Source organism: Castanea sativa, chromosome 1 (genome assembly GCF_040712315.1).
Source record: "Castanea sativa cultivar Marrone di Chiusa Pesio chromosome 1, ASM4071231v1".
NCBI classification, from domain to species: Eukaryota; Viridiplantae; Streptophyta; class Magnoliopsida; order Fagales; family Fagaceae; genus Castanea; species Castanea sativa.
In genome coordinates, this window is record NC_134013.1 from 25,977,990 (window position 1) to 26,050,078 (window position 72,089).

The 72,089-nt window shown below is 34.1% G+C and overlaps 3 protein-coding genes across 6 annotated transcripts; 2 read left to right on the forward strand and 1 right to left on the reverse strand.

Annotated features, from left to right (window-relative positions):
• Nucleotides 1–9,944: 9,944 nt before the first annotated feature.
• LOC142640554 (thymidylate kinase) lies at nucleotides 9,945–18,136 on the forward strand. Of its 3 annotated transcripts, none has more exons than XM_075814701.1 (7): nucleotides 9,945–10,080; nucleotides 10,224–10,303; nucleotides 10,510–10,872; nucleotides 14,987–15,098; nucleotides 15,180–15,239; nucleotides 16,433–16,537; nucleotides 17,803–18,136. In XM_075814701.1, exons 2-7 carry the CDS (start codon nucleotides 10,266–10,268, stop codon nucleotides 17,917–17,919), a joined length of 795 nt encoding a protein of 264 aa, XP_075670816.1. In that variant the 5' UTR covers nucleotides 9,945–10,080; nucleotides 10,224–10,265; the 3' UTR covers nucleotides 17,920–18,136. The 3 variants fall into 3 exon arrangements, with proteins under 3 accessions (XP_075670816.1, XP_075670832.1, XP_075670824.1); XM_075814709.1 differs by having other exon boundaries at nucleotides 9,995–10,085; XM_075814717.1 differs by lacking the exon at nucleotides 10,224–10,303 and having other exon boundaries at nucleotides 9,950–10,080.
• A 10,695-nt stretch (nucleotides 18,137–28,831) lies between these two features.
• On the forward strand, nucleotides 28,832–33,617 carry LOC142616976 (MICOS complex subunit MIC10-like). The gene is made up of 3 exons (XM_075789701.1): nucleotides 28,832–29,229; nucleotides 31,683–31,822; nucleotides 33,355–33,617. The coding sequence occupies exons 1-3, from the start codon at nucleotides 29,088–29,090 to the stop codon at nucleotides 33,367–33,369; spliced, it is 297 nt and encodes a 98-aa protein (XP_075645816.1). The 5' UTR covers nucleotides 28,832–29,087; the 3' UTR covers nucleotides 33,370–33,617.
• Nucleotides 33,618–41,412: 7,795 nt separating this feature from the next.
• On the reverse strand, nucleotides 41,413–48,906 carry LOC142616085 (putative aquaporin NIP5-1). 2 transcript variants are annotated; one of them, XM_075788978.1, is made up of 5 exons: nucleotides 48,080–48,906; nucleotides 44,197–44,616; nucleotides 44,036–44,097; nucleotides 41,913–42,090; nucleotides 41,413–41,769 (listed from the first exon to the last, which is right to left on the reverse strand). In XM_075788978.1, exons 1-5 carry the CDS (start codon nucleotides 48,293–48,295, stop codon nucleotides 41,761–41,763), a joined length of 885 nt encoding a protein of 294 aa, XP_075645093.1. In that variant the 5' UTR covers nucleotides 48,296–48,906; the 3' UTR covers nucleotides 41,413–41,760. The 2 variants fall into 2 exon arrangements, with proteins under 2 accessions (XP_075645093.1, XP_075645089.1); XM_075788974.1 differs by having other exon boundaries at nucleotides 41,750–42,090.
• Between the last annotated feature and the right edge of the window lie 23,183 nt (nucleotides 48,907–72,089).

Sequence of the window (72,089 nt, forward strand, 5' to 3'; positions counted from 1 at the left end):
CTAGATTTCGCCTAGTTCCAAACAGTGTACATTGGAATGAGCTTGATTTCCCGGTCTTGTATCCTAATGTCAGTCTGCACCGTTCAAAAGGTTGACCAAGATCAACACAGCTTTGCAATGAAATAGATTTAGGGACAAAGCATCAACCAAGGCCATTGTGCTGTCTCTGTAGGCAAGAAGGCTATAAAAGAATAACATGCCCCACTCGAATTTTGGCTGGCTCTACTAGTGGTCAAACTAAATGGTCTAACAGAAGATATGTATTCAATATACTTTAGTGGATTGGTTGCATTGTATTGTTTTTTTTTTTAATTATTTTATATATATATAGGAGTTGGACCTTTCCTTTTTTTTTTTAGTGGCCCTTGGAATTTACCTTATCATTATATTGCTTGTACGCATTCCACATAACTTATTGTTAATCATATTCATAGTCAAATTTTTTATAGTAATTTGTATGGATTTAGGGTTAATGATCAATATATTTTTCTATGATGTGTTCTATCACTGCAAGTTGGATTGGGGTGTACGTTTATTTTGTGTGTGTGTGTGTGTATTGTGTATTACAGTTTAGGGGTTTGATAACACCTTAAAATGTATACATTTTATGGAGTGCTTGGGCTATTTACCATATTTGAAGCTTCAAATAAGGAAAGAAATCAAAGAGCTAGAATTTGAAGAGGAAAAATCATATTTGAGCACTAATCAGTATTTTGGGCGTATCTCTCACCTCAAAAATCCAATTGACTTAATGCTAGATGGGCTGGAACCGTGACTTAAATATCTACAACTTTCCAGTTTTGAGATTTTCAAAATTCGCAATTTTTGAAGGCCAAATTAACTCACAAGTAGCTGCTATAAATTTGGATGAAAATTATATGGTGAAAGTTTTATTTTTCTTTGACACTTTTACAAGGGTTTGGAAGAGAGGCTGTGGAGAACGAAAATAGAAATGTACACTACACTAGCCATCGTGCAAAGGAAAAAAGATCAACTACAAAAATAGAAGTTTGACACTTTTTTTTTTTGCCTATTCTATGCCTACTATTGGGGCTACACATACAAATTCTATGTTGGATTTGTAGGATTCGACAATTATATTAAACAAATGTATGATTAGATTAATTGGACACTAATTTCAAATACCAAAATATGTGTACGTATTTCTTATTTTCACAAAGGTCTTGCGGTTAGTAGTATAATGTGATATGTATGCTATCTAGGCATAATATTTTTTTGCTACAATGATGAACAAAAAAAAAAAATCTAATCTATATATTACTAAAAGCTGAACCGTAGCGTTTAATGTTATTGTTATCACATTGAGCCACATCAGTATCCACGTTATTATCTTTTTTTCTTTTTAATTTTCCTATAATTGTTTTTTAACATCTACTTTTTTTAATAATTGCACTTTCTCCAAACTTTCTTATGTCTTTACCTATTCATCTTCCCACTACTCTCAACTTTAGTATCACTTTTCATCTTTTTTTATTTTGTCTCTTCTTCTTTCCCTCCCTTATCTTTTCATCTCTCCACTACCTTCAACCTTAATGTCACTATTTATCTTTCCATTCATTTTCCTTTATTTTGTCTCTTCATATTCACGCAATCTCTTATAAATTTGTTACTCTCTTCCATTTTTTGCATAATTTTCCATCACAGAAAGGTTGTTTCTCTCTCTCTCTCTCTCTCTCTCTCTCTCTCTCTCTCTCTCACACACACACACACACACACACACACAAAATAATTTTTGGAGTATTTTTTTTCTTGCATCTCTACTTAAGTTGATGAATTTTTGTATCTGTTATAACTCTACGTTGGGTTGGTACGATTTAGTTTTGTGTTTTAAGTTTTTTTTTTTTGTTCTCTTTGATTGTTAAATATTATACTATTGCGTTATTTTCATCTTCCCACTACCCTCAATCTTAATATCACTTTTCAACTTTTTTTATTTTGTTTCTTCTTCTTTCCCTCTCTTACCTTTTCATCTCTCCACTACCCTCGACCTTAATGTCACTATTCATCTTTCCATTCATTTTCCTTTATTTTGTCTCTTCATATTCACACCATCTTCTATAAATTTGTTATTTTCTTTTCCATTTTTTGCATAGTTTTTCATCACAAAAAGGTTGTTTCTCCCTCCCTCTCTCTCTCTCTCTCTCTCTCTCTCACACACACACACAAAATAATTTTTGGAGTATTTTTTTTCTTGTATCTCTGCTTAAGTTGATATATTTTTGTGTTTGTTATAACTCTACGTTGGGTTGGTATGATTTAATTTTGTGTTTTAAGTTTTTTTTTGTTCTCTTTGATTGTTAAATATTATACTATTGCGTTATAAAAAAATTAAAAAAGATAATATATAAGAATACAATATATTATTATATTACATAACATGATTTGGGTAATTTGATGTTTACTATTATTATTATTATTATTATTATTATTATATTTTTACTTTTTTAATCTTTTCATCTTATTTTATTAAATATTTAAACTCAGTCACATCCTCCATATAATTAAATTATTTATATTTTCTTTTTTTAATTAAACATATAATATTCTATTTAAAGTTAAATAAATTAAATTGTACTCACTTTTTTAATATTTATACTTTCTCCAACCTTAAGCGTAGCGTTTAATGTTACTGTGCTCACGTTGAGCCAAATCAGCATTCACGTCATTATCCTTTTTCTTTCCAATTTTCCTATAATTGTTTTTTAACATTTACTTTTTTTTTAATAATTGCACTTTCTCCTAACTTTTCTTATGCATTTACCTTTTCATCTCTCTACTATTCTCAACTTTGATGTCACTATTCATCTTTCTATTCATTTTCCTTTATTTTATCTCTTTATATTCACACCATCTTCTATAAATTTGTTATTCTCTCTTCCAATTTTTGCATAGATTTCCATCACAGAAAGGTTGTTTCTCCTTCCCTCTCTCTCTCTCTCTCTCACACACGCACACACGCAAAAAATAATTTTTGGAGTATTTTTATTTTTATTTTCCTGCATCTTTGCTTACGCTAATAATTTTTTGTATTTGTTATAACTCTACTTTGGGTTGGTAAGATGTAGCTTTGTGTTTTAAGTTTTTTTTGTTCTCTTCGATCGTTAAATATTGTACTATTGCGTTATAAAAAAAATTAAAAAAGATAATATATAAGAATATAATATATATTATTCAATAACATAACATGATTTGGGTAACTTGGTGTTTATTGTTATATATATTTTATATTTTTACTTTTTTAATCTTTTCATCTTATTTTATTCAATATTTAAACTGAGTCACATCCTCCTTATAATTAGATTATTTATATTTTCTTTTTTAATTAAACATATAATATTTTCTTAAAATTAAAATAAATTAAATTGTACTCAATTTTTTTAACATTTACACTTTCTCCAACCTCTCTTTCCGTTTACATTTTCATCTCCCCACTACTCTCTCTCTTAATATCATTCTTCATCTTTCCCTTTATTTTGTTTCTTCTTATTGTTATCCTTTTAGTATAAATTTGGCATTATCTTTTCCGTTATATGCATAATTTTTTTTCACAAAAAAAATTTATTCCTCTCTCTTTCTCTACTTTAGGTTGAGAAATTTCTGTATTTTTTAGAACTCTAACTTAAGTTGATGCAATTCAATTGTGTTTTAAGCTGTTTTTTTTTTCACTTTGGTTGTTAAATTATATCATATTATAATATTACATAATATGATTTAAATAATTTGGTATTTACTTACAGATAATTTGGTGTTTATTGTTATATCCTTTATTTTTACTTTTTTTCTTCTCATATTATTTTATTCAACATTATTATTATTATTGTTGTTGTTGTTGTTGTTGAATTAATATATTAGATTGTATATTTTTTAAAAGTGAATATATTAACTTAAAAGAAAATAAAAAACCAACTATTAACCAATAGTGGGGGGTAAAAAGATCTTAATAGGGATATGGGCCGTTGGGCCTTACTAAGGAAGGCCGACCTGCTCTTGGGTTTAGGGCTTGTTGGTACTTTAGGTCGGCCCATGCGCCGAGGATCCGAGGATCCAGCCGAGGATGTTTTTCTCCTCGGACTAACACCAGAGAACCCGGGACTTCATGGTACAGGTTAGTGAATGACACGGTCAAGACCAGTGGTTAAAGGGGGTGAACCCTTGAATGTCCTAGAAGCACCGATGTTGGGAAAGTGTCAAAAGTAAAGGCTGCTACCTCCACATTAAAGACCCTGCACCTACCACCCTGGCCGCATTAATGGGGAGGTGACACTTGAACAGTGGAAGGGAAACTTCTAGTTACTGTTCAAAGGCACTAAGAAAAGAAATATCTAGGCTAAGGGAGGAGTTGGGGCAACACGTGTATAAAGTATTAAAAAGAAGAGTATTTAAGGGGAGATCTAGAACAGAAAGGGGGACGGGACTTTTTGTAACCTAAAAAGAAAAAGGACAAAGAGAGAGATATAATATAAGAACAGCTCTCGGCTTAAGTCCGAGGAGGCCTATTTACATTACTCCTTTTTGTTTCCAAGTACTTGCAATCTTTAGTTTTTCATTTAATCTTCACTTCTAATCTGGGTTTCAAGCCCACACTCTACAAATTCATATTGTTTAAGGCTCATTGGGCCTGAGCCCATAACTGTTCTTGGGTCCAGGTGCAATTGTGCACTTACACCAATAATAACTAAAATAATAATATTATCACGCGCAACGCACAGGTCTACGACTAGCATATTCTTAATAGCTAGTCATTTTATATTGATTAGTGATTGCCGTGATGGGGTACATGAAGTTTTTGCAATCTACTTTGGCTCTTATTTCCAAATAGTGTAGCCAAAACCTGGAACATGTATGCCCTAGCATACTGTTAGATTGTTACAACATTGACACTCTCTGATAGGTTTGAGAATGTATTCCTTACTCATGTTATTTTAAGGCCACCATAGTCCAATGCTGTTGCAGGTGGTCTAACCCCAAGTAAATTCTGAAAAATTGTTCCCCAGTCCAAATTAGTGGGCCCGCACATTGCATTGCCATCAATAGGCAATCCTATAATGATTGCTATATCCTTTAAAGTGATTGACATTTCACAAGTAGGTAGGTGAAATGTATGAGTTTCCGATCACCACCGCTCCACCATAGAAGTGATAAGACCCCAGTCAAGATCTACATACGGTAGGTGGGTGACATGGTATAGTTTACATTGATCCAAATATGGGGCAATACACTCGCCTAACTGCGGGGGAGGTGTAAACGGTTAGGGTTGCAAACGTAAGGTGGAAACTTGAAATTTAAAAAAAAAAAAAAATGTACAATGTTATATTGGTAATGTTGAAATTATTTTCTAAATTGAATAATTGTAGATGTTATTAGGACATTTGTAAATTTTGATTTTGCAACGTACATTGCCTTCCATTACATCATTAGAGATATGATATTGTTGATGGGTTAGCAGAGAATGATCGAATGGTCCAGGGTCCATTTCGAATATATCCTACATTAAATGCTACAATGAGTTAAACCATGCAACATCCATTACCTATATTAGTAGGAAATTGTCTATAAATCAAATTAAATTGACCATTTTTTTTTGGGGACTGAGATAACCTCTATGATAATAATGAATTGACAATCAAGTACAATTAAGATCTTGGTCAACCATAAATTAAATAGAATATAAGAAATTAATCATATTCATACTCACAATCATAATTGGAATGGAATCAACCCTAATAATCATATTCTTAAATTCAAACACACATAATATAAAGTATAGTGTAAGTGAAGATGTGTTTTCACAATATCTTTAATATATAAACATTGAGATAAAAAAATTACAATATCTGAAGGTACATTTTTTACAAACCATCTATATAAAAAATTACAAACTAAGAAAATAATTCCAATTAAATTAGGGGGCTAGGAAGCTTACTATAATCGCGATACGAAGTGAAAGAATGTAGGAATTATAAAGTGATATTTGCAAGAAAAGAAAGGAAGAGCAAAAAAACTCAATAAGATAATCATAAATATCTTTTAAAAATATAATCTTAAATAAAAACAAAAGAAAAATAATAAAATTAATATACAGTGACTACTATAGTTTTTTATGCTAAATATTAAATATAACGTACAATGCTTGTAGTTCATAATGAAATTGAAAGAAACTCAAACAAAGGATTTATCAAGCAAAATTTTTAATAATAATAATAGTGTAAGGTCACAATTTGCACCTAAGCCCAATAGTAGAAAGGGTATAGGCCCAAAGAGCCCAATACAATAAATTTGTAGAAAGTAGGTTCTAAATCTAGTTGCTTATGGGCTTCGTTAACAACGGTAATGGCTCAAGATCACAAAACAATATTGATGGACAAGTTTATATGATGAAAAACTGTCCTCGGACTTAAGCCGAGGAGCTAGTTCTTATACTTCTTTCTTCTTAAAGGAAGATTACAAAGATATCCAATCTACAATATTTTCTTTCTTTCTCTCCGATCTCCTTTTCTAAATGTCTCCTCCTTTTATATCATCTTTCTTCCTCCCTACATCCTCCACGTATGGATCAGATTATTGGTTTGGATACTTGTCTCATCAACCCCTCCTTGAAGTCTTTGGAAGTAGCTGTAAAGCTAAACCCTGATGCTCATGTATCACCTCCTCATTAATGCGGCTAGAGAGTTAGCTGCAGAGCATTCAATGCGGTGACAGCAGCTTTTTCCTTAGATATTTCACGGCCCTTCCTTGTCCTATACTCTTACCATGTACATCCTTATCTATAGGACCTCATAGAAGGTTGCTTCTGGTAGACAGACCATCCCTCTCCACCTCAGCTTTACTCTGCCGAGGAAATATTCCACCTCGGACCGTCTTCTTGGACGACCTTAGTCAGACTTTATCCTTTTACTTTCCAACTCAGACCCTTGAGAGGATATTTTCATGTTTTCGGACTTCCTAATGTCCTCGGATTGGGTCATTGGCCCAATACATACATAGATATATACTCTGAGACCCATTGACCCTAGAAATAGTTTTAGTAAAAATTATCATACACACAATAATTAGTATTAACTATAATATAACCATATATAATATTTACAATATATTAGCGTATAATATTTATAAAGCATATAATTAATTTTTATTTCCCATCCTATACCACCCTAAAAAGTAAAGATTCTAGAAATGTAATACATTTTTATACCAACTGTAAGTGCACAATTACACCTGGACCCAAGAACAGTTATGGGCTCAGGCCCAATGAGCCTTAAACAATACGAATTTGTAGAGTGTGGGCTTGAAACCTAGATTAGAAATGGGTGGGAACCAAACAACAAACTAAGGGTGGTAAATAATTGGAAACAACAAGGAATATTGCAAAAATTGGCCTCCTCGGACGTGAGCCAAGGGCTGTTCTTATATTATATCTTTCTTTGTTTCTTTTCTTTTTAGGTTACAAAAAGGTCTTTTCCTTTTTCTGTCTCAGGTCCTCCCTTAAATACTCCTCTTTCTAATACTTTATACACGTGTTGCCCCATTTCCTCCCTTAGCCTAGATATTTCTTTTCTTAGTGCCTTTGAACAGTAACTAGAAGCTTCCCTTCCACTGTTCAAGTGTCACTTCCTCATTAATGCGGCCAGGGTGGTAGGTGCAGGGTCTTTAATGTGGAGGTAGCAGCCTTTATCTTTGACATTTCTTCAACACTGGTGCTTCTGGGGCGTTCTAGGGTTTCCCCCTCTTAACCATTGGCCTTAACTGTGCCATCCCCTAACCTTTACTATGAAATCCCGAGTTCTTCGTTGCTCATCCGAGGGTAAGTTCACCCTCGGCTGGGTCCTCGGACCCTCGGCGCATGGGCCGACCCATAGTATTAACAACTTCTAAACCCAGGATCAGGTCGGCCTTCCTTAACACGGCCCAAAAGGCCCATGTTCCCATCAGGATCTTTTTACCCCCCACACCAACTAAACTTTAATGAAATGAAAAGAAACACAAATTTACGATTTATTATACTAAATAAAAATAAAAATAATACACATACATATCTTTATTATAAACCAACAAACATATTATGCAATATATTTTGTCCAAGTGATAGATGTAATAATTGATAATAACAAAGAAAAAATGATTATAAAAAGATTACGATAATACAATTTATTACAATTTTTGTGGTCGTATAATAACAATAACAATAAATAATATTAAATAATTTCAAAATTAACAAAACACGTATATAAATTTAATTAGAGAGTCGAGATGCTTACCACAATTGTGATACCAACTGAAAGAGTGAGAATTATAGAGTGATACTTGCAACCAAAAAAAAAAAAAACACAATCAGATAATAATAAATAAACACAAAGTAACAACAATACTGAAAAGTTTATGTGAATCAGTTTGACCCTTGTATCAACAAGATACTTGAGATTTGCTATAGAAGGCAATATTCTGCAATGAGTGATAAATATTTAAATTTCAAAATAGACCATTCCTAGCCCAAGTTAAAGGCAACAATCTATGCTAAAGTTATGGATATCGATTAAAAGATATTTGAAAATATAGTATTCCTAGCCCAAGTCATGGTTTTTTTTTTTTTTTTGAGAAGCACCTAAGTCATAGGTTGATTATATGTTATCAACTACAAAATAATCAAATTCATGTATGGTGACTATTACAATTTATTATAGTAAATTTCAAATATAACTTAAAAAATACTTGTAGTCCTAACTCTAAAGAATCCATTAATCTAAAATTTGAATAACAACAACAAGAAGAAGAAGAATAATCATAATCATAATCATAGTCATACATTCAATATTAACTACAATGTATGAGCTTCTAATATTTACAAAGCATATATTTATACAATAATAATAAATCTGTTAATTTCTAGAGTTGTAAGTTAATAAAGCAAAGCAAAAAACTCACATTAACCCAAAACTTACAATCCTAAGTTGTGCACACCAGAGCAAAGCTGAAGAGCAATAAAGCAATGAACAATCAAAAGTAAGTGAAACAATACGAGAAATGTTAACACTTTCTGTGAAGAGATGCAAAATTTGATACAGCCTTTTATAATGATGAGGAGAAATAAAAAGACAAAAAAAGAATCTATACATGACATAGATTTTATGTGGTGTGATATCAGTAGGATTTACTGGGAATGAATAAGAATATATTCTATGTACTTCTTTTTGCTTTTTGGAGAGTAAGATTTTGTGTTTTGCTTTTATGTTGCAAGCATACCTGACTGGCTCCTCCAATTTTTAGCAACTCCATTATCACAATTTTTTTTCCTCCATTTTCGGTAACTCTATTGTCACAATTCTTAATAAATTTTTTCTCTCTCCTCCCCTACAATTTCAACAACTTGGTTGCCATAATTGCTCTTTTCCTTTCGAGCACTTCTTTCCTTTAGGCACTTCATTTGGGCAGCAAGGATTTCGGTAACCTCATTAACAAAATTCAAATTTTTTCTCACTCTAACCATCACATCATTTCTCTCTCTTCTCTCATACTTTTTGTTAGAATTTTGGCAATGATGTTACCGAAATTTACTTCCTTTATTATTTTTCCAAATAACTTTCAACAGTTCTTATATTACAAATAAACTCATTTTTTTGCAATATTCAGCGTAAAGACTCCAAAAGAATAGTTGGCGTCACTCACTAATTATTAAGACAATTTGTATTATATTTTCTTTTGAAAACACAATTTGTATGATATTAATAAAATATTTTCTATGTTTTTTTTTTTTTTTTGAGAAGCAAAATATTTTCTATGTAATTTATATATACTAAATCATTCCGGGCATAAAACTAGCTTTAACACGATAGAAAAAGTTGAAACATAGGATCAATTTGACACACACAGTAAAAAGTTTGTATTTACCCATACTTTAATTTTGAATTAAAGAAGATTCTAAAAAAAGAACTAAAGAAGAGTTACACAGGTACTGGTCAGTTCAGTTCAGCGACAGCCCTGTTTTTTTTAAAAAAAAAAAAAAAACTCTAATCTAATCCCTCCTCACCGGCGACACCTTGATATCCATCCCAAAAGTTCACGACGGTAAAGTAAAGTTTTATTTTGAATATACACAAATAAATATAGTATGCCACATTCTGCTAATCGATGCTAACCATCTTCTGTATCCATTCCTATTCCTTTCTGTGCTTTTATAGTTATTTGTTGTTGTTTACTGTCATTCCCAGGCTTAGGAGTTAGGAGGGACATCACATCACATCACCCATGCCATGCCCCTTACTTTCTCACTCTCTCCCTACAAGGCTTTGTACGTAAAAATAAGTTTTTGGTTTTTTTTTTTTTTTTTCAACTTTTTTGCACAACGGAAAAACCCCAGTTGGCTACTTGGTTATTGTGGGGGGGTTTTTTGTTTTCTCAAATATGTAACACCCCATAAGGAAAAAAAAAAATTAAAATTTGATTTCTTTGGTTATTGTACGAATTTATTTCTATTATTCGTTTTTTTTTCTCTAGGAATTTTGGAGCTCTAGCATTTGGAAAGTTGTCGAAATTTGAACTGAAATTTCCTATTAAGTGTAGTATTAGGCAGATTCGAATGGCTGCAATGACCCATGAATCTGTCTTAAGTGGTAGCAGCAGTGAGTCAAAAAGAGGTGCCTTGATTGTTTTAGAAGGCTTGGATCGTAGTGGGAAGACTTCACAGTCTAGTAAACTACTCACATACTTGGAGGGATTGGGGCATTCAGCTGAATTATGGCGGTTTCCAGACAGAAGTACGAATGTTGGGCAAATGATATCTATGTACCTCTCCAACAAATCACAATTGGATGATCACACTATCCATCTCCTATTTAGTGCAAACCGTTGGGAGAAGAGGTTTGTTATTATTATTATTATTTTTTTTCCAGCTTGCTGTGATCTGGTTTGTGGTATTTATGTATATAAGCTGGAATGCCTTGTTTTTTCTGATAGTACCTTCAGCGCTTATCAATCTTTATGAACCTTAAGGTTCTCATGAAGACTATGATGATGGGATAACCTGTCCAGGAACAATGTTCTGCTTTGTTTCTCAAATTTACTTTTTCCTGATTCCAATCTATTTATAATTAATCTTCATATCTAAACCAATTGGTTAAAGTATCATATGACAATGACATAGCTAAATTTCATTTAAGTTCTGATAATTTTTATTAAATTTGTTACCAATCTGCATATCAAAACCAAAAGTTTGCTGCTCCGTTCTTTTGTTTCCAAGTAAAAGAGTTGCTCTAGTTTAGAACATCAGAGGGCAGCCAATAAGTTTGTAAGGACAAGTTGAATGTTCATAAACTGTCATGGATCTCACGGTTTTCTATTTCTAGAGGCTCTGATGACGTATAGGATGGTGTATTCCATATTAAAGGAGCATCTTTGAGGGGGGCAATAGGTGCACAATTCTCTTTGAGGAGCATATGAGGTGCTAAGGTGCCTTGAAAGGTTGCTTTTTTTGGTTGGACTAGTTTAAATTTTTACTGTGGATAATTTCAGAAAATTAAACATATTATTGATTGGTATCTATCTGCAAGATTAGTGGGGAGTCAGTTAAGCATCTTGTATTTTATTGTTCAGTGGCAATATCTTTGGCTATTGGTATTTTCATTATTTGGCATATCTTGGGTTATGTAGAAAACTTGATAATTCAGATGCTTGGTTGTTGGCAAGCAAGATTTGATCACCGTTAGAATTCAAAAATCTAGAAGGCTGTTCATTTGCACGTATCATGGACAATTTGGCCGGGGAGGAATAGTAGCATTTTTAAGGTGTTGAACATCTCAGCATGTTATTAAACAGTCTCTTTTGAGATCTTTGTATGATTGGATTTCAACGGTTATACTTGAACTGCATTACTTTTAATTGGCTTGTGAAAATCATTTTCATATATAGATAATTTGAATTTTTGAGTCCTTGAACTTATTAATTGTTTATGAATCCCTGGCATGTCAGCATATTTCTTCTTATTATTTTTTCTTCCAAATCTTGGTGCTTGGATACTTGAGATTTGTTGTAATTTTATGTTCTCTGTTTGGCAGCCCATTGATTGATGCATTGTTACATATATTTAGGCTTCCATTTGCTCTTATATTTGTTCCTCATTTAATGTGTATGCCTTATATTCTACCTTGTAACGTATATTCATAACTCCATTGAGATTAATACAATACACACAAAATTCTTGATCTTACATGGTATTAGAGGGTCTTATGACCTAACCCAACTTCCACCCTGTTTTTTTGTTTTAGTTATTTTCATACTTTTGAGTCGAGGACTCATGGTAACCTTGCTGTGCTGCCCTGCGTTCTCGCCACACCATCGCTGTATCAGCCTACAATGCTACTGTGTTACCCAGTAGCCTTGCGTAGAGGACTCATGGTCCCATTGTTGTTGACCCTGACCTTAGTACCTATATGCTTCATGTCCGCCACTTATTTAGTGCATTCAAAATTAGGCCTCAACAATCTCCCTGCGTCCTCTAAACGCTGTTGCACCTGCTTTTTGCTTACTTGGGTAGTGTGCCCTTGGGAAGCCATGCTGTCATCTAGTTGACCGTGAGGGACAATTGAGTTAAGACTGTATGTGGCACACAAATCATGGATTGCTATAATGCACACCTTTTTAGTTGTGTGTTCTGCCACACATTCAATAAGACCTTTTTCCATGGATTTCTTTAGGAAACATTTTGCCTAACTTAACCTTTGGGCTTGTTGATCTCCATTTCTCTCACCATGTTTGTTAGCTTTGAAGGCAACCAATGGCCTCAAACAGGCCCTTCGTGTTTGGTTGGTTTTAGCAGTTCAACTCCTTTATCCTCCAATTTGGCTTTGGCATAATTGAGTTGATCACTCCATGTTTGTAACCATCATTGGGGAGTAGTACGCCGAACTCATGCATGGTGAGGGAAGAATAATGAGCGTGAAACAGAGGTGAGACAAGGCGGATAGCCTAAATTGATGATACGAGGCATGAGATGAGCATAAGGCAATGATTACTAAGCCTAGAATCCAGTTTGACCATGAGACATTAGTGAGTATATCACTTCTAGAAGCAAGTATTTTAATGTGTCCTTCTCTTCCTTGGCCTTGTCTCCCTCCTTCCATCCCTACCTCAAAAAGGGAATCTTTGCCCCTATTTATAGTCACGGATGGTATCAGGGGAAGAATCCACTCCTCAAGTCCCATTGTGACAAATGTCACCAGGCTGGGAGGGGCACGTGTTAAACGGCACAAAGATCATCCATCCATAAGTTGTTTAGAGCATGGGAAACCTATAGCAGCATAGGCCGCCAGAAAGGCTCACCTCCCCTAATGGTTCCCTGGTGCACTTATCCATCGTTTCTGTAATCACTCCAAGCCACAATCCTCATGTCATTCCTTAATTAATACCATACTGCACTGAATCCGTAAAGGACCGGCGCCCTAAACCCCATCCCAGATTTTTGGCTAGCATGCTTAGTCTTTGTCAGAGTAAGGGAACCCGTTGCGACTTTGTCCAGATTTTGGGCAATTTGTGGAGGGGAATCTCATCTGTTCATTCTGGCAAAGGTATGCTGAAAATCAAAGCCAGGCAATATTAGGCACTTAGTCCAATAAACTCTCTTGGGAGTCAGGTGTCTCCTTTGTCGGTGGCTGTGGTGCCATCATGGGCTCGGTAGTATCTTGTTGCAATACCCTTGAACACCTTATATACTACCTTGTAATGTTTATTTGTAACTCCATTGAGATGAATACATTACACACAAAAATTCTCAGTCTTACAATTGCCATTTTCTTAAATTTCATATCGATATCCTATCTTTTTACTGCCAAAAAAAAAATTGTTAATCTTTACTGATCTTCAAAGTGAGATTCTTGTTACTTTTTAATAGGATTAATAGGGTACTAAACATTGCACCCCCAATTCTGTGCATGATTTAGCAGTGAGAGATTTCGAAATGTTGTGATTTCAAAAAAAAGTTAAGGTTTCATCAATTTAAATGAGACATACAAGGGAAGTGTATGGTATAGAATCTTTTAGCTTTATGTTGTGCTTCCACAATCTGGATTTGGCATGGGTAGGCTATTGGGTTGTGGTTGGACTGTTTATAGTGGTTTTTAGAGCATATTTTCTGTGATCACTTGTATAATATGGTGATTATGGTCATAAATGTTCCAGAATGTGAAACGACAAATTTGTGTGCATTTTTATGGCTACTCTTAATGCAGAGTGTATATAGTAAATATGTTCCAATTAAGCTATGGAGCCTGTGGGGAAATTTTGCTTAAATTTGGATATGTTTGCTTAGGTGGTAAGACAATCACGATCTTGTGGTTCAATTGGTTGTGTGCAATGTGGTCATGGTATTTAAATTTGGATATAATGGTTATGAGACATATTGTCCATATCCCATTTCATTCATATAACTTATGGTCAGAACTCATAAGCATTATGGACTGGATGTGAAAAATTGATGCGTGGGCACTTGATGTTTAGCTTGTTGCAATGCAGTGTGTATGTACTATGTAATAGAATTGTGCCATTTTAAGCTGGGGAGCATATGGAAGATATTTTTTTTGAGTTGCATATGGCGACTTAGGTGATTCTTGTGGCTTGAGTTGTTGTATGCAGTATGGGCATGCAGGGGGAATCCACTTGTTGGTAAGAGAGGCTCTTGAACCATGACAATTAACCCGTATATCCAGGACCCTTTACTGACTGATATTATGCTATTCAAATTGTAATAGGTGGAATTCTTTGATTCCACTATGTGTTCTTGCAAGATTGGTTTATACTTTCAAGTTGAAAAAATTCAATTGTAGATGGGATAAAAAATTTTGTGCCTTTTAAAAGTGACGGCACCTGGGTTTTTTTTTTTCCTGAACATTATTTCTTGGTTCAAACATTTAGTGACAATGTGAATGAGCACTCTATTGACTGTGGCTGGACTTGTACTCAGTTGCCCGTAATGCATGCGCAGATTGTTGATGGAAACTAAATTAAAAACTGGAACAACGCTCATTGTCGACCGTTATTCGTACTCTGGGGTGGCTTTCTCCTCTGCCAAAGGACTTGACCTTGAATGGTGTAAGGTGAAGACATGGTTCAGACTGTTCTTAAATGAAGTATATGTTTTTTATGTTGTTATTGGGAAAGAGGTCTTCTTTTTGCAGGCACCAGAGATTGGGTTGCTGTCTCCAGATCTGGTACTTTACCTTGACATACAGCCAGAGGTAAGTTGAAACTAAAATAATGTTGATTATAATAATTAACGAAAGTAAAGATCAAAAGACTTCAGTCATATTATCAGCATGTGTTTCTTTTTTGATAGGATAGCTTTCATTGCAAACAGACTACTCCATGTTTGATTTCATTTGTGCCATATTGTCCACATCAAACATAATGGGACTGAATTCCAAATGTCCAACTATTGCTTACCTACCCTATTTCTCCAATCAAACAAAAGATCAATGACCTTCTCCGTAACACCCATTGGATCCGAAAAGATCAAAAGGCAAAGCTCTAGAAGTCAGACGCAACAGTGTAGTGTAAAAATGGGTGATCCACCATCTCCCCATTACACCTACACATATAGTACCACCCTATTAGCGTATTTCCATGCTATGAGATTATCATATGTTAGGATCTTCCCCCAAACCATGGTCCAGTATGTATTTCTTTGAGTTCTATAGGAAGCTTGCTTTCTTTAAATATTTTTGAGGCGTAAAAGTGTCCTTCCTGAGAGCCAGTTTACCTTGCGTTGAAAGATTTCAGCATGTTCATTTTATGTAACTTGTTTTTAGACCTTTACAATAAATTGTTTCATACATGCAGACAGATTCTAGGTTGTTGACACCACCTTACCCTTATGAGAACAGGTAATGAAGAAAGTGGGAGGGGAAAGAATAAAAAAAGATGAATCATGTATCATTTTATGCTGGGAATTCACGAACCAAAATAACTGAGTCTAATGGTTCTGTGAAATTGGATAACCATCCATTGAGCCACTGATGATTTTTTCTTACAGCAAGAGTTTTGTTTGGGGTGTGGGGTGGGTGGATGGAACCTAGGTTCTCCCTATGGGGAGAACTGGACAGTGCCACTGTTATAATTTGTTAAAGATTGATTTTGCGCATTTGTAAGATTGTTGTAGACAAGGGTGAGTGAATGTAACTAATACATCATAGGTTTATATCAAGATAGCACTTAGTGTGCCTTAGCAATCATAGAGAGTATATTAGTTCTTTGAATGAAATAATAGAAATTGCATTAGGGTATAATACTGGTGGAGGATGAACCTGATGTGCGTGCACACACAATGTACACATTGCACATACCATATCCTTCTAAAGTGCACATGCACACCCACACACCCACACACGGACTATATACCTCTGGGACTGAGATGTCTTTTCAAAATCTTCAGAAAGCTGCAGAGAGAGGAGGATATGGAGGTGAGAGATATGAGCAGCTCGAGTTTCAGAAGAAAGTTGCCAAATGCTATCAAGGGCTCCATGATGCCTCTTGGAAGGTAATTTTATGGTTCATGTGTATGTATGTATTGTGATTATTTTGTTTCATGTAGTGATATTTTGAATCAGAGAAAATGCATATATGACTCTGGTTGTAATTCTATCTGGTGGGAGGCACCTAGGAGCCTGCCACTACTTAGGATAAAACTATTCTTCAACAGCTACTTCATATATTCTATTTCAGCTATTAAACTTTTTGCCATAAAACATTCCAATTCTACTCCATGATGGTAACGCAGCTAAGCAAGAGTTTGTTGTTGATTGATTTCAGTTTGCATTATCTTTATCCTTCCTTTAATATATTTTTTAAAGAATGCTAAAATATTTGTTTTTAGATGATAAGTGGCTAGGCAAAATAATTCATTAGCAATAGGTTAACTTCAAGTCCAAATTTTGGCCTGCATCAAGGGGCCAAAATGGCTTTGAGCTCAAGTGCCAACACAAAACTAGCAAGCACTGTAGCTTATCCATCCTAATTTGTTTTTATCCTTTTTTTTTTTAATTAAAAAAAATCTGTCTTCTCTCTCTTCCCAATGCACATACAACACATATTCCCTCTTTCTCTCTCGCTAAACTCCCAAATTTTGTCTTTGTTTTAACTCCGCTCTAAAATCCTCAAGGTGATGGTTGTGGATGAATTTGGGGGTGTTTTTGGAGGAATTTGGTACTCGATGGCCACTGTCGTGGTGGCAGGAGGTGGTGGCTTCATTCACCAGAGGATCTTGATGGGAATTTGGGTATTTTTGTGATGGGTTTTGATGTGATGACGATAGTTGGAGGCTCTTGCAGAGTGTATTTGAAAAGTGATTACCTAAAATAGAAATAATGGGGCTTATGGTTAAATTTTCGCTAAACTTTGGATTAATATGATGGGAATGCTCTAATAGCACTTATTCCATCTGAAGTTATGTTTTTTGTTGATTCTCATCAATTTTACTCGGAGTTTATCTTTATTGATGGACACAAAAATAGTAAAAAGAAAAAGGAAGCTAAGTTTAGATAGTAAGAACAATATTCTGTTTTGGAGTTAAATTCTTTGGTTTCTTCTATTTTTTGGTGGAGTTTTTCTTTTTCTTTTTTCAGTTTCTTCTATTTTATGGTCGAGTTTTTCTTTTTCTTTTTTCAAAGACCAGACTCATTAGACGTCTAATACTACCTGCCCATAGTGTCTGACCGTGGTCTATGCAGCTTTGTGTTAGTAAAGTTCGATTTTGGTGCATGGATTGCTTTGGATGTTTGAACTTGTATTCTTGATTGATTACAGATAATTGATGCCTGCCAACCAATAGAAGATATTGAGAAACAACTGCAAGAAATTGTATTGGATTGTGTCCTGACATGCCAGAAAGGCAAACCCCTTTCCAACCTTTGGTCAGGTTAACTCTTGCAGCCTCTTATTGTTGTTATTTATTTCCCTTCACTATGGAAAGGGATTATGCATTTGTATCTCTGCTAACTTGTCCAAGAATTTTTTTACACCTTGGTATGGGTTTAAAATTCTGGTAGTGTTTTATGATCACACGTTCAACCCTTGTTTTAATGACAAAGGAGGTCACTGAATTTAATAGTTGAATTAAATTGTGAAAATTCTATATTTTGCAAACAATGAGTTGTATGAGATTAGCTGTTGGCTTGAAGGAATTTTATCTTTCTCATATTTTTCTTAGTTGAAAAAAAAAAATTGGAGCTTTAATGTTCATGTCAAATTCTCCATTATAATGTCTGTTGAGATATATGTGAATCTGATGCTCAGTACTTACGGATTTAGATTCTCAGATAAAGTTTATACAAATCTAGATTGGAACCGTGTGATGTGATGCTCACCTTAGTTTCTTTACATTAACCATGATCTTGCTATTTCACCTTAACGTATTTAGAATATCATTTTGTTATGAGTTTGTAATGAGTCAAGAGCAAAATAGTAATAACATTGTAATCATCCACATATACAAATAATATTTGATGATGCGAAGAAAATTAGGAGGCTGGATGTTTCAGACTTAAAAGGACTACTTGTTCTTTTGATGGTCTGGAAAAGAAAGAAAAACGATCAAAGGTGACCGGGGTTGCCGGCCAAGAACCCTCCGATGATAAAGTTAGTTTTCTCTCTATATTTTTGGAGTTCCAACTTTTTGGGAAATATAAAGCGTACTTTCTTTTGGTCTGAAAGGGCGTTTATATACTGTCAGTTATCAAATTTGTAACCTCCTCTGGATTTGAGGAGGTGTGAGGGTTTAGGAATCACCCTTTCAACTGTTTAGGAGTTATATTTTTTCTCACAAAACGGTCACTGAAAGTTATGTGTGTGATTTGGAGTTGTTATATTCACTTTGGAAATTTTCTCAAGTGTCAAGGGCTTGTCCAGGGAACCTCGTCCAGGGAACCTACGGTCAGGTGCATCTTGCTCCTAACATAAGGCCGTTCCTTTCTGGACGATCTTTCAGGACGAGGCTGATGGTTCACTTAGATGACATGGCATGGAGTTATAGAATCGTCCACGTAAAGCCCCGTCTACGCACTTTACTGCATGGACGGGCTTATTCAGGACGAGTTCTTGCAACCTTTGTCTACTTGGTTTTTCCACGCACGACCTCTATGGATGAAGCTAGAGTTGTATTTTTATACCCCATCAATATTTATGTTTAAGGGCAATTAAACTTTGAATGCCCAAAACATGCTTCTTGAGACAGTGCGGTATCAAAGCCTTAATTTTTCTTCGTCCTGCCGTCGCAAGAGTTCACTATTGCTGTCTAGCGTCTAGACATCGCAAAATTGGACCAGACTTGAACATGAGGGAAAAATACCTGACCCAAACCTAAAAATTTTGACTCATAAGTTGTAACCCAACCTGACCCAGTTGACTTGTGACCGACCTTTTTTTTTTTTTTTTTTTTTACTGTGTTTTGTCTGTGTTTTTTATTTTGTTTTTCTATAAATAAAATTCTAACCTAACTGGTCTACTTGTTTGTTTTGAACTTTACAGTGCTCAACTCATTAAATTGACAATTAATGCCAGCGTCACGACATTTTTTTTTTATATGTTAATTTTTTCAAGCCATTCAAAAAAATATAATTATATATATATGCGAAACTATACTATTAGTCCTTGAAGTTTATCTTGTGTGCGCAATTGGTCCTCTAAGTTTTTAAAATGAGCAATATAAGAAAAAAACTAGACCTATTCCAATTCAAATCTTTATCTTAATCCGGTACAAAAAATCTCCATTTACGGTGAAAGAGTTAAATTGATGATTTTTAATGGAAGCACAAATTCATAAATTTATTTGCATTGTTTTGACTTGCAAGTTAGCATGCACTTGTATTATGAAAATTTTTGTTTTTCGGCTGCGTTTTGGACCCAAGAGCCGCTGCCACGGCCAACTTATTTATGGATGCAATGTGCATCGGAGAAAAAATCATTAATGACAAATACTGCTTTGTACTATAGATAGAAACAGGGCAGCAGTTCACGAGGCTCATAGCGGTCCAAACTATGAGATCATCCACCTTACAATATGGACTTTCTGATTCAATTCGAAGTCTCAAGGCTGCTTAGGGTGAAAACTCAAGCTGAAGAGGACGTGTTTTGGGAAACTAACACTGAATCAGTCATGGAGGTGGGTTAGGGCTGTGCGAGAGGAGGGAAGGGGGTCAGTGGTTGTTTGGAGAAGGATGTGTGAAGCAGGAGGCCACTGTCTCCAGCGGAGGGCGGCGGCGTCACCGGTAGCTAGGCCTTGGAACTGTTCATTCTCTCTCCCCTCTCTCATGGTTTGTAATTCAGATTGCGAATGAAGATTTTTTTTTTGGTATCGGGTTAGGATAAATATTTAAATTAGAATGGGTCTAGTTTCGTTTCTTTCTTATGTGTAGATTTAATAAAAATAAATGCCACATCATTTAAAAAGGAGAGATGCTACGTCCACAATATTTTTACAACATTTTCACAACAAATCATAAATAGTTAGTTGTTATTGGTTCAAATTTAAACCTAATACTAAGATTACTTTTTTGCCTCAACAATAACAATCAGTAACAACCTGCCACTTAAGATTTGTTGTAAAAATGTTATGAAAATATTGTGGACATATCATTTCTCTTTAAAAAAAATGCAAGGTCATTATTCCGTTAGTCACATAAGCAATACCACTATCGGAAGTTAATCGAAAGATTTATATTGCTCATTTTGAAAACTTGAGGGACCGATTGCGCATATATATATATCCATAATAATGCCATTCAAATACAATATAATGGCCTCAAGAAAGTAGTTAAAACCTTTATCTGGTTGTATACAAGTGAATTGAAAAATGAATGATTGCGCCATTTTCTCACTTTAATAACACGCCAATATTTTTAGATACCAAGGGGGTATTTGGTACATGATTTCAAACAACAATTTTCAGTTTTTAAATAACATTACACTTATTTTTATACACTTTTTCACTCACATGTATTTCCAAAAAACTCTTTAAACTTGAAACTTGTTGTTTAAACACACGTGCATACCAAACAGCCCCAAATGACGCAGTTCATGCTCTAAGATAATTTGGTTGTAGTAGAAGCATTCATTATTGTGAAAAGAGTGAAGCATAAATATATCAATGAAATTGACATAAATTATGGATGTTTAAGTCAATTTTTTAGCCTCTTCTCCAAAAAAGAAAATCAATTTTTTAGCTGTTCATGGCCAAAATAGACAACTTTTTTTTTTTCAAAATAAAAGATTATGGGTGAGTTTAGTTCAGCTTTTTGATATTGTGATTTTTGAAAAAGTGGCAGTTTCAAAAAGTGCGGTATAAAACTGGGCTTTTAAAAAAAAACAAAGCATGTGGTAAAAGCTGTTAAAAAATGTTTTTTTTTTTTAAAAGCTGAATATTTAGCTAGTACTTATAAAAGTGGAAATTTAAATTATAAATTACCAAAAAGGAAAAAAATATTTATATAAAGGAATTTATTACATACTTAGTATCAACTTAATAATAATAATAATAATAATAATAATAATAATTACTTCATGTTAATAATAAATAACTCTCTTAATAAAAGATTTTGTAAAAAAATATTTGGCTTTAGCATTTCTCTTTTAAAGAAGTATTATATCCACAACATTTTTGCAACACTTTCACAACAAATTTTACATAGTAGATTGTTATTGGTTTTAATTTGAACTTATCACTGAAATTGTTTTTTCATTCATCAATAACAACTTGTCACTTACTCATTCACCCACGTTGTGAAATAATTTGTATTCATGCTTCTTATATTTTCTTCCACATTGCTTTAGCTAAACGAACAAACCCAAAACCTTTTTTTTTTTCTTTCTCTTTTTTCTCATCTACTCCTTCACTTCTTCCTCATCTTCTTATTGTCCTTTTCTTTTAATTTCCTCCAGACATTTCATTTCATCCAAATTTTATCTTCTCTCACTAGCCTTTCTTTTTTTTTTTTTTTTTTTTTTCTAATTTGTACGTCTTCCTTTTCTATATTTTCCTTCATAGACACACCCTTAATCTTCAGAGACCAAATAAATGGATATTCTTTTATTCTTAGAATAAATAGCTTATTGAGAGAGAGAGAGAGGCATGTTCAGCGAGGTGTAAGGCTTGGCAAGTCCGACAAAGAGTTTGGTCAATAGCGACATTGATGTTCTAGTGGTAATATTTGTTTAGTTATTGGGCTTTTTTTGTGCATTTTGTCTTTAGAATAGAGGTGTAAAGTTAGGGTTTTAAGAGAAAATTGTGGGCAATTTAGGAAAAGGATGTATCCAACGGTATTATTTATGTTTGAACAAATGCGTGTTTTGTAATTGCAGCTTAAAGGCAGCCACACAAAAATGCAGAAAAACACGATTTGGAGGAGAACACGTGCTTTTAAATTTTTTGACCAAACACACTTTTTTAATTTTTCGTTTGACAAATGCACGTTTTAGGCCCAAAACGTCGAACCAAACATGCACTATGTTCCTTAGAGCGGGAGTTGCTTAAAAATAACATGATATTTATAAAAGAGACCATGTAAAAATGAGTAAAGAATCAAACTTTGATACTGTTGAGGACTCTTTTTTTACCCCACGTGGCATTACTTCATTGGCAACTCATGCCACATCAACATATTATTGATTTTTTGGGTAAATCTCTTTAAAGCTCAAAATAAGCTCATATCTCATTCAACTACATGGATTGGGCTCGCATGGCCCGCGAGATCCTTACTTCAAGAGGCGGATTCATGGTCCACATTTCCTTTTCATCAATTGGGATCATAACTCATGACATCATCAACATCAACATATGGATCAGGCTTAAGCAATGAATCAAAACTCATGGCCCATATTACCTCTCTTACACTCATGGCAAGCGGCTTCTTCAACAAGAGCCCATATTTACACAAAATGACAAAACCCGAGGTACGTCATCTCATTCTCGACTTATGATCCAAGCTCATGAGTCTCTTTGGGAAAATTTTGGGAGTCATAGTTTGGAGGGCCAAGAGGTATGTTCAGTAAAACTCCAGCGGTTTAAAGTTGATAAAAGAGACACGTTGCTTGGCGTGTCTTCTCCAACTCCTTGAACTCTGACGAGTCCGTGTGTAGCGGGTAACATATGGTAAACATCTCTTATCACAGAGCACTTAAAATGATAAAATTCTCCATTGCTCTTTTCCTAAAACTTAATATTCATTATGTGACAAATATTTAATATCCCCAGCCATCTAACTGCTAGGAAAATAACTGTTCATTCAATCCCTAGCTGTTGCTATACAAATTTAGAAACCTCATTATATTATTCTACATAAATCTTATTACTACTTTCAGCTAAAATCCAACTCAAACACATGACCTAATCTGATTGGCTATCTTTAATCTCCAACTATATGCAAAATATTCATGATATCTCTCAATACCCAGTTACTGTCTGCCACAATCAGACCATATATTTCTCTGATAGCTACCAGCGCAGAGCATTAAATACTTTTCTTGCTCACCAAGATTATGTCACAACACAATGAGACCTTGACTAAATCTTTAAAGCTTCATTAACTTTTAACCAATCTTTCTATTACTTACTAGAAATGTGTTGTAATGGAACCTTGCACCAAAAACACAAACACCTGAAAAATGAAACATTTCCAGTAGAACCCCAACAGTGTATTCAGCACTTGACGCCTGGCTGGAAGTGATATCATCAGTCATTTAATACTGAAATCCTAGCTGCCAGCTGCTATACCCAAAATAGCAAGATACCCCTGAAAGAGATCTTACCATTTTCAGTCAAATCCATAAAGTAAATGTTGAATGCCCTCTCTAGCAGTTTGAAATCACACAGCTGACCTCATTTGCTTCTGCCCAAAGCAACAGTTGACTTATGACAGTTATAACAGCTTTTTCTGGTAGCTGGGACAGCTTTTTCAGAACAGATGTAACAGTTGATCCAGCAGCCTGAGCATTACTGATTTTTCTTCATTTGGCTAAAACCAAAACTAACCAAGGTAACTATCTTTTTCTTGCCAAAATACTTTCCTTTTCTGCTGCTCTTTCCCCAACAGCTCTTACCTAAAACAGTAAGAATACCTTAAACCTAAACATACCATTTTTGTCCAAATCTTAAGATGGATTCTTTGAAGATTTATTGCTAATGGGGACAAATTTTGGCTAAGATTATTTGCTAAATACCCCCTTAAACTCAGCTAAATAGGACCCCTCATCAACACCTCAAAGGGAGGACACAAATGGAGAAGAGCAACTCTTTCACAAATCTCTCTATTCTATCTCCCTCTAATTATCTTCTCAAGCTCTTAAAGAAATTCTGAGGTTTTAGTTTCAAAATCAGGAACTAAACTCTTTAGCCATTAGCTCATAAATGCCCTTCATAGGCCTTCATACACCCTCCAGTAGAAAATCCTAATAGAAATACCCAGCAGCCCTGCTAAACACTTTCTCTCTCACTGCCCATACTACCAAATAACTCACTACTTACTACATATACTTTCTCTAAGCTACCTATACTCTCTCTAAAAGCACACCCCTAGCTCTCAAATACTCCCTTACTCCCCACTTATAAGCTCTTTATAAGCTCCTGTCCATCCCAGCAGTAAATCCCAACAGCTTGGCTAAACACACTACAACACCATTACTCTCTTAGACTCATTCTCTCACTCTCCATATTCAGAAAATACGTTTATCTTACTGATCCTATCCCCAAATACTTAAACACATCTTTATACTCTTCTCTTACAAAATCTTTCTCCTTGGAAAGCAATCTTTACAACTTCAACGGTTATAATCGCATATTTTTACTATCTTTAACTACCATATCTCTCATACTTCTATATACCATACATATTACAAATGCTACATCCCACAAAACACTCATATCTCTAAACATCTCTTTCTCCACTTCTCTTACACAATCTCATACACATTTACTACACCATTACATATAACACACTACACTCATCTAAACTCCACTCTCATACACTCTCACTCTGAAGTTCTACTTTTTTGCTGCTCATAAACACATATCAATACTCTTCTCTATCTCTCTTATAAAACCCATTTTCATGAAAGACATAAACTTTTAGTGCTAAAGCCCTTCTCCTGGAAGGCACCAAGATCTCATATAAAAGCCCTTCTTATGGAAGGCACAAATTCATCTTACATAAAGCCCTTCTCTTAGAAGGTACAAATACTTTATACAAAATCCCTTCTGATGGAAGGCAACATTATTCATAACTTCACAACAACTAAAAGAGCATTGTCAAGGAGAAAACTCATTTAAGTGCATGATAAGAAGGACAAGCTTAACCAGCCCCTACGCACAGCTGGGCATACTCTCTCTCCCTCTAGTTGCACCCATTTTTCCCTCTCAATCTTGAAACTATCATGGCAAACTGCCTCTCTACCGCTGGGGTCACTTTGCTGGGATATCATCAACTCACATAAGCCGTATAGCTGAGCTACAAACCATACAAAGATAAGTGATTTTGCTTCCATATCTTTAAATATACATCATTTAGTACATGATTACTTCACATTTAAATACATATTACTTTATTCCAATTATTATTACAACTATTAACCAAGGCTTAAACTCATTTAAATGCATGATAAGAGGGGCAAGCTTAACTAGCCTCTACCGCTGGCATTCTGTTGAAATCCTATCAGCTCACTGATGCTACACAGCTGAAGCTATAAACCGTACAAAGATAAGTGACTTTGCTTCCATATCTTTAAATTTACGTCATTGAGACATGATTACTTAACTTCTAAATAAATACTACTTTATTTCAACTACTATTACAACTACTAATCAAACCTATTATATCAAACACATATTACATATTTATTCAACCATTATCACGATTCTTAGACTTTGGCTTTGATGGTTTTGTAGGCTTAAAAGTACACTGGTAGCCGTTGGACCACGTGGCCCAATGTTGAACTTCGGGACGCAACTCCTTAAACAAACTCGGGTCTAGCAAGGTCACCCCTCCAAAGGACCACACGTGGTCGAGCAACCGAAAAAGGCCTCCGAACAGATACATATTTCCAAATTGAAATAGATTGTCAACCACCATGCATCAAAAAATAAACACAGCTATTAGATTATGAAATAAATTTTCAAAATTGTAAAATTTTTATATGTTTTTATTATTTGTAAAATTAACTACCTAATAGGGAATTTGTAATTTAGTTCTCTATTTTGGGATGTTGATATTGCGTGGAAATAGAACTTGTGTGTTTGTTTTAATTACATTTTCAAAGGGTTGACTAGAATCATTTGTATTTGTGATGTTTTGTAGCAATGCTAAGATTTGTATAATTTTACTATAAATGAATAAGTATCAAGTTTTTGATTTGAGCTCTTTCTCGACATGGGTGAATCCAAATTATGCATTTCACATCAAGAAATTTGTTATATGATTCACTAAGTGGCAAATACATGTTTCAAAAAAAATTCACATGAAAAGTTACGGGTTGACCTAAACTCAATTGACAAGAATTGTTTATAAGCCGTTTAAAATGACTTGTTTTTTACTTGACTTAACCTGACCTAATCTAACCCATACTGTTTGCCATGCGTAATGTTGTTGACATTGATCATTGTTGACGACCACACAAATTGAGTCTAGCGGCAACATTACTTGTCAAAAGCTTAAAGGCCAATTGTAAGTTCCATGATCCGTACCCCCTTTTGTGACACATTGGCATGTCGGTTTCTTCTCGCGAAGGTAGGGTGTGCGGTACTTAATCTCCTTAAAAAGTAGTTTTAAACTCAAATCTAGTGCGAACCTAGGAGTATGTAAAGCCTCTTGAAAAACGATGATAGAGTCGCCACCTGGTTATAGGTCCAGGGACCAAAACATGGCTCCATGAAAGTCTACCTACTAGACTAGGTATAGAGTTAGGGTACAGGATGAGAATAGGTTAGGCACCTTAAACCTGTCCAGTTGTAACTGGCCTTTATATATTATTACTGGATAGTGGTGAATTGGTGTCTATCTAATGAGTCTATGTGAACATGTGAATACATCTAAGTCTTAGAGTTCGTCTATGGGTCATGTGAATAGATAAAATGGAAAGCATGAGATAGATCATGTGAAAAGCAAACAATCATGTCAAGGTCAAAGGAATGCATGAGCATATGTACATCTAATCAAGTGAATATTAAAACATGTGGATATGTGAGCACGTAAACATCCAAGCATGTGAAAATGGGAGCATCCGAACATGAGAGCTCATGCGAAGCAGAAGTCAACTACTAGTTGTTGTTTCTATTAGAAGCTTTCACTCAGCATATCAGAAGCTATTATTACAACTTTTTAAAGTCTTATGTTTCTAAAAAAAAAACTTTTTAAAGTCTTCTTCTTATTTCTTTATTTAAGTATGATTTTGCTTTTACATAATTTATTTTGTATTAAAATAAACTAACAAAAATAACCTAATTAATTTTGTGTAAATATTTGTTGGGCATTTTTTTTTGGCAATTTCCACTTTGATCCCCACATTTTTTGCATTCCTATTTGGATCCCTAAATTTTGAAAATAATTTTTAATTTAATCCCTATTGTCATCTCATTAACAAAAATTGCTTATGTAGTAGACGGAATGCATTGTTGGCATGTTAAACGTTGAAAAGACAAATAAAATAACAAAAAATTATAAAAAATGTCACGTTAGCATATGATTTGAAAAAAAAAATATTAAACACAAAAAAATGTTTAATTTCCCAATTTTAAAGATAAAAAATAAAGGTAGGAACCTAAATTTTATTGTATTTTCTTGACAACCAAACACACTCTTTGCCAAAGATACACAACAGCCTTAGAAATCCATGACAAGCCACACCCCATCGGATTTTCTTGTTCTTCCCTAAGGACTTATGGCTAAAAACCCATAAGTTTTTCTTGTTCTTTGCCACGCTTGAGTAGGTTGTTGGGTTCTTGGGGTATTCTTGATTTGTAAATCCATGGGCTTTGATGTGTGTGAATACTTGTGCGTTGTGTTTACATTTTAGATGCATTTCCTTGCTAGGTTAATGAGTTTGATTTGCTGGAGGTTTCAGGCATGTGTGTGTTTTCTTGTATTCTGGAGGTTCGTGTTTGAATCTCATAGGTTTATGTTTGTGCGTTCATGTTTAAGATGAACCCATATCTAAATTCATGTGTATTTTGAGTTTATTTTCGGAAAATGTTGAGACCACCGAAAATGACACAACTTTGTGCCATTTTTGGTGGTTCTAGTACAACTCTTTATTTTATTCATTTCTTATTTTGTTAGAATTGATAAATTAATTTTTTTTTAAAATCAAATTTTGATGCAGATGCTAATGTGGCTTTTTTAAATTATTATTTTATGTTGGCATAGAATTTTTTAAATACCAAATAAATATATTTTTTATTAGTTAGGTTAGAGTCTAACATGCTAGCATTTCCCTCTATCTGCTATATAAACATTTTGTGTTAGTGCGATGATGACATGGACTAAAATGAAAACGATTTTCAAAATTTAGGGACCCGAATAGGAACGCAGAAAATGTTGGGACCAATGTGGAAATTGCCCCAAAATGTAGTTATTAAAATGGTATTGAAGGTTTTTTTTTTTTTTTTGGCTTTTATAATTAAAAAAACAAAAGTAAAGAAAAGACAAAGATCGAGTTGGGAGTTGGGCCTAATAACTGTTGAATTGAGGAAAACAAAAGCAAAACAAAATAGTGGGTTGGGTTAAGTTGGGGGAATGTTTGAGCCCAAAGCGGTGGCATGGACACATAAGATGAAGGTGTTTCTTAATTCTTTTTTATTTTATTACCCTAAGAAAATTTGGAAATTGGTGAGAAAGAATAGAATCTTAGTCCTAGTCCTAGAGAAAGGGCAGGAGCGAGAGAGCGAATAATAAGAAAAGAAGCAATCGAGAGGAGAGGAGGCCTGTCTTTCTCGTTCTATAGCCGAGGAGGCCTCAGACTCAGACTGACATTACATACAGATATAGACAGTTGCTACAACAAAAAGCAATCAATCAAATTGAAGAAGAAGAAGAAGAAGAAGAAGGGGTGGAATGGCGGCTGAGAAGAACAACCAGATTGTGGGCCAATCCAAATACGACTTGGACGCTAAGTGGGATGCGTGTCTCGATCTGACGGTTCGCCGCTTCGTCTACTCATCCTTGGCCGGCACCTTTGGTGGCCTCCTTTTCTTCAGTCCGTTCTCTCTCTCTCTCTCTCGCTTAAATCTTATTTTCTTTATTTGCTTCTGAACAAAATTTATCTCGATTGGGATTATTGGTTGCTTTTACAATTTAACTCTTCCATTTCCATGTAATTAATTTACTATTCCTTTGATGTTGTTAGATAACAAGGGTTTTTGGAATTATGAATTTTTAAGATTCTTTTCTTATGATGAACAGAATCGAATCTACCAATTTGCTTTACTTGCCTTGCCTGACATACATACATACATGCATACATTTACATGGGTTTGATCATAATCACTATATTTGTACCTATAAATAAAAACACATATTCTAAGTAGAAGTGGGTAATTTAGGAAGGGCAGCAGCAAAGCCTCATTCTTTGGTGCCAGATAGTAGTCAAATGGTATGTATAGTGACCATGTTTCCTTCTCTACCTGCTAAAAAATCTTTGAATTGAGTCATTGATTTGCCTAGTCTAATTGGGCTGAAGGGATTCAGCAAAGACTGCATCTCAGTATGTTGGTACTAAGTTTAGTTCCTTTCTGCTTATTACTAGTGGCACTTGAGGCTACAGGCAGGCATTTGATCCTGTTATAACTGCAAGTTATGTTAGTATTGGGAGTTCTTTTTCTTTTTGATATTTGGTTGAATTTAAATTTAACACAAAGTTTTTGTGTTTTTTTTTTTTTATTTTTTTTATTTTTTTTGTTTTAGTTTTTAACTGGTAAATTACACACCACCCGGTGGACTCTTGAGCCCCACAACCTCATCCTCCATCCTGTTGAGCTATAGCTCATTGGCTAAAAAACAACAATTTTACATCTTCAATATCCTATTTTTGTTGAAATATTGTTTTTATGTTATCATTTCGTGCATGCTTGCATGTTTTTAACATGTTTTGCATAAAAAATTTAAATTTTTAATATCTTCCAGCTTTTTCTCTTTGATTCTTATACACTGCAATTATTTTTTTGGTTCATGGGCTGTTTTATGCCCTGGTTGCTGCCTCTCAAATTCAAACTTGCTGGTCAGGTAAGTTGAATCGGGTTGCCTTAAAGGTCAATCTGTTGTGTACGTAGGGCCCAACCCAATCACCTCATATTGGGATTTCTCAATCAAAGCTGTGGGTCACATGATTCCTTTTTTGAGTTGTCCAAAACCTAAATATGTCATATAGAATATATTAGAAGTGACTTGAAACAGATTCTAATGTTGGGAAACAATCTTACAGTATGAGAATAATATGGTGTATCAAATGCTTTATAAGCAATTGTAGGCAGGACTCTTTGTTATTACCAGTGTTGGTAAAAGCGCAGGGCACACTTAAGCTCAAAGGCCTCTTGGAGCCTAGGTGCAAAGTGCAAGCATGCGCCTGATTGAAGTGAAGCTCAGATTAAACAAAAATTTATAATAAATTTAAAAATAATTATTAATGAGAAAAGAAATACAACAATCAAATTATCATATAAACTTATATAAAGCATTTTATATAATTCATATAACATTTATATAAGCCCTACTTTTGCAATTTTAACACAAAAATTGCAAGTCAAGTCATTTTAATTTTTTGGACCAGCTAGATGTGAGTACTTCTGTGCCTTTCATAAATCTCCGATAGCCCCTATGACTAATTTCTAATAGTAGTTAATAATTTAATCACTTATGGACTATAAGTCTTTAATATTAGTCTTCTATGTTCAACATCAACTACTAACAATTACCCCAAATATATTATATTATACTTTTTTTCTTTTTCATGAATGACCTAAGAATATGAAGATATAGCAGTATGTTAATTGGTATGCAGTAGATATTCAAAAGGGAAAAAATAGAATAAGAAGAAGAAGAAGCTGCGTGGGTAATTGTTTTGGTGAGAAAAAACCAAGAACAAATAAAAATAAAAATAAAAATAGAGAAGAACTAGGGGTTGTGGGTTTTTGGACAAGTTATACTCAAACTTGTATGTTTTTTTGATAAGTAAGTTGCACTAAAAATATGGCAAATCGATGGTTTATATCGATAATGTCAAGATCCTAAAGTTTTAATTTAGTTTTGGATTTTTTTTTTCTTTTTTGAAAAATATGAAAAGTGCAAAAAAGTGTGCTTTGAACTTTTTGAAAAAAACCCAAAAAAGCACGTCTAAAGCATGCTTCTTTGAGTGCGCCTCGTGTTAGAGGCAAAAAGCGCTAGAGCCTAGGGGCTTTGCGCTTAAGTGCGCTTTTACCAACACTGTATTACCACGATTTATCTCTTTGGCACTGAAATTGAAATGTATAATATAATCACAATGGGCATTATACATTTTAAGTTTCTACTAAATGTTCATTTATGATGTCACTGTAAGCTTTTATCCCTGGCATAATGATATGAATGCTTTTGCAATCTGTTGATTAGAAGCTAGTGTTTTTTACATCCACAAATGAATTATCTTGATCAATGTATCCTGATTTGTCATACCAGGGAGTCCTGTTTCTCGTTGGGCATCTGTAGCTTTTGGTGCTGGAGTGGGTATTGGATCTGCATACACAGAGTGTTCTCGTTTATTTGATGGATCTCCTGCAAAGTTGGCAGCTCCTAAGATTACAGAGACTCCTGCTCCGGTAGGACTCTTATTTTTATTTTTTAAATAACTAACATAATCTTCTATTTTGGTAGACATTGCCTTCAAAATTAGAATCAGATAAAATTGTATGAGGGATGCAATATTGCAATTTTGGTTTGATCAAGTGATTTTGTTGAAAAATCCATTATGTTTTGTGAAGAACCATAAGAAGAGTAGTTTTGGAGAGCTCAAACCTAGGAACAGTGCCTGGGTACAGGTACTGCTCTAGGCTGTGCTTTCAAGATACTGGAAACAAGACGATAAAGCTTTATATATAGGCAGAAGTAATGATGTTCACGATCGTTTAAATAATTTCTACACTTCATATGGACTTGAAAGTCAATGCAGAGTTGGAAATGAGTCAGAGAAATTGATTTAATATAATACACTCAATGAAAGTAGCTAATTATTTGAATGGGAAAATAAGGAGAAACTTGGTGCTGGACACTTAATTTGGAATGCAACTTTTGTAACTTTCAACGGGATCAATTTTATCCCATCAGGAAGTAGATTAATCATCTGATTACCATAAATATTAGAACAATTCACAGTTAGTTTAATTTTTGATTTATCAGCTGTACCCAATGGGACCAATTTGTTTGCTTGATTTTTGACAACTACTAAATAATGCTTGAACAATGTGAAGTTTAGAGAGAGCAGTGGCATGGTATAGTTAGCCCCTTTATGTTGCATGCATCAGTAATTGGATAGACAATGATGACTACTATTACGTGTATGATTTAGATGCCGAAGTATTGATGAATAATTTATCTATATAAATCTTCTTAAAGAGACATGTTATTGCAACGTGACATCTTTGTTACATGTTTGGTCAGATTCATTTTTATTTCTGAATATTCAGTGTTGGTAAAATTGTCAGGCTCACTTAAGCACAAAGGCCTCCTGGAGCTTAGGTGCAAAGCGCTCGAAGTGAAGCACACATTAAAAAAAAAATTTAATGGTCAATACAACAATCAAGTGATCGATTAATCATATAAATTACAATAAAACATTTTATATAATTGTCTTGTGCTTTATGAAATATATGCAACCATGATATTTGATGGCCATATTAAAATGAAGATATTAAGACTACATGCCAATGCCAAGGTTGGTGCCCTTCTAATTAGAGATTTTCAGTGGTTTAGCTGAAGTATGAACAAACCATATCAAGTCGGCTTTGGGAAAGCTAATGTTGGTTTCTTGAAATGAACTTGTGGAAGCAAGACAATTTTGGATTCAGTTTTTTGTTTAAAATGAATGTTTGAATGGAATGGTAGAATCTAAAGGTAATATCAGTGGTTGTTTGCTAATTGTATATTTAAAAAACTTATGTAGCTTAAATTCATGATCTCATCCTCCAACCAATTATTATGCAAGAAGGAAGTGTCAGTTGAGCCATAGCTTATTGGCTTTACTTTTCAAATATATTTGTTATTAGCTGATTATTGTTTTGAACGCATTTATACATTTTAAAGAAGAAATTATCTGCTTATTAGGATTTTTATTTTTATTTTCACTCTCTCCCAGGATGGCCAGGACTAAGAATGGACTCTTGACGTTACAACCAAGTTGGCTGGCGAGCAGAATCATAATTTTGTTGAAGTTGTTGGTGTTTTCTTTCACCAGAGTGGCTTTTATATATGTAGTACAAACATTGTTTTGAATGGATAAGCGACTAACCTGTTGTACGTCGAATTCTATTATTTCTTGTTCTGTAGTCTTATTTCCTTGAATGGAAGTTTACTTTTGGGAGAAGAAAAAAAGGAAGAAATAAATTTCTTTAATGGAAACCTTGCTTTTAGTATTTAATTTATCAACTATGGAAATGGTGGCCAGGGTTGCTGAAACTGAATGTGGTATTACTTTCGTGAGTGAAGTTGTCCCCGACCCAACCTGTTTTATTTGCTTTCTTCTTTATTGGGCACAGGCGCACTGCACAAACATGTTCGCCGACTTTCACTTGCACGCTTTATGTTAATGTCTCAAAATTCTGAAACCACCTACAATAATTCTCGCAAGGAATCATCGACGACATGAGTCATACTTTTTTTTTGCAACGGACATGAGTCATACTTTGGGAATGAGTATTTTCTTCTTTATTGCCGTTTTAGGAGTTCTATAGCAAAGTGTGACTTACAAAGGCCACATCTGAAAATGTCTGAGGTAAATTTTGCAAGTGGCCTAAGAAAGAAAATATCAGATTATCAAATATTCCAAAATAAATAAGAAACAAGGATCGTAGATGATTCCCATAAAATAAAAAATAAAAATAAGATTGTAGATGATTTCATAGAATTTATGAATTAAAAGCAGAAGCAGAAAATCTTATGGCTTTCATTCAATGGGAAAAGAAAAAATAGAGGCATTAGTCACAACACTGTAATTTAGCATATAAGCACTAAAAATTTTCCAATAGAGAATATATATATTGTTAGTTTAAAATTCCATCATTAGAAAAAAAAAAAAAAGAGAGGCTAAAATGCAAAATTGACCCTCTAACTTTCTAACTTTGCTTTCGTTCATTTCAGTCTTCTAAGTTTCAGATTTATTCAATTAAGACAATTCTGTTAACTTTTGTTAAATTTTTTAGAAAAAAAAAATTAAAAAATATTTTTCAATCATTAATTAAAATTTTCTAACTTAAAAAATTTGAAGAAAAATTTTTAACATTGAAAAAATAATCACAACATATAACAAAAGTTGATAGAAAAGTCTTAATTGAATAAATTTGAAAGTTAGAGAGCTGAAATAAACAAAAGTAAAGTTAGAGAACTGAAATGAAATCTAAAAAAATTTAGAGGGTCAATTTTGCATTTTACCAAAAAAAAAAAAAATTAAAGGCCCAAAAAACCGCATTTAGTTGGGTAGAGTTTTCTTGGTTTAGTTTAACTAAATATTTGAGATGGCTATATGAATGATGAATGTTCTTACATGATGCTAATGTCATATTTTTGGGTTTTGAACAATATTATATCATCAGGTTCTCGAGCCATTCTCAAAAAAAAAAGAGAGGCTCTTGAGCGGTTGAGCCACAAGATAGGTAGACCGGTGTTGCCTGCATTGAGTATATAGATATAATACCACGACAACTAGAACACTCCGAAATTCCGAATGGATGTTCAATTCAACGGCAATAACAGTAACACCTAGTATATAGACATAAAACCACGACAACTAGAGCACTACTCCTAATGGATTTTCAATTCAATGGCAATAACAGTAACACCTATTTACGGTCAATAGTGCAATTACCACATGAAATCATATTTACTATTCATGCGTTACACATCATTTATGGCCATCAACATAAAGAAATCACACATTTTTCCCCAATTTCAGAGGCAAGTTATCCCTTCATCCACCTATGTTACTAGGACATGATGTACATATCAAATTACAGATGCATTGTCTAAATCCACAATCAGACAAAACTGCGTGTTGCCAAAAGTTTCTTCTTCAATGTCAGGGAAAAGTGAAGTTTCCAAGTAACAAAATGTGTTCAACAAACAGACTTAAAAAAAAAAAAAAAAAGACAAAAAAGAAAAAATGGCTTATATGGTGCGGTATCATTGCCTTGCTCCACTTAAACCCGAATTCTATAATGTGGGACTGTGAATACAACGGAATGTGAGAATTGCCACCTAGTATTTGCATTGGTCTATGAACTATTTATATAGATTCCTTTTAAGTAAGGACTTTTTTATCTTATTACCAGAAATATAAGTTCGAAATTAAGGTACGGTCTTGGGAACGTGTTAGGCACCTAAAACCGCTCAACCTTAAGGTTGGCTTCTTCTCATTGTATCTTATGTCTTAACCCTATTTAAGACATACTCAATATTGTTATCTAGATTCACACACACACACACACACACACACACACACTAACATTCATCTAACAATCAACATGACATCGATCATCCCTAACCATACATCTATCATGGCAATCAACAAAAGCCTAATATTCATCTAGCATGGCATATCCTAACATACACCTAGCATACATCTCAACCAACCTAACTGATAGGCCAAAAACGTATTGACCCCTTGTGATGGATTAAGTTGATTAATTAGCCAAGTTATTAATTAATCAAATTAACATGCAAATTGCGTGGTAGCACAAACAAATCACCAATTAAACTAAGTATGCAGCGGAAAATAAATGACACGGTGATTTATTTACGAATGGAGAAAACCTACACGGCAAAAACCTCATTGGGTGATTTTAAGATCACCACTCCCGAAATTCCACTATTATCACAACAAGCAGTTACAAGTAAAGGAATCCCAAGTACCTTACCAATTTACAGTTGAACCCTTACCCTAATATCCAATTGGATTTGTTCTGTAGTGACAATTTCTCCTTTCAATGCACGACTCCCAAGTACATGACTAACCAACTGCGCGGATTCCAGTACGCGACTTCAATCACCAACTAGAGAAGATTGTTGGCTGCAAAGTTCTTCAATTCATCCACACGATGAAGATCAAGAAGATGCTTGGTTACAAAACCCTACGGTACACATTACACAACAACTTCTTCACAAGAGAGATGAACTAGGGCAAGAACTTTGTCTTTGATCACAACTTGATTGAACAAGGATTTCTCAATGCTTGTGCAACTTGTGAACTCTTTGACGACCCTTAGAATAATCCTTTTATATGTCTAGGGTTAGGAGAAAAGAAAACCCAAAGACACATTCACGGATTGGAATCAAAACAGAACTCAAAATCAGTTTTTCTTAAACCTCGACAGATAGAGCTGTCGAGCAGCTGTCGAGCCACGGGGCTGGAACAACTCTTTAAATCTCGACACATGCTAGCTGTCAAGCTTTAATGGACTTGCACTTTTCAGCTTGTTTCTTGGACAGACTTGATGACTTCAACACTTGATCTTGAAACACAGTTTCTTGAAGTATAAAACTCATCCTAAATCTATCCAATTACAAGTAAAGTGCGTTTTGTCAAAGGATTAGCCAATTACATAAATGAATGACATATGTTCTTAACAAGTGAAACACATATGTCCTAACACTAACATTCATCTAGAATGGCATAACATAAACCCTAGTATACATCTAGTATCATGTCATCGCATCCAAAGCAGAAGCATATGAACATTACAATCAAGGTAGAAATGACGCAAACAAATCATGTCATCATCCAAAACATTAAGAACACAATTGTATCACCAAACCTAAGCAAGACCAATCATGTACATTGTGAATGCATGACTTATCTTTACTTACCTTGCAGCAACTTAGCATCTATGGCATCATGCATGAACATGTGAATGAATGACATGGCATCAAAGTAAGAACTTTAAGAGAAAACCCTAATCTATCCTAATCTAGCATATAATGACAAACAAACATATGAACAGAGCAATAGAAAACACAAAAGCATACAAGAAGGTGAAAGTACAGACATATGATGTAGAATAAAAGAAAGAACAGAAGCAGAAAACTCAAAATTAGGGTTTCTAGGCACAAGTATGTGTGCGCATACATAGGCCTGCGTATGTAGGCTAGTTGTATGCGTACGCATACAAGAAGCATGCGCACGTTGACACACCCTAAACCTTATCCCAGAAATAGAAATGCAAAAAAAACACTTGAAAACTTAAATCTAACAACTTCCATGCTTTTAAGACATACAACAACGTAAACATAGACTACATAAACAAATTAAGGCATAAAGAATGTAAAGAAACAAAACAGAATTAAACTAAAGAAAATAAAAGAGAAAACTTGAAATGAATACCTTAAAGCAAAAGCTCCTAGGCTTAATTTTTGACTGTTCTCCTCAATCAAATCTATTCACAAATCAATAAAAATGTGATTAGTAATCTTAAACTTAAAGATCAAGGCCAAAAAAGGCCCTAATCAAATAAAATTGACTTGAGGATGTTTTGTGAAAAACTTCTTCTTTGATTCATTATTTCTAGTGAATCTTAGTGTTTTCCTGTGGGATTTTTGTGTGTTTTGAAGAGGTATCATGTATGGATATTTATATTGTGAAAATGGGGGGTTTGAAACGGCTCTTAGACGATTTGGGATTAGTTCCAAATCTGAGTCTTTAATGCAGAAAACTTGCCTTTTGTAGATTTCTGAAACCATACCTGCGTGCGCAGACTCGTTCCTATGTACTCAGGTCAAGGGTTTTCTTTGGCCTTTATTTTCCAAAAATAGGTTTTTCCTCATTAAAAAGTTATATTTTCTATTTTAACACATCTCAAGTCAATTTGTAATCTAATTGGGCCCTAAACCAACCTTGGGTCTTAGAATTTTGGCATCATTGGGGAACGGGAGCCCGAGTTGTAAGGGGTACAAAATGTAGTGTCTATAGGGACCACTGAAACTGCTTGGGGCTATCCATATGGGCACAACATTTTAAACTGAAGCGCCATGACTTGAACCACAACCCTTGGACTCTTAAGGGTGATGGTTCAAGGGACTCCTACCATGCATCAGGCTACCACCCTTTGGTGGTTCAACAAACATGAACTTGATGCGGAAGGCAATTCTATGATTTATTAATTAGCTTGACTATCTTGTATTATTTCAATTCCGAATTCTCGATAATCCTTAAAATAGTTTCGATCAACAAATCTCAGAATCTATAGCCATTCAGACCACTACATTTATTGTAGAAATACTAATTTCCGAATATATTTAAAAGGCCATCCTTTTTGTGGTAATAAGGCTTTCATTCAAAAAGTAAGAAACAGAAATATCATAATTCATAGACAAGTTATACACAACGCATGCAGAATCTAGGCTAAGCAACATAGAAACATCAGAAGGTGGGACTAAGAAAATAGCAAAATCTTGACTAAGTATAGCTCCTCGTCCAATTAGTGCATATATATGCACGTTTGTTAGCTTCTCTAAAACAGTGTTGTATATTAACCAAGGGGATGCGGCTTAGACCATCCTCACAATCAGCACATAACATCAATAGCATTTTGTTGTCAGTCAAATTTACCGAGAAGATCCCCATCCAATTTAGCATCTAGTACAATCTCTAGGGCAAGGATGCTTAAGGATTCTGAGGTCTGTTGATACCGGAAAAGTATGGGAAAGTATGGGGTGAATCAAACTTAACCGATATGATGAATGAGAGAGGACTAGATGTATAATTTTATATTTTTGATTATATGAAATAAGAAAACACTCAAGAATTAAAATGATAGACACGCTCATCACCAAAGCAAACCCAAAGGGATACAGATATCTACACCCAAAAGAATTTAGCTAAGGATACAGAACTGAAGTGGCTCATTACTCAATGGAATTAATATAGAATATCACCACTCAAAGAGATACGGAAACTAAGGAATTTAGCTAAGAATACAGAATTGAATTAACTCACCACTCAATGAGATATCAAATTTCACCACCCAAAGTGATACAAAAATTGAACTTGCCACTCAAAGGAATCTACCCAAAGGATAAGAGTTAATTTTGAAGAAATCCATCTCTTATAAAGCACAAAGGATAATTCTGAAAACACTCTACAATTTGATTTATTCATTTTAGCTAAATGACTTATATAATGCTTAGGACAACCCTCTAAGCATGGGATAACTAAAACTCACCCTTGAATGGACAACCTTATAAATGTTCTTTGACTAGATAACAAAGACATTTGAACATATAACATAGACGACACATGTCACCTACGTGACTGTCACATAATTTGCCCTTTACTCCTGCGTCATCTGCCCACTAGCATCCCAGTGGGCTGAACCTAAATATGTAGCCATGTATTGTTACTAATCACATAATACATCCATTTTAACTTGTCTACCTCTGATGCTTCAGCATGCTCCTTCAATCAATCTCATAAAACTAGATTACTATATCAAACTTGTATGAAAAAAAAAATAATTACGGAAAACTAATGTTAATAACATGCACCAAATAAATTAAAGGTTAAAATGCAAATTACACCCTTAAAGTTTAGAGGTGTTTGGATTTTACACCCTAAAGTTTCAGAATTTGGATTTTATCCCTTGCAGTTTTGAGGTGTTTGGATTCACACCATGAAGTTTCAGAATTTTGATTTTACCTCTTAAAGTTTTGGGGTGTTTGGATTTTAAACCCTAAATTGTAACCCCTATACCCTAACCCCCAACTCTCAAATCCCTAAATTGCTAACCACTATATTGTAACCCTTAGCTTAACCCCCAAATCTCTAATCCCTAAATCACTAACCCCTAAATCTCTAACCACTAAATCGCTAACCCTAAATTTTAACCCCTAAACCCTAACCCTTAAATTTCTAACCCCTAAATAGTTAACCTCTAAATTGTAACCCCTAAACCCTAACCCCCAAATCTCTAAACCCTAAATCACTAACCCCTAAATTGTAGCCCTAAATTGCTAACCCCTAAATCTCTAACCCCAAAATTGTAAACCCTAAACCCAAAATCGCTAACCCCAAAATTGTAATCCCTAAACCCTTAAACCCTCTAAATTGTAAGCCTTATATCACTAACCCCTAAATTGTAAATCCTAAACCCTAACACCTAAATTACTAATACCTAAATCATGAATTCCTAAATTGCTAACCCCTAATTAAATTGTAATTCCTAGATCCTAAAGTATAAATCACTAACCCCTAAATTGTAACCCCTAACCCCCAAATTTGTAAACCCTAAATCGTTAACCCCTGAATTGTAAGCCTTAATCACTAACCCCTAAATTGTAAACCCTAAACTTGACACCTAAATTGCTAATTCCTCTAAATCTCTAACCCCTAAATCGCTAACACCTAAATATCTAACCCCCTAAATCGCTAACCTCTAAATTATAGCCCCTAAACCCTAACCCCTAAATCTCTAAACCCTTAATCGCCAACCCCAAAATCCCTAACCTCTAATTCGCTAACCCCTAAATAGTAATCCCTAAACCCTAACCCCTTAATCTCTAACCCCTTAATCGCTAACCCTTAAATCTTTAACCCCTATCCCTAAATTGTAACCCCTAAATCGGTAACTCTTAAATCATTAACCCTAAATCATTAACCCCCAAATTGTAACTCCTAAACCCTAACCCCTAAATCGCTAATCCCTAAATTCCAACCCCCAAACCCTATCCTCTAAATCTTTAACCCATAAATTGTAACCCTAAACCCTAAAGTATCATGATTTTAAAGCCAAGGATAGTCAAGTTGGAACCAAGTGATAGTTCCAACTGGCCAACCCAAAATGCTCATTGCCTTCCATACTCTACATGTAGCTTAAAATTTTTTTTTTCTTCTTAAATATCTTTTCCCTTCGGCTATAGCATTTCTTCAAAGTAGCTTTCATGATGCCATGGTGATTTTATCATTCCTTTTCTTTATTTTTTTTTTTATAAGGTTTTCATGCTACTCAGGGTGAATTTAGCATGTCTTCATGAATAGCATTTTGATAAGTATCTGACACGGCACTTTCTTCTTTGTATATATATATTTCCCAAGTTTGTAAACTGTAAATAGCTTTTAATTTGTATTTCATGAATAAATAAATAAATAAATAACACAAAAAAAAATAGAAAAGAAAAAAATTAAGTGTATAAGATGTATCAAAGGCAATGATGCAAGATACTAACAAACCATGCAAGCTAATGCACTTTATTAATACATACCCACAAAAGATTACAAACGCAAGCTCTTTAAAAAAGGAGACAAATTAAGCAAATTGCATACACAACACATTAAGAAGCAGGGTCTGCCCACAGAGGAGCTTAGGACCAAATGCACATCTAATTAAACATCACAGAAGCGTCCATCAAATGTTCATGACCCCAAGCCATAGAAAGGCAACATCCATTATTCAACTGCACTTTCGTGTCGTGGACTTTCAGTCACATCATCACACGTCCGCCACACCTTTAGTCTTCTTCTTCTTCTTCTTCTTCTTCTTATTATTATACTTTCAAGCTATCATGACATCTGGTATTTAATCAATCAATCAAACAAGGTCCAAACAAAAAACAGCACAAAAAGTAAGAAAAGTAATTAAACATTATAGCAGCTAGTTTGCGTCCTCATCGTGCTCCTAGCTGTAGGCCTAGCTAGCGACGGAAGCTCCTGACCTGGCGCGGTGGTTCAACCACGTCCTCTTCTCGGAGCTTCACCAATGTATAGGTTCCTGCACCAGCAATGGCCCCAAGTGTGGGGGCCACCAGGTATACCCACAAATCCTTGTAATTTCCTGCTGCAACTGCCGGCCCCAGAGTTCGTACGGGATTCATTGAACCCCCACTTGATGGCCTGCCACGTTTAAACCTTTATCATTAATAATTTATATAATTTTAAAATTTATTACTAATCCCTCCTTAATTTGGTACCGTGCACGTTTTCAATTTTGTGGTAAGCAGCTCAAATGATGACAAAATCCACCACCTCCTTTCCCACAAATGTCTTGTGTTGCTCACCTACCAAAATGTCCTTTCCGTCATAATCAGTGGTGACCCTTTCTTGCTTCCAATTGAAGCTAACAACCAACGGCAGAGAGGGAAAGAGGAGGTGGGAACCCAGCGGAATTATATCCGACAATAATTATATAAGAATTTTATTAATATATGCAATACAATAGTATATTATTTTTAAAAATATTTTTTATTAAAAATTGAAAATTTTCAATTTTTAATAAAATTTTTTTCAAAAATGAATTTGTTTATATATAGGTTCGATTAACCTGTACTCTTTTCAACATATATTTCATAAAAAAAACTAAAAGGTTGTAAAAGTTTTAATTTAACAACTTTTTTAATTTCTTGAAAAAAAAAACTTCCAAAATAATTTATTAATATATTCCTTAAGTGCAAATTGATCTGTTCAAATCATTTTTTTTACTCTTAATAAAGGGTCATGTTGACAGCAAAATTTAATAATGTAGACAGGATTATTTTCTAATGTAGACAAGACTCCTTTTAATGCATAAAAAAAGAGTAATACTCCTTTTAAGTTTCTTTAACCGGTTTCTAAGATGCATTCATTATCAAAAGCCTTTAACAAATAAGTAAACAATATTACATTTTAAAAATAAATTAAATGATTTATTCAAAATTTATTTTTTTCATATTTCAACAAATAAGCTAGCAAAAAATACAAGATGAAAAACTAATGTCCCTAACTAGTACAAATTTAAACAGAATATTTATTTTTAATGAAGCTTGAACGGGTGTGCTAATCTAATAATTCAAACCAAACGAAACAAAAATGTTAGTATGATATAAATCTATTTATATTTTTGCCTACTTTGGGTCTGGTTAATGTATGCTTTTAAGACACACAGTAATCATTTATTTTATGAAACTTTTTTTGAAAAATTAAAAACACTGTAAAAAAAAAAGTTTAATAACTTTTTTGCTTTCCCATATAAAAATATCCTAAAATAGTTTACTAACATATATCCTAAAACCTTTCTATTCTTTCTGCCCTGAAGTACTATCCTTATTCTTCCTCTTTTTTATAAGCTAATTCTTCAATTATTGAAAAAAAAATGAACAACTCCTTATAAAAATAATTTATAGACCTTCTGTTTGGTCTTTTATATTGGGTCTTTGTCATTTCATTTTATTTTCAATATTTATTGAACTTAATTTATCAAACTTCTTTTCCACCACCAATTTTGACATAATAAAATTACCAATTTCCTATAGTAAAAAAATACTAATTAAGCAGAATGGTTGAAAAATTGCGCTCTTGTGTTGTGTAGGGAATTTATATCCTAATAATATATGAATTTTATTGACATATGTCTTTAGAATATATATTAATATACTATTTTAAGAAAACTTCTACAAGAAAATGAAAAAAAAAATGATTAACTGATTTTATCACCTTTTCAATTCTCTATTAAAACTTTTTAAAAATAAATAATTAACCGGAGACATAATAAATAAATAAAGGATCATGCTAACGAGTGCTTTTAGGGTATTGATTAACAATCTATTTTAGAAAAGTTTTGACATTACTTTTATGAGAAATGAAAAAAATTGTCAAAATATTAATTGTTTTTCTTTCTTTTTTCATAAAAATTTTCTTTAAATAAATTATTAATCAATACCCTAAGAGCATTCGTTAACCTTCCCCATAAGTAAATAAATAAATAAAAGGGAGCGCAAAACAAGATGATAAAGCAGATCCCATAATAATGCATGAGTTACGTAAACAATCACCCTTAGAAGAGAAAAGCAAAGAAGTTACTCACCCAGTCATGAGAATGTTGAGCATAACGGTGGCTCCAACTGCTATACCCGCTAACTCTCCCACCTGTAGCAAACAAAAAAGAGAGAGACGATGTAAGCACGTCTTAATTCTTATCAAATGGAATTAGATTACTGCATGTGAATATACAGATACATTACATACCGCTCGAGTGTCAGTGGCGACGGCAGTGACAACAAACAAGAGATTGAAAGTGATAATGAACTCGAGCGCGAAAGCCTGGCCGGTGCTGACGTGAGGAACCGTAACTCCACCGGACATGTAGGGATGGAAAACACCCTTGAGAGCAAAGGATGCACAAATGGAGGCCGAAACCTGTGCTGCAATGTAGGCTGGGACCTGGATCCAAGGGAAGTGACGCAGTGCTGCAAACGCAATGGTGAGGGATGGGTTTAAGTGTGCCCCGGATATGTGTCCTGTCGACAGAATCACCACCATCACTGCCAGTCCCGCACAAGCCGCATTCCCGATCAGTGACTCCACTCCATTGTACTTTTGGTTCACAATGGGTCCTGCTGTTGCTCCAAATATAAGGATGAAAGTCCCCACAAACTCTGCTCCAAGCTGCAAATCCACCGACATATATTAAAAAAAAAAAAAATAAAGACTATTTTAAGAGAGAATCACTTTTTATGAACAAAGTTTCTCTCCAAACTAGATAAACTCTACAAATTTATCATATATCTTTATATTGAGTGTAAATTTTGAAAATCTAACCGTTAGATTGTATGTTCTTATTACATTCTTAATGCTTACAAAATTTCAAAAAGATTAAAGATCAATTTCTATGTCATCAAATAAATGTTATAATTTCAAGTTTTTGTAATTTAAAATTATATATAAAAAATAAGTTAATTGATCAAATAGTAAATAATATCCAATTTGAACGAAATTTGATACGTATGTTAAGAACATAAGGAACATGAAATTCAATGGTTAAATTCTCAAAATTCACACCAAAAAAAAAAATATAAAAAGTTTAAAGAATTTCTCTCCAAACTAGAAAGAAACTTTGTTCTATTTTTTATGCAATTAATCATGGTTCGAACTTGTGTCAAACCAGCTTTTGAAGGGGGAATTATATCTACGTTTTGTCCTCTTCAAATCAGAACCGTCAAAGAACCGAGAAAATGTCTGATTTTCGGTTTTTTCAATTCTTAACCGGTTTTCATCCGTTTTTGACTTTTGACTGGTTTTTTTTATCAAATCAGTTCTAGGTCCGATTCCTAGTTCAACCAGTTTCTCCGATCCGATACCAATAACTTATCACAAGAGGTTAAATATTGCTTCAGCCCCTCAAGTTATTACTCTTGCACCACTTATGCGGTGAGAATAATTTTTTCTTTTAAAAAAAAAAAAATTTGTGAAAGCAACAAAGTTTCACAGACAATTATCAAATTTAAAGAACTCTAACCACGTAAGTTTTGTTACAGATTTCATGGTTCAAGGCGTCGTATTAATAGGTTTTTGTTAACGATTGCCTTGGACATTCAGCCAAAAAAAGAAGTGTGCTTGTGGGCACTAGTTTACAAAAGACAGCAAATTATATATGTGCATTGACTAGAAAGAAAAGACAGCCAATTATATATGGACATGACATCGCAGTCGTGTCACTCTAAGAATGCACTCCCTAAAGCATAATAATAGTAGTTCAATAATAGAGTATACAATACAATAGGTTTTACGTTAAAATCCTATATCTAATAATTAAAAAAGAAATATCAATGGAATTCTCCAATAAGAGAAGGGATTGAAATTATCTGTGTAATTGACTAGATAATTATAAAAATGAGTGTGGAATAAGTTATAGTCTCAGAATTTTCTAATTAAAAGCTTAATTAGTTACACTAGATAATTGTGAAAATTGGCGTTAAATAAGTTATGATTCTAAATAATTTTCAATCAAGAGCTTTGTTTTCTTAGATGACTTTGGCGGTTTGGCCTAACTGGATATCCTCTTTAAAAGAGAGTCCGAAAAAAGAAAATTATCTTCTAACAAGATTATATAACAATAATACACCGTACCAACAATTATTAAGAAAGGAGTAGGTTAGACTCTCACCGTGAGACGTATTCGCAAAAATTCTATTTTTTTCCAATTACTCTATTCAACGTAATAACGGATTAACATATGGTAAGGTAACTGACAAAATATATATTTTAATTAAAATATGTACAAAATGTCACTGTAAAATAGTCAGAAAAAACAAATGTTTGAACACTTATTTATTTATTTATTATTCATTAGTGGCCAAAAAGAGTAGGAATTATGTAATGTATGGATCCCCTATACGCAACGATGATCTCAGTGAAAACTCTAATTTTATTATCTAACATACCGTCTTATGCAACAGATGCGTAAGGTACCACGTCCATTTCAAAGTCAACATTAGTGTTTAGCGTTATCAATGTCTGGTTTGAATTTTTTATTATTGCCTACGAATCGACTATTATTTAAAGATAAATAATTGGATTAACAATTGGAGAATTATTATGTTTAAGTATGTAAAAAAATGAATTATTTTTATTATCTTAATTATGGGACCAGAATTTCAAAAGGCTTGCTAATTAGAAACGCTCTAAAGGTTTGACTAACTCCTTTGCATTAAATACCAGGTAGAAAGGCCGGCCATGTAAAACTGTTCTCTCAAATAATTTAGAGGATGCTTCGAAGGTGTTACTAAGAAATGTATTCTTAAGAGTTAAAGCTAACTTTACAGCAAACTGATCGATTAGTATGAAAGTATATTATTACGATCGAATCTAACTTGTGTGATGTATCCAATTTTTGGGCAAATTGAATTCGCTAAGATATGTATATGTGTTTATCATGTCTTTACGTGTCAAGATATGTCTAGTTTGTATAAAATTGAATTTAGGGGTTCTAGTTATAGTCAAATAGTTATGATATTTTCAGTTGTGTCCCATAGACCCCACTTCCCCCCTATCTATTCTATCTAGGTATAATAAATCAATAGATAAATATATTTATTTATTTATAAACATAGGGAAAATTCTATTGATACTCTACATAAGAAATAGATTCTTATCCTATATAAAAAAAAAACGATTCTTATCAAATTATCATGATGCACCACTATTTGAATTTGTTGTTTATTGATCATAAAAGAGGGCGAAATTTGACATACACCAAAACCATTTAGGAATCATTGCCTCGATTTAAAAAGGAAAAATAACTTCAAGAATAATTGACGATTTTTTTTTTCAAAAGAAAAAGTTCAACAGTATAAAGTAAAATTAACATTTAGCATCCAAGTTTTTTTTTCCTCTTATTTTATTCTTTTTTGATAATTTGATGGTTGAAATAGAAAGATATAAATCATAAATATTTTTATTTAAAATATTAAGAAATATCAATTAAAGCGGGGAAAAAGGTCGGAAAAAAGCTCTAGGCATACCTTTTCCCTTACTATTTTATATTTTATGAGAATCAAACAAACAAAACATTGGAAATATTAAAGGTAGTTAAGTTGGTACACCCTGTATTTATGAGTACTACTACTCATTACTATTTCATTTATTAAAAAAACTTACAAATTTTGGAATCTGATTTGATATTTCCCAAAAATAAATCTAAAAGTCCACAAGTAGCAGGTTTTCTGATTGAAGACTTAAGAAATTCAAATTGAGGGTTTGAAAAAGAAAAAGGAGTTGTGGGGGAAAAAGGATTTCGTCAAATTGTGAGACACAAAGACAGTCTAACTTTCCAAGAAGTCAATTCGATCTCAAGGATAAGACCCCACAGTCGAGACCAATTGGGTTTTATGAGAAGTTATGACCGTGTATTGTAATAGCATTTATTCTAGTTGTGGTCGCATCGTATCAATATGAAAAGATCACGAGTGTTAGAGAAACAACGTCAAACAAAAAAAAAAACCGAAAGGAGTCGAATCAATATTCAACCAAAAAAGAAAAAAGAATCATTATGCCAAATATTTGCTTTTACTTTCAAAAATATGATAAAAATAATCGGTTTTTCTCCTCAGAGAGGGTGAGAGAGAGGTACCTTCCGAGTGAGAGAGATATCGGGCGCCGGGAAGTCGGTGAAGCACGTGTGAGGGTGACCCCAAGTTGGAGCATTAACAGGCAAGCACTTACATCGCGGCATTGACTTGCGATCATACGACATCGAGTCCACATGGAGAGATGAAAACAGCGGAGCTGGCGTCCCTGGTGTTGCCGGAGCCGACACCGGTGGAGTTCCTGCCTCTGATTCCGGCATTTCTTCTTCTCTTCTTCTTCTTCTTCTTCTTCTTCTTCTTCTTCTTTTAAATTAAGACAATAAATCAAACTTAATTTTTTTTTTTTTTTTTTTTTGGGTTATAGGATGCTAGGAAAGAGGTTGATAGAAGTTACATGATATGGTAATTTTTATAAAGGTGTCGCTACACGAGGGTTGTAATCTTGGCCAGGATAACTAACAGTAATGAATTATGATTATTGATAATTGTTATGACAATATTACGAACTAGGCTTAAGCAGACTACTTTTTTTTTTGGTTGGTGTTTTGGAGATGGAAGGAATAAGATTACATGGTTTTCAGGATTTTTATAAATGTGTTTCTAAGGAATGGGAGAGATGAAGCGAGCCAGGTTAAACACTACAACTGAAAGAAAGGTAATTCAATTCTTCATATACATGCAAAAGATTACAAAACTGGATGAGAATTTTCTGGAATTGAAAAGGGAAAGGCAGATTTACATGCTTCAACTGAAAATAGACAAAGAACAAGATCGAAATGCAATCGCGAGTTAGCTACTGCTGCTAGTAGAGGGAGAGGAGAAAAAAAAGGCGGGTTTGGATAGTAATCGATAAAACCTGAGTTGAAGAATAAAAAGAAGAAGTGCAAGAGAAATGAGACAAAGGAATGAGTGAAAGTTAAAAATGGCAAAAACAGAAATATAGGTGCTTACAGGGGTCGGGAATGAATTGAAGGAAGTTAGAGGGGGTGTCAGAGTTAGCCTAATTGCATGGTCGTATATATACAAAAAAAGGGGGCCATGTATATAACCTCACTGATTCGTTTACATAGAAAAAGTCAATGCCCATCCCATCATCCATGACAGCTACTGCCTCTACTTCCTACTCGCTTTATGCAACTAATAATGCTAGAGTAACTGCTTCTTTGACGATGGCCATCAGCACAGCACCACACACCATATACAGCCCATCAAAACTAACTGACTATTTTTTTAAAGAAGAAAAAAAAAATAGCACAAAAAGAGAAGCCGTATAAATATTTCTGAATATATTTTTTTGATAGACTTGGATAAAGGCACACTCTCACTTTCTTTGAGGAGATTTAAGTTATGGTTGGTTAATTTTTGTAATTGGTGCATATTTTATCTAATTTTTCAGTCCAATAAATGTTGTATGATTAAAACAATCTCTAAATAAAGTGTTCAACCTCAAAATTTCACCAGAAAAAACACTATTTTTTACCATGAATCTCTCTATTTTTTTAGTTTATAAAATGCTTATAATTGTTGTATTTTTTATTGACGTAACGCTGTAACTTGTATCTAGCGTGAACTAACTGCCTAATTAGTGCATTCAAATTCAATTCATTTTGATTAAAAATGATCTGGCCCCCCATTTGTTTTGCGTTGCGTCCGCGAGTGGGTACTATTGATGACAAACTCTCTCCACTCGCACATGCCCTTTGACGCTTTCATTTTTCCCTAAAACAATTCCCACCCCCCACCCAATCATGTATTATTAAAAGCAAATTTAATTAACAAGTAATAACAATAATGTCTCTTGTAGAATATCTTATTTTTTTTTCTTTCTCTAACATATCATTATTATTATTCATTAAAAAATAGTGTGCCACTGTGGCATTGTTTCATACTTTATCTTTCCTTTACTTTGTAAGAAATATAATTAATATGAGTTCTATAAAGCCTCAAAAGAATCCTAGTATATATACTTTAGTTTTACTTTGAATTACTTCTCCATTGCCTCATTTGCTTTTATTTATTTTTTTCCCAACTTGACGAATCTACCCTAAATGCATGCCAACACGACCTTAAGCAATTAGGCTTGTTCCCACCACTATTCCTTTTAGTTTTTTTAATCCTTTCCGACATGTGAGAGGGCGCGCAAACCTAAGTCCCAGAATAAAAGACAAGTCTAAGTATTTGCCAAAAACGAAAAGATGAGTAATGTTAGCTACACCGCAGACAATTCCTATGCGCCTCTTCTTCTTATTTTTATCCATCCAATCAAGTGAAACACGTGTTAAAACGTAAAACAGGCTGCTTGATTGATTCAAGTTGTGACGATTCGCGTTTATAGGGAAATACCACCCTAGGTAGAGGGCAGCCAAAGCCATAGTAAGCATTAAAAACACGTCGAAAGGAGGCCTCTATCACCTATATATTCAATATCAAACGTGAAAATACAAAGAGATACCTACTCTACTAACACTAGTCTACCATTTCTTCCCTAGCTCTAGGACAGATAAAGGAGGATCCCGATCACCATGCAATTGTGAGAAGAAAAAGTTGAAAATGTAAAATGAGAAAAAAAAAAAAAATTAAAAGTTTTGAATATCATGGGTTAAGATTAAAAATAAAATTTTCAACTTTCAAGCTTAACTATCATAAATGTTATTGCATGGCGGCTATCATACCTGTTAAATATTAGTATTGATACACCATGTTGAATATGCTATTATGGATGCGGAAACGAAAGCATAAAGTATAGAACACAATAACACAAGAGGATTATGTGGTTCAGCCTAACGGCCTACATCCACAGAGGAAACCCTAAAGGGCTACATCAATAATATATTAGAGTGTAGAACAAATCCTATATTACAATGAACCATAACATGTGTATATATAGTAGACTAAACCCTAAACTAATAGACTTCTAGTACAAGTAGGAAACTTAGCTTGCACACAAAATAGAATTAGGCTTGGGTTTATGCTAATGGGCTAATATATCTCTAACACCCCCTCTCAAACTCAAGATGGAAACTTGATGAAATCTTGAGATTTGATTAGGTTGAAAAGATCCCTTGAATGAAGTTTGGCTCTGTGACGGTGGCTTGAAAAAGGCAATGGTCTTGCAATGTTGATGCGACTTCTAACGGTGACATGACTATACCGGAGAATTTTGACGGCAGCAGTGGAAAACCAAAGAAGATGAACGCAACGAAGAAATACCGAGGAAGACAAAGATTGCTCTTAATACACCGTAAAAACAGAAAACCATGACCATAGGAAGGCAGCTCTGATACCATGTTAAATATTAGCATTGATACACTATGTTAAATATGCTATTATGGATGCGGAAGCGAAAACATAAAGTATAGAACACAATAACACAAGAGGATTACGTGGTTCAACCTAACGGCCTACATCCACGGAAGAAACCCTAAAGGGCTACATCAATAATATATTAGAGTGTAGAATAAATCCTGTGCTACAATGAACCATAACATGTGTATATATAGTAGACTAAACCCTAAACTAATAGACTTCTAGTATAAGTAGGAAACTTGGCTTGCACACAAAGTAGAATTAGACTTGGGATTATGCTAATGGGCTAATATATCTCTAACAATACCAAAACTCAATCCAATAAAGGGATACCCAGCTGCGCCACATAGTATTTTTGGGAGAAAATAGAATTTTGCCCTTATTTTTTAAAATATCTAGCGATATGTTCCTGTTTTGAAACTATATAAGGATATGTCCCTGTTTTAAAACTCAATTTTCTTAAAATCGAGTTTCAGTGTAGAACTCGAGTTCTTTAAAAATTTTCAAGTGGAACTTGAGTTCATGTAATACAAGTTCCTTGAATGGAACTCAAGTTCCATAATTTTTTTTTTCAAGTTTAATTGCTTATAACTCGATTTTCTACAATTCAAGTTTTACATTGAAACTCGATTATCGAGTTTCAAAACATGGACATATGCCTGTATAGTTTCAAAACAGGGACATATCGCTAGATATTTTTTTAAAATAAGGGCAAAAGCCATTTTCTTTAATATTTTTGTGTTTTTTACTTATAGTATTTTAAAGTTTATGTTTTCACCGCCTTAAATTGAAATTTTGAATCCCTGAAAGAAACCCAATAACAAATCAATTCAACACCAACATTTATTTTGGCTTTTTTAAACAACAAGAAAAAACCCAACTACAAACTAATATGGTCTAAAATCTGATAAAAAAGATAGCAAACTCAACAAAAAAAAAATTAGTAATTTGTTGATCTTAAATTTTAGGGGAAAAAAAATTATATGGCCAGTAAAGTGTAAATAACTAACACTAAAAGACAATTTAGTGTAAGTCGGTGGAAGTGTGACATGGAAACTAGGAAGTGAAGAATTTTTTTTTTTTTTAATGATTGTATTATTGTGTTAAATTCTTGATAGAGTAGTGCAAAAGATACAATTTTTTAAACTATATATTATAAAGACTAATAAGTTGTCAAGGTTGAGTTGAATTGTTAAATAAAAAAATTGAAAATGGTAAAGACAAAAACTTATAAATAACAAATTAAAATAGTCAAAGGAAAGATGGGGGGTCCTTCTTCCGGGACGGAGCCATATGACGCGAGAGTGTCACATACTGTTCCTTTGAGAAGGGTGTGATACCACCACTTATCAGGCCCGACAAGCAGTCCACGAAGCTGCATCCCTACTCACCCGGTCCATGCACATCGCTCTCTCCAGGAGGTTGGCCGCCTATCCTAGATCTTCCCATTTTCAAGAAGATCCTAGGCTCGCTCTAGTTTAGTATCAAGGTGATTACGATTCCAAATTACAAAAATAACAGGGCATAGGATATAGAGGTGGAGTCTTGGCTATAGTTAATGGGAGGATAGGTAGAACTACTGTGAGCGGTCTAAACACTCCATTTTTCTTTTTTATTCATTTTTCACATATAGGTATAGGTGAATAAAAGATAATGATTTTTGAAGCTGTGCTAATAGTGGTCAAGAATAAGGTAAGAAGAGGTTTTAATAAAAAAATACGGGTTAGTTTTCCATTTTCCAATGTTTGACCAATCACTCATCTAGGGCAATAGAGGGAGAATGCTCTTGATTTACTTTGTCACTATACGAACACAATGTGAATTGCCTCAAAGATGGTCAAGATTTTTACTCGCCTAAGCAATAATAATTAAAGTTCACTTAACAATAATAATTAAAAAATTTATTATAGTAAGAGACAATAGATGATTTCCAATATTTAATTTTAGCAACACTAATCTTCAATATACTAAGAAACGATATGATCAATGAACTTACAGTTTATCATTGATTCTCTTGCTGTATTATGGATACCTTTTTTTATAAAGAAATCACGTATACCGGAAGATTAATCTCCTACCTAAGATTTATTATCTAAAAGAACTTGTGTTGACTTGAAAAATCTTCTTTCGAATCATAGGTTGCGAAGGATCTCATTTTATCATCCTAATAATCAAGATGAAATAAGAAAATATTATTTGCAAAGAGGTGCTTGTCAACCTCTTCAACACAAATTTGAATGATCCTCATAGAAAATATTCCTGAAGCCGCCACTAGTTGTACTACAAAGCTCCATTGCCAATAGAATTTTTGAAAACGTTCCTTTATTCTGACAAGAGATTTCACTTCCTATCATGATTGTACAAATGGTGTTAGGGTCACAGTTTTATGTAATTGGCATATCTTGTGACAAGACGCACTTTACTTGTATTTGGGTATTACCGTATTAGTTCTAGTGTGTTCAAGAATATCATAAAATACTTTTACAAGTGGTAGTGTTGAAGACATGAAGAATACTTAAGAAACAGTACAAGAAAAGTTGGAATAGAAGATCTCAACACTTGGCTCAATTTATCGAGATTTAATGAACCTCAATAAATACCTTGATTTCTCTCGATCTATTGAGTTTCGTGGATGTTGAAATTCTAGATTTGTTTTCAGCTTATGATGACAAGGTTTTTCTAGGGTTTTGTGCTTTATTTTTCCAGAGGATATAAAAGTAATATTTTACAGCCTTCATCATAGACACACGATATATGCTTTATAGGAGCTACTGTGACTTCTTGTGCGCCTTATGGTTATGTACCAAGCTGCTTCTATATATACAAGTCTGGATTGAAGAACTCTGCATCAAACAACAACAATCAAGTTGTTATGCTATTGGTCACATATTGGAATCCTTGTAAAAGAAAAGTCTCTACAAAAGAAAGTCCAATAGAGTATTGGAGCTGATATTAGTATATGTTAGTAGGTTCAACTGTAGGTTGGTATTTTGGGATAGGCCAGTGAGGTAAGATTCCTTATACTTGTAAGCGCTTGATTTTTTAATAGTGGATTCTTTAGGAGTGATGACCTAAAATTCATCTAGTGGGGTTTTTGTCCGCGAAAATTTTCCCCATTGTAATCAAATCATTTTGACAAATTTAATTTCCACTGCATTTAATTTAGTTTGGTGATTTGATTATGCCTCCACGTAATTTGCATTAATTTGAATAATTAATCAATTTTGGTAATTGAATTAATTAACTAAGGTCAATCAATAACCCAATAGATGGTATTTTATTTGATATTTTAAACTTAACATATAATATTTAAAGCTCTCATTTTAAAAAAAATATATAAAATTATACTTCAATTAACTTTCAATATTAGGGACAACAATTTTCACAATCTTCTTCAGAATTATTAGAGCATTTGAATCGGTCTATGTATTTCCTCAATTCGTTCAAGCCCAAATTGCACTGATCTTATAAATTTGGGGTACATAAATTGTCCCTTTTTCCCCAATGAATTTTCCTTCATTCTCCCTTTTTCGCCCACCACGATTTTTTTGTCATGCCTTCAATGTCTTGGCATTGGGAATTTAAAACAACTTATGATAAAGGTAGGTATAGCTTAGACCACCACCTAAATTAACACCTCTCGACCTACCTGATAGCAATTTTTCTTTACAGCCATAAAGTTTATTCCACGCTCCCTCCTTAATGTAAGCCAAGCTAGCCTTTTTATTTCTCCCTACCAATGACGACAACTCCAAATATCTTTCATACTTGATGTTTTTGTTAAAACTATAGTTAAATGATTAATTCACAATTTCCTAATAGCTTAAACTTTTGGGATAATCGGTAATTTAATTAACATGGTATTAGAGCCAAGCTATGAGGGGGTTTGAGCTCGCACTTGAGGGGGAGTTTTACAACTATGTGGTTAATTAAATGATTAAATTTACCATTTCCCAATAGTTTAAGAATTTGAGTGAATTGGTAATTTAACATGGTATTAGAGCAATAGATTTTAAGTTCGATCTCTAACTTTACTCTTTCTCCTATTTAAAATGTTAAAAATCTCACGTGTTGGGCCCCATTTATAAAGGGGATTTTTTTTTAGATAGTTTCAACCTATGACGTCTACTCCTAATGATAGTTCTTTATCATTAAACCAAGACACCAATCAATTTTTGGTATAGACGGGGATTGAACTCTAAATCTCTTATTTAACCATCAAAGACTTTATCAGTTGAGTTAACTGAAACTCACACTTATTAAGGGGAGTTTAGGTGCACACGTGAGGGGAAATTTATAAAACTATGGTTAGATGATTAAATTCATAATTTCCTAATAAACTTTTGGAAAAATTGATAATTTAAAAGTATTTTAACAAATTCTAAGTCTCTTCTCGTGTGGCTTACTACAAAAATAATGTTGTTTTTCTTCTATTAATTTGTTGCCCCAACCCCATGACCTACTCATATTTGCTAAGGATTTCTTGAATCTTTTGACTATCCTTTAAAGTTGATTTCCAAAACAACAAATTATCATTTGCAAAAAACAAGTGAGTAATTTTAGGACCACCTTTACTGATGGAAATACCACAAATATTACCAATTCTAGCAATTTGATTTATAAGAGCATTTAAACATTTCACACCGATAATAAACAATTGGCTCTTCTTGTCTAAGTCCCCTAGTCAGTTAATTAATCTCTTAAGTTCCTCATTTATCATAATAGAGTAGGAGACTATGCTTATACATTCTATCATCAAAGTTATCTATTAGTCATGAAAATTGAGTTGTTTCATTATCTGTTTCAGAATTACCCATTCCACCATGTCATATGCTTTGCTCATGTCAAATTTGACAGTCATAAATCATTTTCTCCTTATGTTTAGGATTTTCATATGGTGAAGAGTTTCAAAATTCACAAGTATATTATCAGTAATCAAGTGCTCTGGAACAAAGGCACTTTGAGACATCAAAATAATAAGTGACAATACCTTTTTGGGTCTATTAGCCAAGACCTTTGAGACCAATTTATAGTTAACATCATGTAAATTGATAGGTCTAAACTTAGTCACCAACTCAAGGTTTTTCACTTCGGGAATGAGAGTAATATACGTTTGATTAATTTGACTGAGAATACTACTAATAGAATTTAAACAAGATCACACATCATTGGTGAAATCAAGCCCAACAATATTCTAGTAATTTTGATAAAAATATAAGGTTCATACCACTGGCGGAGCCAGAGGGGGGCGAGGGGGGGCACCTGCCCCCCCTGACTCCTAATTTTTTTTTTGTATTAGTAGTCACATGAAAAAAAAAAAAAAAAAAAAAAAAAAAAAAAAAAAACTTCTACTTGTTGAAACTTGAAAGTGACCAAACCACCTATTTCACTATTTTTTTTTTATTTTATATCATTATTTACACAATTTTTACTATTTATAATACTTTTCACAGCATTTTATCTTTGAATGATGCTAGAGATATTATAAATTTTACTACTTATGTCTTACAAATTGGCATATTATCAATCACAAAAAATAATTTCAAACATTTATTTATTATATTTTTTAAGTAACACTAATCATATTTTTACTCCATCAGTTTGTAAATTTTTTAGTAGCTATGAATTGGTTGTTTTTGTTTATTTATTTTAATAATATGAAATATATTCATATTTGCTTACAATCGTTTATTTATTTTGTTATTATTGTTGATTAATGTTTTTTAGATAAATTTCACTTTTAATATCGTCTTTTAATTTTGTCCCCTCTAGACTAAAATCCTAGCTCCGCCACTGGTTCATACTGTCAAGTCCAAGTACTTTAGAGAGCCATTTTGTTATGAGTCTTGTTAATAGGTACTTTTAGAGTATTTGTTAATAAATCATTTTAGGAAAGTTTTTATATCACTTTTATGAGAAATATATAAAAGTTATCAAGAAAATCAATTACTTTTTTCTTTTCTCATAAAAATTATATATATATATTTTGAGATAATTACAATATGCTACTACTTTCGCAGTTCAACCCTTTCTTGAGTTCTACCAATATTTTCTAAACCAATACTCTTACATCATTCATTAACTTTTTCATTGTTATATTTCATCAAAACGAAATGGAAAACATTAAAAAACAAATGTCCATATATGTATTTGGAGGGGAAAAAAGTGTTATTTTCCAAATAAAACCGAGATCCAACTCCAATATATACCCGCAACAGAATGGAGAAGCCATTGACTATTTAAAATACATGGTTGAGTGCGTTCAAAGAAAGCACTTTATATATCATTAATTTCTAGCTAGAACCTGTAGGACAGGGTGTAAGATCATGTCAACACCATTAGCATACTTGGGCACCTTATTAATTAGAAAATTATTATGTATTTTGAGAAAATATTCCCTTCCTATCACAGAGATCTTTTATGTGATCGGAAGGAAATATACTCCAAAAATATACAATAACAACCCTTTGTAATTAATTGGGTCTCAAATTAATAACTAATACAAGTCCGGGACGTAGTGATGAGTGACACCATCGTTGGCGGTGCTCTCCATTCCTCACCATGAGTACAGGAGAGGATACCACCGACTCTTTGTCTTAATTATATTATTTTCGTCTCATATACATTGGAGTCTGGAGCCCTGAATATATAGCTCACGTACGTTATCAATGACTTAAGTGTGATGACTCCTCCCAACTACAGGCTTTTACCATTTCATAGATAATTAACGTTGTATGCTAATAGACGCAATAAAAGCGAATGAGTAACAAAAGTTCTTTATTTTAATTTTACATCGCATTCACACCTTTTGTTGGATGTACATGACGTATATATGTTATGTATTGCAACAAAAGCATTAGAAAATTGACAATCATAAAATAATATAAAGTATGAAATTGATTAAGAATATAATCATCTAATTGGATGCCATTACTGAGGGTAATCCCTCTATCAGTGTGGGGTTGAGTGGAGTTGATGCCACTTTTAAAACTTGATTACCAAACTCTATTATATAGTATAGTGTGGAGATTCCCCTACCACTCACTTCCATGGGTACTTTACATATTCTTTACTTAATTAGCGAATAGCTATGCTGCAGGCATTAATCAGAGAATATTTGATGGCCAAACCTCCTCCATGTCTCTGAACTCTGATTACTGTGTTTGCTACCTTGACGCGCTGTATCAAACAAGTATATTTTCTGTACGCTTCAGTACATGCATACAAAGTAATTGGCTTATATTATTATAACTTTTTATTTATTTATTTTTGGAATGGCTTATATTATTATAACTGTCGCCCTAGTTTTGCTTTTCTATTGATTTTCCAAAGATCCTCTAGGTGAAGATGACCCAGTTGAGAAGTAATCAGGCATTTCAGTGAAAAATGAATTTTCCTGAAGAACTGAATACAGTATAAAAGTTAGAAATGGATGTTTCATTAATTAGTAGAGTCTAGACTCTAAAGATGTTGGAGACAATTCCTAGTGGAAGTCCTTTTTGAGAGACTTTCGATAATGAAAGTTGAAAGTGAATTAAGACGGAAACTTCCCAGCTGTTTTCCTTTTGGTTCTCCACTGGGAACTGGAACTCTTTTTCTTCACTGATTAAAAGTCTGTTTGATTGGTACTATGTATGCAAACAAACAAAAACTAAATGCGTAATCCCAATTGGAGAATCCATATTCTCTTTAGTTTTCCATATAATTACTAAGCGATTAAATAAAAGTTCTTTTCCGCATAAGCGTGCCCCACTCCTAATGTATCATAATTGGAATTATGAAGTGCATCGTTCCTTTTGATTGCACTACAATTTTGGACTAACTTTAGATTGCCACTATAATGATTGCATGTGAAGAAAGGCAGAGCGTTTTGACCATCAAATACTCCTCCCCTAATAAAAACCTATAATATTTAAAAAATTTTGTGGCAGAAACTTTGGGACATTGCTTGTTGAGTAGAAGATACTCCACATGATTCTCACCAATAAGTTCTTCTAGGTGCATAGTGCATTCCTCAGTTCTCTTTTTGCCCATTTTTATTTCCCTCCATTCTTTTAAAGACAGTGGACGTGGCCCTATCAACTTTATGCACAATGCAAGCCATAATCATATGATGAACCAAAGCAACAACTACAGTAGATCACTAGAAGTCGTCTCTGCTGGGCTGCAATGTGAATTATTTGATTTTCTGTGAGAGAGAGAGAGAGAGAGAGAGAGGTTTTCTTGAGAAAGAAAATTAGATTGGGATTCCCTCCCACTTCCAACATCCAACTTTTCTTGACATGGAAGGGTCAAATTTGAAAGGGGAACAAATCGGCATATCCTGAAAAGACGTACATTGGTCACTGGTTATTACTCATTGAGATCTTTTTTTATCATTTCCTCTGGTTTTGTGGGTTAATTTTTTAGACTTATATTTAGTGATCGAAGAATATTGTCAAAAGCAATGATATGACAAAGAGACCTCTAAGTTGATGAAAGAACTTAAAGGGAGAAGGCTGGAAGAATGATAACCCATTTGATCTCAAGTTAAATCAAAGGATTTGGGAAAGGAAATTCTAAAAAATTGTCATATATCATTCGTTGGAAAATATATATAAATAAATAGAAAATCACAAATGAGCCAAGTTGCAGGAGATGCTTAGCTAAATTATAAATAAACTAGTTCAACTCAAATTCAATTGGTTTGATCAAGAAGTTCAAGTTTGAGCTCAAGCTTGTTAGAGCATTAGCCTTTATATGATTTTATTTTTGCATATATAGCTTTTTAGCGTGCGCACATGTATATGAATTTTATAATTCTATGAATAAATGAATATTTTTTTTTATATGCACAAAAATATAAATATTTCTTTGGGTAGGTCTCAAGCTCAGGTTGGCAACAGAAATGAGAGCTTCAGTTGTAGAACCTTTACCCCAAAAGAAAAAAATTATTAAATCAAAATGGTTAGAGTTTGAAAAATTAATTATAAAATATTTTGAATATGTTATACTCATTTAGAAACTGAACTAATAAAGAGGTTTTATGAAGCAAAAAAATGACATCAGATGATATTATAAAAGTAGAATTTGGTTTATCTCCAGTACTTTTTTAACTGAGATTTCCTTTTATTTTAATGAGAAACTACCACATCACCCATTAACTAAATAAAATGTGAAAATTAAAACTCATTATCACTTGTTATTATTAACTACGTCTCTTTCTCTGTGGATTCTTACCCTCTCAGATTTCTAAATTGTTGAAGAAATCAAGATTTCAAAGGACAAAGGGCAATTTGTTTCTCCTGTAATCCCCATGAGTTCTTACACAATTCCACCCAAACTAGCCTAAAAAAGCTTCAGCAATGTTAATGCTTGGACCAACCATGTTCCACATCCAAAGCCCAATAGAACCCTACGTAGAATCATCTTCATAACAACATTGAGCATCATGGGCAATTTCTGCTATTCTCTTGAAGAAGGGTCCAAAGCATGCCACAAAAGTTTATCCATTTCAACCTTAGTCAACAGATATAGCAACTCTTCTATTGTTCCAAACATCTTTCTTAATTTATATAGATCAAGACTCATAACAATTGCCATCCACTTCTGTGACACCAACAAAACATCGAAGTAGCAAATTCAGGAAGATTAGCAATTATCTGGGTTGACAACTCATTAGGAAGACTCGGAATCAGCATACACTATCAATTTCAAGAACCAAATCAAGCACAATATCCAGCCCCTCTCCTTCTGAAGTATTGATTTCTTAAAAACTTTAGAAGTCAAAGAGAGTGTGAGGAGCCAGATTGGGGCTTTGGGGGTCTCTTGCAGGTTTTCTAACAGAGGTAACAAGAAGGGGAAAAAATACAGTAAAAAGAGAGAGAGAGAGAGAGAGAGAGAGACGGAGTTGACACTGTTTAGGTGAGCTATATAATTCAACAGTTGGCTGAATTTTAAAATCAGTATCTAAGAAATATTATCTAAAGTATTTTATCTGAGTTTTGCCATTTTATTTTATACTAGTACAAAATCAAAGTTTGCCTTTGCAGTACTCTAATATACCATAAGGATAGATATGTGCTTTCAACCAAAAAAGGATAGATATGTGCTTATACAAGTGTGTAAGTTATTTTGGATTTTAGGATATTCTTTATAAACTTTATCCATTCATCTTTTTCGTCACTTATAAAAGAAAATTATAATTTATTAACTGTTCATTTTGTTCTTATTTAATGATGAGCTTTAAGAAATTTCATCCACACTTTAAGTTGTAAGAATCCTGGAATTTAGAGATTGTTTAGTAATTGTTTAAAAAAATTTGTCAATCTTATAATCATTAGACCCATAATATTGTATTGTTTGCCTTTTAATTTATTGTATAGAGTATGGACAACAGTCTAAGCATTTTTCTTGGTCTTTCATGCCAAAATTAAAAAATTTCAAACTCTCAAAATCCTTACCCTTTTATGGTAATTGTGGAAGCCCCAACCGGCCAAAGAACCTTGATATGACGTCTGGTATGGGGGAATCCATATTACTTCTAGCATTCAGATTCCTAGGAATGTGATTCCTTGTAATCTAGATGCTTAGGAATATAGTTATTTCTATGTTTGGTTTCAATAGAAATCTCTTAAGATTCTTAGGAATTTGAGATGATAATATTTGGTTTATTCTTAGGAATTTTAAATGAATTATTTATTTTTCCTATTTTATCCTTAGATTTGAATGTAAACTACCAAGTCCTTTAAAAAAAATCTTCCTCTAAATAAATAATGAAAAAAAAATATAAACTATTAATTATGACAAATTCATTAAAACTGCAGTCTAACATTTTAAAATAATAAGCACAATACAAAAATAATTATTTAAATTCTCAAATGCTTTATTCTTAATAATAATTTTTAAAAGAGCTTAATCTATAACAAAACAATCTAACAATGTTTAGGTCTACAAGACAAGAGAAAAGATATTGATAATTTATTTTATATTTTATCTTAATTGCTTAAATGACTAAGGCAAAATGGTTAAAATTATCAATTTATAAAAAATACAATTTCCTTTAAGTTTGAGAATTTGGATACTCACCTGTTTTAAAGGGAATCAAGATTCCTACTAAGAAGGGTTTAAAGGGGAAATCCAAATTCCCCTAGCATCTGATTCCCTAGCATGATTTGCAACCAAACATGAGAATCTTTAAATATTCCTGAGAATCTTTAAATATTCCTAAGAATCCTAAAACATTACCCTATACCAAACGCCACATAAATTCAAACTTTATGTTCTGTGTGGAGCCTTATGGTACAAATATATGATATGACTAATTGGTGTTCGGGTCTGTTTGAAATCTGCTTATTTTACTGAAACTGAAATTTTTTTGCTGAAAGTACTATAAATAAAGGTAAAAGTTAGCTGAAATAGTACAGTGGGTCTCATAAATAATATCAAAAAGTATAGTGAGACCCATGAATAGTAGCAAAAATAAGCTGAATAATAAAATAAATTTGTAAAAATAATTTTTGCCAAATACACACTTAATGGTCTATTTGGGATTTGTTTATTTTGTTGAAACTGAAATTTTTTTATTGAAAGTACTGTAGATAAAGGTAAAAGTTAGCTGAAATAGTACAGTAAGACCCATGAATAGTACCAAAAAGTGCAGTGAGATCTATGAATAGTAGAAAAATAAGTTGAATAGTAAAATAAGCTAGCTTTTTAATTTTTGCCAAACACACACTTAGGGTCTGTTTGGGATCCACTTATTTTGCTGAAGCTAAAAACTTTTTGTTGAAAGTACTTTAGATAAAGGTAAACGTTAATTGTAATAGTACAATGAGACCCATGAATAGTACCAAAAAGTATAATCGCTACAAAAAACGGGGTCTATAGCCGCGTTTCAAAAACGCGGCTATAGACCCCAAAAACGCAGCTATAGGATATAGCCGTGTTTTCTCTGGCTGCGTTTACAAACCAGGCCTATGCTGCGCAGCAATAGCCCCCTGCGGGTCTGTAGCCGCGTTTTTATAACTGCGGCTAAAGATCATACCTGAAGCCACGTTTTTTAACCACGGTTATAGGCTTCGGGTCTATAGCTGCGTTTTTTAAAAACGTGGCTATAGTCCGAGACTTATAACCACGTTTTTAAAAAATGCGGCTACAGACCCGCTTTGAGCTGCGTTTATAACCGTGGTTATAGGCTGCGGACTATAGCTGCGTTTTCAAAAACGTGGCTATAAACCTAGACCTATAGCTGCATTTATAAAACACGTGGCTATAGACCCTCTTTCAGCTGCGTTTCCCAACCAAAGCCTCCTACATTCGTAGAAACTATAGTTGCGTTTTCAAAACACGGCTATAGCTTCTTCTTCTTTTTTTCCTCCCTCTGTTTTTTTCCTTCTTTTCCCTACTATCACATCTTAAGAATTTTTCCCTGCTATCACAAGTTCCATAAACAAGTTCCCAACACAAAATTGCCAAAATAAACAAGTTCCCAACATCACAAAATATATACAAGAGTACATTTTTTACATTAATTCTACACTGCCCTCAACAAGCCACAGCCAGCAACATCACAAACCGGCTGTTAACAAAAATATATATACAAACGTTTGTTCATGTCTATTCACAAAAAACTTTACAACATACTTAGAATGACAACATGTTGTGAGGCTTCAGGAGTTTTCTCAGTGGCATTTAGCTCCATTTTGACATACTTCTTAGCATCTTTCAGTGAATGGAAACACTTTCTTGTCCACTTCATGGTAAAACTGCACAAATTATTCTTTGTCAAGTTACAGTCTTACAAATTTTTGCTTGCAATACATAATACTCTAAACATGAATTCAAATTCAAACATTTGTATCAAAAGGCATGATCATGGAGCAATTTGGCAGAACAATGTTACGAGGGAAAGAGACATAATTTGACATTATTTTTGCCTAATTATGGAGTGATTTGGCTTTTCAAATGCCAAAATGGAAGGGAAAAAAATTAATTAGAAATAGGGAAAGCTCATTTGGATTAAAAAAAACAATACAACGAAAATATAGTACCACAAATCAATCTCTACCCCATATCAGTTATGTTGTTTTCATCAACTTAGTAACATGAGAGGAAGGCTAGCTGTAGTTCAACTATTCGTTAACAAGAGTAGTGTAGTAACATACTTAGTCAATTTATCAGAGTTAAAACATAGAAAGAATAAAAAAATCTAGTCAAAACTTCCAATTAAATCAAGTTTAGCAATACATGGATCAAATTGATAATGAGAGCTATTGTTTTTTCCCTTTACATTACGTATTTTAGATGTGTCTAGTCATGGAGATGTGCATATGCAAAGCAAGTGTGTTCTTCGTGTTTCAGGTGCCAAATAAGAATGCGATACTCTAGAGTAGTCAGTATATCAAAAAGAGACCTTTGAAATGCGTCCTGAATCAACTTATAATATTTTATAACATATTCACCAGTAGAAAGTTTTCTTTCCTACTGTACAGAGTACTGAGGTTCATAGTTTATCCATCATAGCATGGTATGTATATATGTAGGCTACTGTTTTTAGAGAAATTTTAGAGAAATTTTGTTTTACCTCAAGATTCACAGTTGCATTCCCATCATTCCCATCAAGCATTGCCACCCTACATATATATTAAAGGCATCGTATTAATATCACATAACAATGCATTGTAAAAGTAGTGTTTCGCTAAATAACATTTGTTTGCTACCTGAGAAGGATTTAAATCACGAATAAGTGGGCTAAGTTCGTTAAATTGCTTCAACATGTCTCTCATCGAATTCCTCACTTCGTCCATTTGTTGTTGGTGCATTGCCTCAGATTGAGCTAGTTCTGCCCTATGCCTCGCCTCAGATTGAGCCAAGTCCTCCTTATGCCTCGCCTCTGATTGAGCTAGTTGCTCCCTAAGCTCTTCATGACTCGTCTCCAACTCTGAAATCCTTTGCGTCATTCTGGTTGATGACGATGGACTCGAGGTAAACAGTGAATTGTTGGTGGCACTTCTTCCTGCTGGGGTGATTCCAAAACCTACCCCGCGTACACGTTCGGGGCGCTCTGACGACCCATCACCTGAGCATACGCATCGTCTTTTGACCAGAGGATTCCACTACCAATCTCTCCTTCTAGTCGCATGCCCTGTTCATTCAAAAGTGCTGCCATTCTATCCTGTTTTCCCACAAGAACCAAACAACATATTACACACCATAAACAATACAAATACAACATACACTACAATTCCATTCAATCAAGTTGTGCTTACCATGTTCTCTTGCACACGGCTACTAACAGCAACCCCATCTTTGGTGCGGTATACTTGTTGATACACATCTGCGCGCTCAACGGGCGCCCCTTTAGCTTTCGCTTACATGATGAACAAAATTCATACAATAAACACTAAGGCATTCATGTTATTAACAGCTTTGTCCAGTATAATGTTAACAACTTGCTGCACATACCATGTACACGCGGCCAACAAGGCCGATTTTCATTATAAAAGCAACTTCTCCATTTCCCAGAAGAGGGTTTAACTACTCAAAAAGACAGATGAAACATAGTGAATTGAGAAAAAAACTTGCTTCTACGATAGGAAAGATTTCTTGAAAGCTTTCTTAGAAACTAGCTCTCCAGAGCTTGGCTAGACAATCAAAAAGGAAAGTTTTCGAAGTAGTTTGAAGACAAAACTTTTCGGGTGAGTGAACTTTGTCTAATAAAAACATATATTATGCTTTTCTTTTTCTTGAGTTTGTGGGTTTGTTACGTGAAATCCTCTTCATTATGTTGGTGGAAAAAAGATTATCTTCATTGGAAATAGGTCATTAATAATGCTGCTTTGAAGGGCTTATGGAACATATATATTAGGTTAGCTGACTCACAAAGAATCAAAGAAAAACACGTGAAAACAAATTATTAATGAGTAAAGAAAGATATATCAGTGGCATTAATGCAACCTAGCTAGTACTCGTCAACCCTACTAGAATTGAGAAAATGGTGGAAAAGTTGGTTGCCTCTAGTAAAAATGATGCAATCCTTAGCCAAAAAATAACGATAATAAAAAGAAAGGAAAGGAATCAAAGGATAAATTCATAGTGTATATTTTGATAAAGATAAATTTATAATGCAATAAGTTAGGGGATTCTCACAACCAATATATTACATCATTTGGTGGATTAAGCAGGCCTCTACAGATGTCTATTATTAGTTATTAAGTTATTAATAATAGCTACGAAATGAGGGCAAAAATGTAATTAATAAGATAATTTAACTAACTTATCCTTATTACTAAAGCATATGAAATGAGGTTAAAACCATAAATAGGCATTTACGAATTCTAAGTTTATTTCTTACCATTTCATCATAAATTTGTGCAAAACTTTTGGCCCCATACCTGGCTATTTCCTCTTGTTTACCTCGACTAGCCGCGTTTTTTTCACTTAATGTCTGCAACCACATTACCATCAATACTAAAAAAAAAAAAAAAAATCTCTTGACTAAATTACCACGAAGATGAGATTGACGAAGAAAGTCAGTACCTCTGTTTTTTCATTGAACCAATACTCAACCATCTCCGTCCATTGCGCTATGATAACCGCTGACGATACTGTAGCCAATACCTGTTCACGTGTCATACCTCTTTTTTTTGCTTTCTTCTTTAACTTCGTCCTCCGATTTCTCCGAATTTCCCCTAGTTGATGCATTGCCCATGCCATTTGATTGGGTGGTGCGACAATGGTGGGATCAATTATATATTGTTTCTGAAATGCAAAAGTGGAGTTACCAAAATGTAGTAACTTAATTAGAACAGCAGCTGAATATGACATTTACTTAGGACAACAGCTGTAAATGTACTAAGTTATACTTTATTTTCATACTACCTCAATTTCCACCCAATAATCCCGTTTAAATTTTTCACCAACGCTTGGCCACCTAGCAGGCGAAAGCGGGCATAATAGGCCATTCTCGCAAACCGAGCCCAACCACCGTTTGAACAAAGACCCGGCCTGGTCAATCGGTTGGCCTTCAGCATTTAATGGCAACTGGATTTTGTACTCACTAGTCATTGCCCATATGTCAGCCAACCTTGTTTTGCCACGTCTTGCACGCCTATTTTCTGGTGCTGGATTTTGTACCGGTACTGGGGTTTGAACGACATCATCTGTATATACAAAACCACCAATATTAGGACTGATTTATCAAAGCTCACAACTACTGAAAAATATCACACCACGCAAAAATTATGCATCTACCTAGTAACAGAAATAATAAAAGGTTTATGATTTCATTTAAACAAAACTTGAGTAAATTTAGGCCTTTCTCCCACGCATTCATGTAACCCACTGGTTGTGCAAGTGTAACTTTCAATCATGTATTACAGCAACATATTCAGTTGATTTTGGATTTAATGACGTCGCAAACGACCAATACCTCCCCTACTAGACCAAGTTAATTGTTGAGAACATTTGCTTACTAGCTTGCATTATAATTAGAATGACTGCTAGTTCTTAATTTTGTGACTTCATAAATGTATGGGACTTCTTGGTACTGTGACTAATGAACCTAGATGCCTATTGGCATTGTGAGTAATCGACTAGTCAACTTGTTCACCCATTATATTGGCAATCAACACATTTCGTAACGCATTACCTAACCACCTCCAACCAGTTCTCCTTAATAGTAACTTATAAGTCCCATAGAAAGGTTGTAACTTCGCCTAGAAAGGAGAGCACTTTACCAAAACTATGTCTTGGCATTTATAAAAATAAAAGGAAAATCAAATTATGACCTCTTCCTATGACAAGATTTTGTGGGATCAATTATTTTGATTTAGGTTAATTTTGCATCTTTAAACAAGCATGCACTTACCTAGCTTTTGAAATGACGAGCAACCTCACTTCATTTGGGTTGCCTTCATTTTTCCTTAATAAATTCGGATTTAGAACGTATAATTTCAACTCAAACTTATCTTTTATCATTCTGAAGTGCACCGAATGGACCAAAGTGAACTAAAATGGACCAAAGTGGACGGAATGTACCAAAGTTGATCAAATTGGATTGAAATGGACTGAAGGGAAATCAATGGACTGAGTAGACCAAATAGACCAAATTTGACCAAATTGGACCCAAGGGAAATGAATGGACCAAACGGACCAAAGTGGACCGAAATGCTACGCTGATGTTATATAAATATAGATTATTAGAACTGAATTATGCATCTAGTAATAAACATCAAACTTTAGATTCGAAGACATGTTAACTACCTGGGGGCTGTGTCTCATCGTCACTTCCCACCGGTCTTGCCTCCTCAGAATGATGGGCTTCTTGATCTACTGCCTCCAACCTTTGTCGGGAATTGGATGATCCTTGCCCAACGTAAACCATCTCCCTTAATTGACGTTTCCTCACCATTCTTGCGTCCAACACCTTTACAACCCAAACATAAAGATAATTATAGCCAACAAGCAATCACATGAAGAAATAAGAACATGAAGAAGTATCAGTTGTAAAGATAATTATATATGTTAAAACTGTTATTTCTTAACAACATGAAGAAATAACAGTTTCCACATATATATGCAACATTGTCAAACGTTGCATGTAATACACCTTTACAAATTCTACTTATAATTTCAATAATAACTATAACATAATTACGCATACAATAGCAGTATCCTATTACACTACTCATCATCATTGTACTCGATTGCGTTGTCATCTTCATCGTTGGACTCATCATCAATGAACTCACAATCATCCAAGTTGTCCATTTCATGAAGATTTTTAGAGCCAATGATAGAGGCATCAATTGTCATTCCCTCCACATCATCTCGACCCCAACTAAGGTCATCCCTACGAACATCATTACCACTTATACTATACGGAATGTTCTCATAAAACCCATCTGTGTCATCCTCGTCACAATTGGGGCCAATACTGGCATCAAAGACATCTCAGGCTTTCATTTTAACGATGGCATACCAATTTTTGTGCATTTTATCTTGAACATAAAAGACTTGTGTAGCTTGAGATGCCAAGACATATGGTTCATGCATCATTTCCTCCCCACCATGTATGGAGTGAGTAAAATTCACCATAGAAAACCCAAACTCATCAGTCTTATATCCCCTCCTATTTTGATCATCAACCCATATACACTTGAATAACACATGTTTGATACTGCTAGAATAATTCAACTCAATAATATTTGTCAACACACCATAGTACGTAATGCCACCTTCAGTGGCGACACTAACTCCACTATCCTGCGTTTTTCTATTTGCCTCGACATTCGAACTCCTAAATTTTAACCCATTTATGACATAATGTTTCAGCCGATTGACATAAGTATATGGCCCTTTGGAAAGTGTGACAAGAGTATCAGTAAGTACAGTACTTTCCTTATCAGCATCAGTCATAGACATCACCTAATATAACCAAACAAACTTATTATCATTAGTATAGTCATTCTACTTATGGGAAAGTTGCAAGCTTAAGAAGTTGAAGATGTGACACCTATGTGAGATCTAAACCAGCCACAAAACTTCTCCATGTGGTGCTTATGAATAATAGCATTGGATATACAACAGTGGCCCCCTCGAAGTTCATCCTCCATCAAACTTTTGTGCATCCTGCATGAGATGGCAATTGTATTAGTGTTAACACATGTAGTGAACATTGGATTGTCGTGCAATTATATTGGTGTTCGTAGTACTTACTCACGAAACTGGTAAATGTTTTCAGAATTGAATAGAACGTAGCGATGAGCTTGGGTCAACTCCCTATTGTCTAGTGCCACACTTGAAACCTCCCCTGTTGACTCCTCCATCGTCCTCGTGGGTCGATTAAATATAGTGTCAACTCCTTCCATATACCGTGAACAAAACGTTAAGCATTCCCCCACTATGTATCCTTCGGCAATACACCCTTCTGGAGCAGCCCTATTTCTTATGTAAGACTTGAGACGTGAGAGGTACCTATAATGCGCATGAGAAGGTTAGCAATTGACACTAGCTATTACAAAGCGCACATTATTTTTATATTGTACATGTATTACATACGACTTACCTCTTAATAGGGTACATCCAACCATCGCCTATGTCCCATGTAACAGAATTTGTGGCCATTTTTTAAATATCCAGAGTCAGTCTCCAATGCACAACAAGGACACGCATACTTACCCTTCGTACTCCAACCCAACACATCTGCGTAGGCAGGAAAATCATGTACGGTCCACATCAATGCTGCACGCAATTGGAATACATTTTGTGAAGATGCATCGTACGCTTCTACTCTAACATCCCATAATTCCCTCAGTTCTTCTACTAAGGGTTATAAGTACACATCTATCGCAATCTCTGGCAATTTAGGACCAGGAGTAACTAGTGATAGAATCAAAGATGACCGTTTCATGCACAGCCAAGGCGGGAGATTGTAAGGGACTAGCATGACAGGCCAAGTGCTGTGAGTAGTACTCAAAATTCTGAAGGGGTTGAACCCATCCGCAGCTAGTCCAAGTCTGACATTACGAGGGTCAGACAAGAACTGTAAATGCGTACTATCAAACATTTTCCATGCATCCGAGTCAGCAGGATGCCGCATTACCCCGTCATCTGTACGATCATTAACATGCCATTTCATAGAACTAGCCAGGTCGGGTGACAAAAACAGTTGCTGCAATCTTGGTTTTAAGGGGAACCACCGTAGGATCTTTGCAGCTTTCTTCTTTCCCTTACTAGATGATGCATTTTACCTGTAACGAATGCCTCATTCGTTTTCTACCTTGAAACTTTGCAACAAGGACACGCCTCGAGGTTAACATTCTCCTTCCAAAATAGCATACAATCGTTGGGACAAGCATGGATCTTCTCATAACCCAAACCCAAATCTCGGACTATCTTCTTAGCCTCATAATAGTCCTTTGGCAACTTAGCGTCTGAAGGAAGCATATCCATCAGGACTTGAAGCAACATAGTAAATGACTTGTTTGTCCAACCACAAAGAGTCTTCAACTGGAACAACACAACGATGGCTGAGAATATGCTAAATTTTGTACAACTAGCATATAAGGGTTTGCCCACATCATCTATCATTTTGTAAAACTTTTGTGCACCATCAGTCGGTTGGCCTTGAGCCAGTTGTTGCACACTTTCACCTTCTTCCATTGGTTCGGGTGGAATTTCATGTGTGGGGCACAAATCATGCAACATCCCTCGAAAGTCACCGTATTGTTCTAGGGAGTCTTGCACATGACTACTCCCACATTCGGTGGTCGTTGGCGCATCGGCTGATTCCCCATGCCATTTCCAATGTGTGTTACTTTGAAGCATCCCCTTTCTCCACAGATGTTCACGTGCCACCCCTGGCGGGACCAAACACAAATTCACACATTTGGTACAAGAACAAAAGATTTTCCCTTCGCGCGCATGTTCAAATGCAAATTCCACAAAGTTAAGTACACCTTCAATATATTCCTTTGAACCCCTCTTCTTCTTCATCTAACTTTTATCCATTGCTATACAAGATTTCGAAATTCTGACCTACAACAAAATTTGGTAATGCATAGCCACTAACTCTTTAAATAACACATTTGAAATTATATGAGCGACCGTTGAAACTTGCTGAACCAAATGTTCTTAAAATAGAGGACATATTTTAGTGAAACAATCTTATAATTTCAGCAAAAGCATGTCAGTGCATTTAGGTTATTGTGAAATTATTGGATGATGGGTTTGCAATAAATATACTATTATGAAGATGATTTTCAC

Excerpts from the sequence above, each read along its gene's own strand:
- LOC142640554 (XM_075814701.1), top strand. The coding sequence starts at position 10,266 with ATGCCCCTTACTTTCTCACTCTCTCCCTACAAGGCTTT. Across the intron at positions 10,304-10,509 it reads CTCTCTCCCTACAAGGCTTT|GAATTTTGGAGCTCTAGCAT; the intron begins GTACGTAAAAAT and ends TTTTTTCTCTAG. Across the intron at positions 10,873-14,986 it reads GCAAACCGTTGGGAGAAGAG|ATTGTTGATGGAAACTAAAT; the intron begins GTTTGTTATTAT and ends ATGCATGCGCAG.
- LOC142616976 (XM_075789701.1), top strand. The coding sequence starts at position 29,088 with ATGGCGGCTGAGAAGAACAACCAGATTGTGGGCCAATCCAAATACGAC. Across the intron at positions 29,230-31,682 it reads TGGTGGCCTCCTTTTCTTCA|GGAGTCCTGTTTCTCGTTGG; the intron begins GTCCGTTCTCTC and ends TTGTCATACCAG.
- LOC142616085 (XM_075788974.1), bottom strand. The coding sequence starts at position 48,295 with ATGCCGGAATCAGAGGCAGGAACTCCACCGGTGTCGGCTCCGGCAACA. Across the intron at positions 44,617-48,079 it reads ATATCTCTCTCACTCGGAAG|CTTGGAGCAGAGTTTGTGGG; the intron begins GTACCTCTCTCT and ends GTGGATTTGCAG. Across the intron at positions 44,098-44,196 it reads TCGCCACTGACACTCGAGCG|GTGGGAGAGTTAGCGGGTAT; the intron begins GTATGTAATGTA and ends TGTTTGCTACAG.